The following is a 72,089-nucleotide window of genomic DNA, read 5'->3' on the forward strand; positions in this document are numbered from 1 at the left end:
CAATGTACACAAAATACACTGTTTTTGTATTTTTCTGATTTTTCCTTTTTATTTTTATTTTGAAAACAAAACAAAATAAAAACTAAACAATCAAACAAAATAGACAAACAACATGAAAGCATGAAAGAAAGATGAAGATGCATGAAAGTATGATTTCAAAAGCAAATAAGAAATCAAGCAAAGAGAGTCCTACTTTAGATAGAAAGAATTAAAGTAGAGAACAAACAGAAAAGACAATTAAGTCTTAGACTCCTTTCTCACCCACATAGCACGAGTCTTTGGCCGTGAAGATGAAAATGAATGTGTCCTAGTATGTCTACTAAAGGACATAGAAGAATTAAAATTCTCCTGAAATTGAGTTAAAAAGCTCAAAACTTTTAATAACTCTCCAAACAAAGGTGTAGGTCCTTGAGAGGAAACCTGTAACCGTTTGGACACTTGCTTTTGAGGATACAACTTAAAACAATTAGGCCGAGTGTGATTAGAAACACCACAATGGTGACAACCATGAGTAGTTTTAGAGCTACTCAGCTTCCTAGAAGGAGGTCTAACCTTAGAGGTTGACAGAGACCTCAACTTAGGACAATTTGGCCTAATATGACCAACAATATGACAATGATGACAAGGGGGACAAATTCAGAATTTTTATTTAACCTAGGAGAAGTTTTAGACATAAGTTTAGAAACTTCAGCGTTAACATCAGATTGTTTACCTTTGTCTATCCTAGCAATATTAGCCTTCAACTCTTCATTTTTCCTTTTAAATTAATGAGAGAATATAAAAATGTTTTTCTTTTGAGTTAGGCTTAACAACAAATTTGGCACTAGTTAATTTTTCAACTTCATTTTTTAAATTCAACTAATTACTCTTCCAAACTCTTAATTTTGTCCACTTGAGATGAAATTTGATTTTTAAAATTCTCATTCAAATTATTGGCTTCATCCAAATTCGCAATCAAATCATCTTTTTCAAGTTTGACCTTTTTAAATTTAGCTCTTAATGTTGTAGAACATTCAAGAGATTTCATACAAAAATTATAAAGCTTGCAATAGGCATCTTGAATATCATCATCATCATTCAATATAAGATCATGCAAATCAAAACAATCAAGAGTTTTCATGACAATAGGGGTCAATGGATCACACAACAAAGATTAAAACCTAATCAGAGTGTGCCTGCTCTGATACCACTTGATAGGCCAAAAACGAATTGATCCCTTGTGATGAATTAATTGATCAATTACCCAAGTGTATTAAGTAATCAAATTAACATGTAAACGCGTGGTAGCACAAACAAATCACCAATTAAATTAAGTGCAGCGAAAATTAAATTGACACGGTGATTTGTTTACGAATGGGGAAAACCAACACGGTAAACCCCACTGGGTGATTTTAAGGTCACTACTCCCGAAAATCCACTATTATCACAACAAGCGGTTACAAGTAAAGGAATCTCAGTACCTTATACCAATGTACAGTTGAACTCTTACCCCAATACCCAATTGGACTTGTTCTGTAGTGACAATCTCTCCTTTTAATACATGGCTCTCAGTACGTGACTAACCAATTGCGCGGATCCCAGTACGCGACTTCAATCACCAGCTAGAAAAGATTGTTAGCTGCAAAGTTCTTTAGTTTATCCAAACGATGAAGATCAAGAAGATGCTTGGTCACAAAATCCTACAGTGTACAAACACAGTAACTTCTACACGAGAGAGATGAATTAGGGCAAATTTTGTCTCTAGTCATAATTTGCTTGAACAAACTTTACTTAATACTTGTGTAACACAAGACAAAACAAATTAAATGTTGTGATGTAATTATAAAAGCCGTGCAACACGTACATTGATTCTAAACCACACAGAACGAACACATTAAATCCTAATAAAATTAAATGGGAATCAAATTACAAGTCAAGCCCTCAACTCCTTAACATATAATGGCTACCAACATTTATTATTTTGAAAGAGAAAAGATGACACTTGACAGAGCCACAATACGAACTCTTTTTCTAGACTTGACTTGCAATTAATATATTTCATCTCCAAGATAGGACCACCTTGACTTTTCAAAAGCTGTTTGGACATTTCACATGCTCATATTAACATAAATTCAAAGTCTTCTCAGTCAATTGAGCCCATTCGCACTTCATTTGGATTTTGACTAATGAAATCCTACTGTCTATCTTTCAACAAAATATTCACCCATCTAAATCCTATCAGTTAAAAATTTATAACTCATTCTCAGCAAGAAAAAAAAAAAAAAAATTATAACTCAGTAATTCCTACATTTTGATTAGAGTAACTATATATATGTTTAGTTTCTTTTCAATATATATATATATATATATATATATATATATTTGTTTAATTTATAGTTCAAATTAAATGTTACTTTTTTAATTTATCAATTTGAATATGGTAGTTTTGAAAAAATTTTAAGTATTTTTGGAGCATATTTAAATGGTGTTCCCATCTCTCGCAATCATAATGAACTTTACCATAAGTTTAATAAACAGATTCCATCATTTACTATGTTCCGAGAGTACTTAAAAATTACTCAAAAGTTATATACATATTCATGCAGTAGATGGTAAGAATACAAGTATAATAACACAAACTCAACAAAGTAATTTTGTTTTTGCTAATTAATTGTTGCTCAGTAATTGTTTGTCTTTCGGAAGTTAGTACACATTCTCAGTGAAAAAAGAAGTTACAACACATTCGCGTGGTACACAACCAACCACGAAATTAATTTAATATTTTTAATAAAATTGGAAATTTTAATGCCAAATAAGATTTACTTATCAAAATATCCTTAAACTTTGGAAAAAGTTAAGATCTCTGATATTTCATCTCGATAACTGAGAAAGCTATATAATACAAACTTCTGAATCTAGTTTTGCCTCGCACTTCAATTTCACCAGCTTCTTGCTTGTCCAAACCAATGAAGCCTCGCAAACCCAGTTTCCATGCATTGTCTATGCACCTTCATATGATTCTACTATTTGCTATAACACTACTATGCTTGCAAGCTACCACTTCTGTCCCTCCAACAAATTTAACTGATCATTTGGCTCTACTCAAATTTAAAGAATCCATTGATGATGACCCAAATGGATTCTTGATCTAAGTGTATGTGTGTTAGCTTCTTATATTAAGACATTAATTCGAATATGAAAAGTTTAGTTATGAAACCAAATTCTGATTGAGGAAATTGAGATAAACAATGTTTTATTAGTTGATATAATTCAACATTTTTTTATTTATTTTGCAAGAGAGAATATGACACTTTTGAGTTTTGACAGAGCAACAATATGAATCTAGTGCAAGATTTGACTTGCCATATATCTCATTCTGGAAAGACCTTCTCCAGGGTAGCACCACTTGGGAAAGGGATTAATATTCCTGGACCTGCTAATAGAGCCTAATTTAGAATGAAGATAGTTCAAAGTTCAAACTCATGTGCTCTGCACCAATACAAATCGTAAGCCCTTTGTTTTTAGGAAAGAGGTCCATTATTGATGATAACAAAAATAAAAATAAAAATACTGCTAATGACACGGCTTACAATTACATGATGGTCAAGTTAAAAGTCAAAAGATTTAGCCAAAAAAAAAAAAAAAAAACTACAAGTCAAAGAAATAAGAAGAAAAAGTAGCTCTCTGCAACTAATCCAATTACCCAGAGGAAAAGGTTAAAAGAGAATCCTGAACTTTTGGTTGTAATAAAATATTTCTAATCCAATTTCCAAACTACCCCCACGTGGGCCCTTCATTAAAGAAAGTTCGCTGTCTTTTACATTAAAGATTAGAAGATCGTCAGGGAATTTAGTGGACAACACTGGCGTGGACGATGGGTTCTTTATGACTCGATTTAGAAGTCAATTACATTAATGGTTCCTTTCATGTCTCTATGAATTTCTGGTAGCGTCTGCTCAGCGGCCTATGCACGTTAACAAAGTAATTTCTTTGTTTGTTCGCTTTCACTTTTTATGTTTTTTAGACAGGACTGCTTTTGGAAGCGCATTATTAATTTATTAATACTAATCATAGAAAATTTTATCAATTAAAGATCCCACGGATTTTATATTTTTGGATGTATTTGACAAATAGCATTAACGCGCTGCAAGGTACGCAAATGATTTTTTACGTCATAACTAACTGAAACAGCCTATATATAATACAAACTTGTGCATCTTCCTCTACCGCACACTAAAATTTCACCAATTTCCTGCTTGTCCAACCCAATGAAGCTTCACAACCCCAATTTTCCTGCATTATTATGCTCTACATTCCTTCATATCATTCTATTCCTTACTGTAACCCTTCTATGCTTGAAACCTGCCACCTCTTCTACCACTCCAACAAATGAGACTGACCGTTTGGCTTTGCTCAAATTCAAGGAATCCATTGACAATGATCCATATGGAATCTTGAGCTCATGGAATGTTTCTTTCCACTTCTGCAATTGGCATGGAATTACATGCGGCCGTCGCCATCAAAGAGTCACAACCTTAGAACTACAAGGTCATAACTTGCGTGGCACCATTCCACCTTGTATCGGCAACCTCACCTTTCTTAGGGCCATCAACCTTCAAAACAATAGCTTCTATGGTGAAATTCCAAAGGAAGTTGGTCAGTTGTTCCGATTGCGAGAACTCAATCTTACAAATAACACGTTAGGAGGAGAAATTTCAACCAACTTGTCCAACTGCTCTGAACTTAGGCATATAAGAGTCTTGAACAACAAACTTATTGGGAAAATTCCCAAGGAGCTTGGCTCTTTGACCAAGCTTATTTCTCTTCAGGCCTCCAAAAACAATTTCATAGGAGGAATCCCAGGTTTCTTGGGAAATCTTTCATTACTTGTATATTTTTCGGCAGCCTATAATCATTTAGAGGGAAATATTCCAGAAAGCGTAGGCCGTTTGAAAAGCTTATCATATTTCATAGTTGGAAGCAATAAACTGAACGGTATGGTCCCCTCCTCTCTCTACAATATATCATCTATTAGAATCTTGTCAATTGAACAAAACCAGCTTAGTGGTACCCTTCCAGAAAATATAGGCCATACTCTCCCTAATCTCCATCTTTTTACAATAGGTGTTAACAAATTCTTTGGGTCAATCCCTAGTTCTTTGTGCAATGCATCTAAACTTCAAATACTTAGCCTTATCAATAATAGTTTTGTGGGGTCAGTTCCAACAAATTTGGGTTATCTACAAGATCTTAAAGTCCTGCAACTAAGTATAAATAAATTAGGAAAGGATTTGGACTTTTTAACGTCTCTAAGAAACTGTTGCAAAATGAACAGGCTAGCATTTGCAGGAAACCGATTTGAAGGTGTTTTGCCCAGTTCTATAGGCAACTTGTCAACACAACTCACAGAATTATATTTGGGAGGCAATAAAATATCTGGAACTATTCCTGTAGCATTGCAGAATCTCATCAATTTAATTATCTTGGGCATGGAAGAGAATCTTTTCACAGGTATGATACCTATCTATTTTGGAAAGTTACAAAAGATGCAAGGGTTGAATTTATCAGGAAACAAATTGTTAGGGAAAATCCCAAGCTCTATTGGTAACCTCACTCAATTGGTTGTATTGCTTTTGTTTCAAAACAATTTAGAAGGAAGCATTCCTCCAAGTATTGGTACTTGTCAAAGTTTACAACAGTTGGATGTTTCACAAAATTACCTTAGTGGAGTCATACCCCAACAGGTTTTTCAAATTTTTTCTTTGTCACTTTTACTCAATTTATCCCACAACTCATTTAGTGGCAAATTACCTGTTGAAGTAGACAGTTTGAAGAATATTAATTCAATGGATGTCTCTAAAAACAATTTTTCCGGTGAAATACCTACAACAATTGGAAATTGCATGAACTTAGAGTACCTAGACTTGCAAGGGAATTCCTTTAATGGGACCATACCTTCGTGAAAGTTCAAAAACGTGTACAAAACACCTTTGAACGTTTAGACCCCCAAAATACAACTTAACCAATACAAGCAATATGTCAAACAACTAGTGTGCGGAAACTTAACACATGCTATAATACGAAATTGGTTAAAGACTATCTAAGCCATAACAAAATAAAACCACAGCAGATAATAAAAAGGCAAAGATAGAGAGGAAGGAAGATGCAAACACAAAGACAACACGCGATGTGTTATCGAAGAGGAAACCGAAGTCCTCGGCGAAAAACCTCTCCGCCGCCCTCTAAGCGGTAAACAATCCACTAGAAAATACAGTTGGGATACAAGGACAACAATAGACCCTCCAAGCCTAATCTACCCAGTGCACCTAAGCCCTCCAAGCTTCTTGCTCCAACGAGGTTGCGCCGAACCTTTTTCTTTTCTAGCTTCCCGGATTCCGCTACTAGACCGTAGCATCAACCAATGAAGATTGGTTCCTTCCTAACTGCTTCCCAGAAATCCAAACAACTGTCTCACAGTGATGATGATGGTGAGAACCAGGTTTGGTATAATGCCTCTCAAGGATTTGACAATGGAGAGGAAGAGAGTAGAGGAATTTGAAGAGACTCTAAGGTATAGATTGTGGGTGAAATAATCTTGTTTTTCTTTAGGGTTTCTCTCTCAAAATTCGCTCTGGAAGCTCTCTTTCAATCGTGGGTAAAAGGGGTATTTATACTGGAGTGGGAGAGGAATGTGAAACGTCAGGTTTTACAAAATAGGGGTGGCTCGCGGCTTGACCTCGCGGTTTGACTAAGTCGCGAGATCCAGTCGCGAGTTAACCGTATGGCCAGTTGTCCTGTTTTGTCCTGTAGTGCTCCAGCTAGCATGACTGTTCATCTTCCAGCATGCTTGGCACGTGTGCTGCTTCTGGCGGCTTGCAGCCGCGAGTCACCCGCGAGTCCCAGCCGCGAGTCTCTGTTTTCTTGCACACTCTTGAGCAATCTTCACTCTATCTCACTCACTACCCTTACAACAAACTCACCTAAATACTGGGTTACTAAATGCTGAATTACAAGCAAATTTGGCACGGAATAAAGCCAATTAGATGGTTGAATAAATTCAACCTTACACTTCGTCTATGGCTTCCTTGAAAGGCCTTCAACATTTAGATGTTTCACGAAACAACTTATCTGGATTAATTCCAAAGGGTCTAGAAAAACTTTCATTTTTAAAATATTTGAACATTTCGTTCAACAATATTGAGGGTGAGGTACCAACAGGAGGAGTTTTCAGAAATGTAAATGCAATATTAGTTATTGGAAACAATAAGCTTTGCGGGGGCATTCCACAATTGCAATTGACAACATGCCACATCATTACAAAATCAAGAAAGTCCTTTACTTCCAAAGTAACAATCACAATTATTTGTGTGGTTGTATGTATCCTTCTAGTTTCATCATTTCTTGCTCTTTATTGGAGGAAAAGGTCAAAAAAGAAACCATCTTCAATAGTCTCAAAGATGGATCTCCTTCCAGCAGTTTCATACAAAATGCTCCATCAAGCGACTAATGGATTTTCTCCCGACAATTTGATTGGATTTGGTAGTTTTGGATCAGTATATAAAGGAATTCTTGATCAAGATGAAGGATTAGTTGCTGTAAAGGTTCTTAACCTTCAAAACAAAGATGCTTCGAAGAGTTTTATGGCAGAATGCAATGCATTAAGAAATGTTCGGCATCGAAATCTTATAAAGATCTTTACATGTTGCTCCAGTATAAATTATAATGGTGATGATTTCAAAGCTCTAGTTTTTGAATTCATGACAAATGGGAGCTTGGAAATGTGGTTGCATCTGATGATAGATAGTGACAATCAATCAAAAAATTTGAGCGTTCTTCAAAGACTAATTATTGCAATTGATGTGGCTTTTGCTTTAAACTATCTTCACAATCCTTGTGAGAAAAAAATCATTCATTGTGATTTAAAGCCAAGCAATATTCTTCTTGGTAGTGATATGATTGCTCATGTAAGTGATTTTGGCTTATCAAGGCTCCTCACAACTTCGAATGATTCTTCCCAAAAGTGTACTAGCACAATTGGATTAAAGGGATCTATCGGTTATGTTGCTCCAGGTATTACCTTTCTTTTTATTTATTTTTTATTTTTTTTATTTTTTTAAATCCTTAACTATTCTAATGTATTTATTTTCTTTTTGTCACTTTATCAAATGATAGGATTATTAACTCCTTGATTTTCTTGTCATATATGCTTTTTGATTTTTGTATCATCAACATATTCGCATGGGTGTACACATAATTAGCATATTAACATAAACTCTCACTTAGTAATTTTTATTTGTTTATTTGCTAAGTAACTCTCACTTAGTATTTGTTTTTCTTTTAGAAGTTAAAACACATTCACGTTTGTGCCACGCAAGCACGTAATTAATTTAATTAATTTTTTTTTTTTATAAAACTGCAAATTTTAATTCAAAAATAACATTCAAATACGATTTAAACTTTGAGAAATGTTAATTTTGATATTCTTTGACTAAATTTTGTACCTTCTTTGAACAGATATATTTTCTTAATCAAAATAAATCAACAAGAGGGGGAAAAAGTGATTTGGACCCTCGGGATAAAGTTATTATTGTTTCCTTTAATTTCAAAAGTAATAGCATATGTCATTATTTTTTTAAAATAGATTTGTTATACTTTCTTGACTTTGCATTCTGTAAACCCCAAATCCACATTTTTCTACAAGAGGGGGAAAAAGTGATTTGGACCCTCGGGATAAAGTTATTATTGTTTCCTTTAATTTCAAAAGTAATAGCATATGTCATTATTTTTTTTAAATAGATTTGTTTTATTTTCTTGACTTTGCATTCTGTAAACCCCAAATCCACATTTTTCTAATAGATAGAATATTGCTTATTTTTCGCTCCATTCCATGAGTTGTAGAGTATGGCATGGGCGGTGAAGTATCAACTGAGGGGGATGTATATAGTTATGGAGTCCTTGTGTTGGAAATGTTCACAGGAAGGAGACCCACTGATGATATGTTTAAAGATGGTCTCAATCTCCATAACTTTGTGAAGATGTGCTTACCAAAAAGGCTCATTCAAGTTGTCGACCCAATGCTTTTGCCAAGAGAAGTTGAAGAAATGGAAGTAGCAACTGCTACGATGATGGCAACAAAAGAAGATGACAATGACAAGGACATTGAAGTAGAAGAAGCTAATAATATTGAGGACTCTAGGCATATTGATGTGGATATGCAAAAATACTTACTCTCAATCCTTAATATTGGAATCTTATGTTTATTGGAATCTCCAAAAGAGAGAATCAATATAGAGGAAGTCATTAAGTAACTCCAATTGATAAAAAGTACTTTTGTTGGTTTGGGGATTCGCAGCGGTAGACCGAGTAGAGCTCAAGTAAGAGGCATTTCATTTTAATTACTATAAGACTACTCTAAGTAGTGTGTCCTAGTCATTTACGTTGATTTCATTCAGTTCCCAAATACTTCTTTTCAAAAAGCATGGAAATTTTGTGTTTACTTTTTTATTAATCTTGTGTAGATTGTCATAGCTTATTTTAAAATTAGATTTTCATTTATCACTCATGGTCAAATTGCTAGACAGAAATTGTCATCTTATTAATACCCATGACCTTGTAACCTTGTAATAATTATTGTTTATTATATTATCAAGGTATAAAATGGTGAGCTAACAAACTTTTTTTGTGAATTGCAGAGGCCTGGAACAACAATAAGAGATTAAATGTCTTTAATAATGCTTGGATTAGGCAAGGGATTAGGAGTCTTGATTTCAATTTCAAGCTAGTTTAATATCCCCTATTGAAATGATCAATGGATGATTTTCCGAAAGTTCAAAAACGTGTATAAACACCTTTGAACGTTTAGACCCCCAAATTACAACTTAACCAATTCAAGCAATATGTCAAACAACTAGTGTGCGGAAACTTAACATAAGCTATAATATGGAATTGGTAAAAACTATCTAAGCCGAAACAAAACACAATCCACAGCAGATAATAAAAAGGCAAAGATAGAGAGGAAGGAAGATGCAAACACAAAGACAACACGCGATGTGTTATCGAAGAGGAAACCGAAGCCCTCGGCGTAAAACCTCTCCGCCGCCCTCCAAGCAGTAAACAATCCACTAGAAAATACAGTTGGGATACATGGACAGCAATAGACCCTCCAAGCCTAATCTACCCAGTGCACCTAAGCCCTCCAAGCTTCTTGCTCCAACGAGGTTGCGCCGAACCTTTTTCTTTTCTAGCTTCCCGGATTCCGCTACTAGACTGTAGCATCAACCAATGAAGATTGGTTCCTTCCTAACTGCTTCCCAGAAATCCAAACAGCTCTCTCACAGTAATGATAATGGTGAGAATCAGGTTTGGTATAATGCCTCTCAAGGATTTGACAATGGAGAGGAAGAGAGTTGAGGAATTTGAAGAGACTCTAATGTATAGATTGTGGGTGAATAAATCTTGTTTTTCTTTAGGGTTTCTCTCTCAAAATTCTCTCTGGAAGCTCTCTTACAATCGTGGGTAAAAGGGGTATTCATACTGGAGTGGGAGAGGAATGTGAAACGTCAGGTTTTACAAAACAGGGGTGGCTCGTGGCTTGACTAAGTCGCGAGATCCAGTCGCGAGATAACCGTATGGCCAGTTGTCCTGTTTTGTCCTGTAGTGCTCCAGCTTGCATGACTGTTCACCTTCCAGCATGCTTGGCATGTGTGCTGCGTCTGGCGGCTTGAAGCCGCGAGTCACCCGCGAGGCCAAGCCGCGAGTCTCTGTTTTCTTGCACACTCTTGAGCAATCTTCACTCTATCTCACTCACTACCCTTACATCAAACCCACTTAAATACAGGGTTACTAAATGCTGAATTACAAGCAAATTTGGCACGGAATAAAGCCAATTAGATGGTTGAATAAATTCAACCTTACATTTTCTTTCTCTTCTAGTGTAGGAATCATGATTTTCTTTCTCTTCAAGTGTAGGAGTCATCTTCATTTATTGTGCTAGATTCTACTACTGTAAGGTGTGACTATGTGCTTGTACTAATAATCAATTCAATTCCTAAAAGTCTTTATAGGAAGGGAATGTATCAAAGATGCCATGTTAGTTTAGAAATTTTGATGCTTTATGCAACATTATTTTAGTATACAAATAAAAATGGATGTTTCATTTAATTTCCATTTAAACTCAAAGTTTTAGATTATAGTAGCTTGTGGTTGTGGAGAATAAAACAATCGATCTAAGTTTCAATTTATTATATAAGACTTTAAACCAACAGAAGACCAATCACCCATCACTGCCCAATATTTGATGAATTAGATATGACACACAGCAAACAGTCTAGGACCTCCCTAAAGCATATAAAGCTCTGTATGTGTGGCTACACAAGAGAAGCAACCTGACTTAGTTTTGGTCCATGTAGCCTTATCCTTTACTTTGGATCTACAAGACTTATTGGCTTTGGAGTATGACTAAACCAAGTTCTATTTTTTAAGACTGAATCCACCAAAGCCTCATAGATTGTTGCATCATATATAATTCTATATATTTCCAAATTTAAGCAGAAGTATTCCAACTGGGTGTCAGTGGTCAAGCCATAGAAAGATTGTTTTCCCAAGTCGATCTAACCCAATTTAGAGCATCAACAATAATACTCTAAATGAATTTTTATTTTTATTTTAAAAAAGTATCCATTAGCTATTTGACATGTTGGCAGACAAATTTTGAATCTAATAGACATGTATGCATACAGCATTAACTCTTGTAGCACTCATTCTTAAAACAAAGAGAGAATGTGAGAATGTGGCATAAAAGAATATATTGAACCGTGATGTTAGGACATATATGAATCATGTTAGGAACATATGTCAATATTTTATATAATTGGCTAATCCTTTGACAAAACGCACTTTACTTGTAATTGGGTAGATCTAGGATGTGTTTAATACTTCAAGGAACAAGGTTTCAAGTTCAAGTGTTAAAGCCATGCAAGTCTATCTAAGAAACAAGTGAGTAAGTGCTGGATTTTAAAACTCAACAACTAGCATCTATCGAGGTTTAAAAGCTGTTTCAGCTTGTGGCTCGACAGCTAGCTCGATAGATGGCTATCTATCGAGGTTTATGAAATTCAGTTTTTCAGAGTTGATTTCACTCCAATCCGTGAGTATGTGTTTAGGCATTCTTTTCTCACAACCCTAAACATATATAAGAATTATTTTAAGGGCCAAAAAAGGTTGCACAGTTGCATAAGTGTGAAGCAAAGTTTTGTTCATACAAATTGTGACCAGAGACAGAATTTGCCCTATTTCATCTTTCTTTTGAAGAAGCTGCTATATTTGTACACCTTAGGGTTTTGTGACCAAGGAGTTTCGTGATCTTCATCGTGTGATAAACTAAAGAACTTTACAGCCAACATCTTTCTCAAGTTGGTAATCAAGTCGCGTACTAGGATTCGCGCATCTATTGGTTAGTCACGTACTGGGAGCTGTGCATTAAAAGGAGAGATTGTCACTACAGAATAAGTCCAATTGGGTATTGGGGTAAGGGTTCAACTATAGGTTGGCATAAGGTAATGTGATTCCTTTACTTGTAATCGTTTGTTTTGATAATAGTGGATTCTCAAGAGTGCTGACCTTAAAATCACCCGGTGGGGTTTTTGCCGTGTAGGTTTTCCCCATTCATAAACAAATCACTGTATCAATTTAATTTCCACTGCACTTTAGTTAATTGGTGATTTGTTTGAGCTACCATGCATTTTGCATGTTAATTTGATTAATTAATAAACTTGGTTAATTAATCAATAAACTCATCACAAAGGGTCAATACATTCTTGACCTATAACGTGATAACTAAGGTTACCATGTATACATGCAAGCAACAAAGAGAGATAAGCATTACAACTAGTAACTTAAACCCCAAAAAATAGAATTGTGTAAAAAAATACTACAAAATACAAAGAGCTCATACATGCTATAAAAACAAAGACAAATGCTATGTCCATAATATTTTCAAAACACTTAAAAAACCAATAACAACTAACCACCAATAAACTTAAGTGGTAGTTTATTACAAGTTGTTATTGATGAGGCAAAAACGTAATTTCAGTAGTAGATTCAAATTAAAACTAATAACAACTAACCACCTATGATTTGTTGTGAAAGTATTTTATTATGAAAATGTTCTGTACGTAGCATTTCTCGAAAAAGGAATGATATTGGAAAGTATAGTAACACAGATTTTTGTGGGCCAAAAACAGAATACTATTGCTTTTCTTAATTTGTGGCTTCTTTTGCCAATCACTTTAGGCCTTTTGCACATCAATTCATCAGCAACATCCTTAGGGTGACACTCAACATAGGCTTCTAGAAATTATCTTCTTCCCAATTATCCTTCGAGTAAGTAATGTTCCTTTGTACTCTAGGGAAAAATGTTCATATACCCCCTGAACTTTCAACCATTGGCCAAAATACCCCCCTAACTTTTATATTGTCCAATTTACTCTTCAAAGCCCATTTCTTTAAAGCCTCGAATGCTAAAGCTAGTAGCTCGCTTTTATTTTACTATGACCAAACATTAAGAAATTATCAAAACAAAAGACTGTCTCACGATAGGTGTTGTGGGGTGCCTAACACCTTCCCCACACGTTACCAGACTTTCGAACCAAGAATCAAGATTTTTTATCATCCAGTTAGATTCGGAAAAAACTGATTTTTTCAAAACCTAGGATTGGTAATAAAATCAAATAGAGTAGATTGACCAATCACACTTTAGCAAAAACCTAAAGATTGATGGTGACTTCACAAACTTGTGACAATTTAGAAATGACTCATTAGTCATATGAGAGCACGCACCCGAGCCCAAGAACCACCCTCTAGGGAGGGGCGTGCGCATCGCTGTTTCTGGGTGGTCGACGACTGTGAGGTATCAAAACATGCCAATAGGAATTTGACAAATCATTTAATTTAAATTAGACTAAAGATAGACCAATTAGAATTAAGAGATCATAATCACCTATGAGAAATAATATTTAAAGAGAAAGCCAACAATATTTGATTGAAAATTTTCATCTTTTTTCAATAGTTTTGACAGAAATTTGTATAATTCCACATTTAGATTTAAAAAAATCCAATTCAGCTCTTATAATCAAGTTTGTTTCCGAGAGAAATAATTGAAAAAGTAAATTATAGTAATTGACTACTTACAAAACATATGGTGACTTCTTTAGGGATTTGATGAATATTACTTTAGAATTCATTCAAAAATACCAATCTAAGAGGCATTTTATCTTCTAAAAAACCATAGTAAAACGATTTGGAGGAGGTGTATAATTCTCCTCACTTTCAATCGGTTGTCACTGGGTAGAGAAGCAAATGAAAAGCATACAACAAAACCAAAAGAGAAATTAATAGTCCAATTTAACAGAATGGAAAAAAAAAAAAAAGTCTTTACACATATTGTGTCAGCGAAATTTGAAGAAAGTCTTTACACATATTTACAGATTAATAGTAAACTCACTTGACTTTCAAAATTACCCGTAGAATACCGCAGGGTCATGTTTGATAGATAAAAGTCGCTCCTGGCCCTTAGGGTTAGGATGGGTTGAATCTGAGAGGGTTTAGTTTGCATATTGTAGTGAGAATCTGATCAGGATGATTTCAAATGAGTCAAAGGCTGGGGTCCCTATGACTCAATCGAGGAGAGAGGTTGGCGTTTTGTGATAAAAATTCCTCAAGTTGTTGAAGAGGTTGCGTCTAAAGTCAGTGTGTAGGGTTTTAAACTAATTAGGCTAAACGCTTCGAAATAGGAAAAGAGTCCTAAACGCTTTGAAATAGGGTTTTTTTTTTTTTTTTGATAAGTATCTGGTTTTGTTTTTGTTTTGAAAAAAGAGTTTTTAATTTAAAAGAGTTTTAAATTTTATTTTTTATTGTGCTGATGTGGAAAATTGTGGGAGTTTCAGAGGTTTCGGTTATATATATATATATATATATATATATATATATATATATATATATATATAGATTAAAACTTTCAAGTTAATTGCATTTTCAATAGTGTCTTTTAATTTTGCCCCTTCTGAACTTAAATTCTGGCTCTGCCACTGGACGTGATCCACCACAAGGAATGTATAATTTCTTAGGGCCTTTACATCAGTTGGGTTTTTCTGTTCATATATACCATAGATTGACATTAATGGGTTGGGTAACTCACATGCTGGTCCAAAGAATCCGACTTAGTCAATTTGTATATGCAGTCTCTAAAATGTAGATAGAGGAATTACAGTGTTGTTTTTAGCTGCTTTGACTGCAAATTTATCTGTTTTTAAGAAAGTTATCCATAAATTTTTAACTTTTTATCCAAAAATTCTCCATGTTTTCCCATTTTCTAATGATTTTCTACCATTTCTTATTTTCCACCAACTTTCGGTAGCTTTTCAAGGCCCCTCTGAACCTCGGGTTTGTGCAAATAAGGTATTATTAGAAAGCTTAAAAGATTATCTTTACAACGGTACCAAAGTTTCATCAATTAGATGTCTAAATTAAAATTATTTACCATTTAGAAAGAGCTGTCTTTATGATGATTAAATGCGCTAGTCATTAATCTACATATATATATATATATATATATATATATTAATAGCAAAAACTCATAGAAAATTCAATTAGATTTTAATTGGATTCTCAATTTCGCGCTATATGTCCCATTTAATTTTTAATTTTGTGCCAAGTAAATTATTAAATGTAAAAATCAAAGAGTCCAGATTCAATTAAATTCTAAATTGGAGTCCAATTTTCCGCCACATGTCTATCTAAGTTTTTAATTTTTGCAGCAAGTGAATAATTAGGTGCAAAAATGGAAGAGTTCAAAACCAATTAAATTCTAAATCACACACACACACACATATATATAATCACAATGTTACACACTAGTGGAAATCAATACATATTTTAGAAATAAATTGTTTTAAAAAAGTGTAAGTTAATATCATGTATAATTTGAACCTCTTCCAAAAAAAAAAAAGTATAATTGAATTGTATAATTGTGATTTTTTTTTTTAAAAATTTACTCGTGTATATGCACAATGTTACACACTAATGGAAAACAAAATACTAGTTAAAAGGTTTAAATTGTTATAACAAAACTGAAGTGCAGGTATTTATTTATTCAAATAAAAAATATAAGGATCAAATTGATACTCACTTTAAACTCAAGGGTGACATTTGTATAAACCCCCTTATTTATTTATTTGATGAAATAAACCCCCTTATTTGAATAAGGGTAAACCTCAAAAATTGGCTACAAGAATGCAAGAGAAGCTATAACTTGTGTTCTAGAGATGGTCTATTGGTCTCTAATATCTAATTCCAAATGAGTAGAGGGGCCATTCAATGCTACGAATATGTTCCCCTTCTGGTAAAAGAAAAAAAATAAAAAAATAAAAAAAGCCATCAAACGAAGATAAAAGTTCTATTATGGTCGGACAAGATATGTAAACAATTTCGTTAAGTGTTCCTATAGCAATACGGCCTTGAATTTCCTTCATTACTATTTTTCTGAGGCCTAGAATTAAAACTTAATTTCCTCGTTTGATGAATAGCATGATCATACTACAAACACCAACAAGCAAACAGCAGAGAATTGGCTTGACTAAAACACCTGATATGCAAATTTTTAATAGCAACAAATAAATAGATTTATTTCAGTATACTGAAATATTCCCAAACAAACATAGCCCAAAAAATACTACATAATATCAAAAAAACTGTGAAACTTGCCATTATTTTTAAGCAAACAATAACTCTCTCTACTTTTCTTCTTTGTTGACCTTCTCACATATGGGTTCCTACCCAATGTATCTCTTCTCAGAGCAGCAATATACCGGTCATTCGCGTCATCTTTCTGCTGCAATTCTCCAAGGTATTCTGCCAATCCTCTCGATTTACTTTCCCTATCATCTGATTGATTCACAATTTCAAGTTCAAAACAGTCATGATGTGTTATAGGAATTTAACAACGCCTAATCATTAATGTTTAGGTTAACGAATGTTAACCTAATCATTAAGTGAACACTCTTCAGGATCCGGATCCACACTTGCATCCAATTCCAAGGCTCTTTGTAGGCTATTTACAATCTCGGTCATTGAGGGACGATCTGGACCATTTAGACTTACAAAATCAAAAGCTAGGGACCCAACATGTGCCACTGCCTTTCTTTCAACGTAGCAATTTTATTTATATCAATTGCATTGTGCAATGTAAGATGACGTGTGTACCATGTAATCCAAGGCGCCCATCTCTACCAGATCAGAAAAATGCTCCATCTCGTCTACCACGAAGTGCTTCACAAAATGGCCGATTTCAGACATCTTGGCAATGCCTTTTGCTGCATCTAGTGCCACTTCAATCCGGGTAGCCCATGATGACATTAGAGGACTACTTTGAGGCTTATGAAGATGGTCATGAAGACTACCATTTTTCATGTACTCGTAGACCCATATGGGCTTGATACTATCCTCAAAAAATCCCAAGGCAAACAAGATTATTGTGACTATGGCAAGACAAAGCTTTCGAGTTAATTTCGCAAGCACAGGCACTGTTCTCGCACTTAATAGCCACTTCTCGGCCATCATCTAAACTGGTATGGTAGACTGAGAAAAAGCTACCTGTTCCAATCTTGTGATCATTTGAGAAATTGTTAGTCGCTTCAAATAGCATTTTGAAAGGAAATTCTTTCTTAACTTCAAATTTCATCAAGACTTCGAATCCTGTCTTAAGGATTGTGAGTCTAGGTCTTTTGGAACTATTTGTTAGTAACTTGGCTGCGGAGAAGAATGATAGTACGAACTGTGAGAATTTTGGAGGTGTTCTTTTATATTTTGAACTATTATTGCTCTTTGGCCTTGTTGATATAGGTGGAGTTTGGATAGTGTCTGCATTGCACATTTGCATGTTTGTGTTGTTTTTCTATGGGTCCTGTGCATTGTTCACGGGACCCACAAGTATTTTATTCAGCAAAAACAATTTTAAACCTGAGTTCCACAGCATTATTCATATATTTAAAAATTATTTTGTTACAATGTTTTCACTTTTCAGCAATAAGTAGTATTCAAACAGACTCATACAAGGATTAGTAATTGGACACTGGATATTACACTAAACCCCAGTCAAATTCCATTGTGAATTTATTTGGTAGGATCCGTTGTTACACATTTATTTATTAATTATTATATTCTATAATTACCAAAACACCTAGTGTACACCTATCAAAAAAAAAAAAAAAAAACACCTAGTGTACAACTTACTTGCCAAAGTTTTCATTCAATACTCTCGTGCACCTTGCACTGAATGGGAGAATAGCCTAATTTAGTGATCATTTTAGGATATATTTCATGTCCGTGTCGCTTTACAGAGCATTGATTGAGAGAATAGCCAATAAGTTATCGGTTTAGGACACGTGTCATTTCCATGTCGCTTTACAGAGCCCTAGAGTCAAGCAAAACTCTTTAGTTTATTACAATAATTGGTGTAAATAGAAAAAATATCCAATATTTCGAATGCATGCAACATCACACTAATGTTGTTGATCAAATGAATTCTAACTCAAATTATTTTACTCACTTTACCAATTGAGTTAATACTTAATAAGAACTCACAAATTGACAATGCATCTTGAATATGGAATCCATGTTAAAGTGAAGGGATGTATAGGTACATTGAATATATAAAATAATTTTTCTTTTAGGCCTACATGGATGACTTATTCTTATATGAGATGAAATATAATAATACACCAAATTACAAACTGAAGTGATGTTTAATGCTATGTATATTACAAATTCTACTATACAAGATAATGTGTCAATGTTTTAAAGACAACATAGGAAAAAAAGGAGGGGGGGGGGGGGGAATATACAATTTAAATATAAGGTGTAGCAAATTAATCTATAAGAGTATAATTTTAGAAGTAATGAATTAAATTTAATGTTTCAAAAAGTAACAAGTTAAATCTTAACTCATTTAAGTATAGCCACATTGTGTTTTGAGTTTAATTAAAATAGACTACGCATTTTTATTTATTATCTTTTCAAGTTTCAAGATTTAATTTTTTTACTTTTAGAACTATAGAGGTGTGTTACTTTTAGAACTTAAATCCAAATTGTTTGAGGTGTGTTACTGACTTACTGTTAGATCCATATGATTTCTTTCCTATACGATTCCTGTCCCAGAAACATGTTTGTACACATGGAGTTTATCCAGTAAAGAATACAAAGCAAAGGAGGGAGGTATATCTTTTGTTTCTAATGAAAAATTTGTTGGTGGTTTGTAATTAAACTTCATTTATGATTTCTCCGTAAGTAAACTAGTTATGTATTGGATTTGGTTTGTTTGGTTATCCAATTGGTATTCTATTTCTATCTATTGAGACTGTCAAGTCACATAAGAATAGTTGAGAGGAGAAATATGAACTCGGAAATTTACAATTGACAATTGAGCTATAAAACTCTTTACAATTCATGTATATATTTAGTCATAAAGAATAATGAAATGCTTAATACTCTTTAGTCTTTGCTACCACCATATCGTGAATCATGAATAAGTTTGATCTTTGTAAATCAATATTAGGCTGCACAAGTTCATCAAGTTGCTTTTGTTTTCATAAAAACCAAAAAAGGGTTCATCATACTGTACAATTTTAGGGTCATGTTTTCTAGGAGCAAATCAACTTCACATCACATCACATAAAACACTAATTTTAACATGAGATATTAATACTTTGTAAAGGGAAATAATTTGATGTTATTTTATAGGGTCAAGGCATATCCAATTATTTTATTTTTCCATGACAATGATATGTGAACCAATCTTTTATATATATATATATATATATATATATATATATATATATATATATATATTTTTTTTTTTTTTGATTAATAAGTTTTTGGCAAGACGAATGGGGAACAAGAGATTCAAAGTAATGTGTTCTATTTCATAATACATGATCTTCAATCAATTTTGCTATCTCTTGAGAGTGAAATTGTGAAAACTATTATGTATTTATCATAATTATTGCAAAAACAACTACAGGTATACAACCTATATATTCAAATAATATATTATAATTATTTTAAAAATTCCTGTAAATAAATGTTTTTTATGATCCAATCATAGGGAGGATAGAATAAAGTTTATTTGGCAATGTGTTTTTATGGATGCACTAAACTCCTCTTCTTCTTCTTCTTCTTCTTCTTCTTCTTCTTCTTCTTCTTCTTCTTCTTCTTTTGGGTAACTCATATTTTTTAACGTGTACCCAATTTGCGGTTTTTAAGAGGGCTTGGCTTACCTGCTGTATTTTTTAAACTGAACATGTCATTTTGTTTTTAATATACAATGTCAATTGATAGTGGGTTTTAACCCCCACATTTTATTTAGTAGTGGGTGATGTGGCAATATTTCATTAAAAATAAAGGAGATTACTCTTAAAAAAAATATTGGAGATAAGCCAAATCTTTTTTAAGAAAACTTTTGACGATGCCTATGATGGGCTAATAACTTTTGAAGATGCCTATGATGGGCTAATACTTCCCAAATGTATATCTAACAGTGATATCCATGTCTATAATAGTAGCACTGGCTAAATGACTAATGAGTTCAAAGAGCTACTATTCACTAGTATATGATGTGTCCTTCCAAAAGTACACATCATATACTAGTTTGCTTAAGAATATGTTCAAGCATCATATATGTGTTATGGATAATAATGATGATGAAGTAAATGAAAATGCTGCTTGGAGGCAATTGAGTTGTTCTTTTCAAGTAATCTTTTCTAGTTATTCCATAACTTGTTTTGATATTGTTTGTAATGGGGCTCTGAATTGGATAGCAGAAAGTATTGAAGAAAGTGATAAAGATATAACAGCAATAGACATATATGTGTGAAGCTTAGAAAAGGAATTGAGTTGCCATGCTAACCCAACATATGCTACATGGAAATGTTCAATTGCAAGTTATTAAGTTTCAATGGAGTTCTTTGTTATGCTACTCAAGCTTCCAAAGATGAATTTGATTTTTGGCTCTTGAGGGATTGGATTAAACCTATTTGGATCAAGAAAATTTTGAAGAGTTTATCAGTGATGATTTTTTACCTCTTGCACTATACCAAAGTGACAAGTCTTGTCTAGTAGAAATCATGATACTACATGGTCACAAGTTGTTTATTTACAATGTGAAGAGCCAAGAGTTGAGGAGCAATGTAGTTAGAGAATAATGATCAATAGAGGATATGCACCCTCTCTTCCTCATTTTTCAAGGTTCACTTTTATCAATAGATCATGTTTGTTGGAACTAATAATATTATAATTATTAAGCTCGCTCTTAGTTCTTTTATGATTCTTTTGGATAGATGGCTTTTAGAGAAAATTTTGAATTTCAATTTGTAGTTTAAGTAACTTGTAGAGTATGGAGGTTTTTTTTTTTTTTTTTTTTTAACTATTTTTTTTTATTAATGAACTTTTTGGATATGGATATAAGTTTTATAAATACTAGTTGCAAACTCATGTGATGCACATGGAAAAATGTAATATAATTATTTTATATAAGAATATAATGTAAAATTTGTAAATTAAATAGTGCGCGTGTTATTTAAAAGTATTTTCTATTTTATAATTTTTATGTAACGGAACATATAATGTACTTTGTATTCAATAACAATATATAGTAATATATATATATATATATATATACAAAAAACATACCTTAATAAAAATATTTAAATTATACAATTATAATATTGTTTTATATAATTGAAGAAGATGTTTTTTAAAAGGAATTTTTCAAAAATATTACATAATCGGTTGATTAATTTTTTGATCATATCCAAGCATGTTAAAAAAATGTACATCACCATTCCATGGAACACATGTAAAATGTTACATTAATCTAAATATATGTATAGTACCTAAATTATTTTAACTTGAATTTTAAGGCAATCTTTTGAATATCCGTCATTTTTATTGCTTTTTTAGGACTCATATCTCTAAGTTTTAATGTCTATTTTGTTTGTATTTTTTATCCCAATACTAAAGAGTTTAGCCCAAATAGAATAAAATTTCATACTTTTCAACCCAAAAATGAAGATATTTTATTTTATTTATTTAATTTTTGAGCCCAAAACTGAAAATGAAACCTACAAAAAAAAAAAAAAAAATCAATTTAAGTCGCAATTAGTCCAAAATGGACTGAAGTGGACTGGAGAGACCAAACTGGACCAAATGGACTGAAGTAGACTGAATAGACTTAGATGCTACGCATATGTGGTTTAACAAGAGTGTCGCAACAATAAATGATACACTTAAGCTTTTAGATATCATATAAAAATACAAATTTAGAATTTAAAATAAGTAGGTGTATAATGGCATTCTAAAGCCATAATATCACAACTCACAAGTGCTTTTGCTTGAAAATTTTTTTCTAAACTCAAATCTTTTATGTGCTGTTGAATTATAGTAGCGATTATTTTAAAAAAAAAAATCCTCAAATCCAAATGCAACCTCAATTTCAAGGCTATGCCTGCATTCCATGTATTGGGTTCTTTGAATTGTTTAGCCCATTCTATTGCTGATAGCATATAAGAAACACACCTCTATCCGATATAAGAATCCATTAAATAAGACTACTCTGTGATGCTCTTCAATTTAAACACAGGAGCAATGATATCAGATGGTTTTTACTAGTTTATCAACTCAAAATTCAGATGCATGACATGCACTTAGAAAGAATGAGATCTTGATGTCTCTTTGACAAAAATGAATCATCACCAGAACCAAAAAGGTCCACAAGCACAACACAGCTCCTCAATCCTCCACATGGTTGTATGAAAAGATTATACATAACCATACAAGTATATTTTTCACACTACTGATAAGATGATGCTAATCAAGTTTTTTTCTTCACTACTTTAATAATTACAAGCTAGAAAATGCAAAAACTCACTAGAATGAGAAACTTGAGAAGAAAGAATTCTTGATATTCAAACTAATGGATCCCAATATATAATATGCAGGCTTCGGGAACAAAACTAACAACTTTATAACACATCCTTAAGCTGTTAAGCACAACTCACCACCTTCTAGATAATTACAGTCCCGCTGCTAAATACTCATTCAGTACATACAAGTCACCAGTAAAATAATAATACTCATTGTAACTTACAAAAGATCACATTAATCAAAATTAAAAAATAAAGTGGGAATTGTTGTTTTACATGAGTAACAATCAGCATACAAGTGAAGAATTATGCTTGCATGTAGCAGATGTATCAAAGTCACCTTACTCGGGAGGAATTTTGGTAGGCTGGATTTCCATCCAGTCTAGGATGAAGTGGAGAACGATGGTGCAAAGGCTGTTGGCCTTGTCGATGAACCATAGGATGACTAGCATGATTTCTAGACTCCCTTGGTCTTTCATTGGCAGCTTCAAACCATTCCAATTTTTCTAAAACTTCTTTCATTGATGGTCGGTGCTTAGGTTCAGCTGCAAGGCACTTTAGAGCAAGCTGAGATATATGGAATGTAGCCTTGGATGGATATTTTTCCCCCAACCAGGAGTCCATGATTTGTTTCAACTTTCTTATTCCTGATAGATATGGTTTGATCCAACCCACCAGATTATGTTTCCCAATTAGACAAGTCATATCAAGTGCCCGTAAACCTATTAGTATCTCAACTAAAACAACACCAAAACTATACACGTCGCTCTTGACGTACAGATGCCCTGTATAATCAGCATAACATATTGTCATGGCACAACTTTTAAAACATTCAGGGTTAAGTAGCTGAAGTTTGCCAAAATTTAGGTCAAGCTTAAGCCTCACCCTCATTTGGCCTTAAGAGCACCAAAAGTCCAAAAGTTTTGGCAGAAATAATACCTGTGGCAACATACTCTGGAGCTGCATAACCATACGTGCCCATTACTCGTGTTGTCACATGTGATTGACTAGCTGATCGATGGACCCAACTTCGCCAAGCCAAAGTCTGATATCTTGGCAGTATAGGACTGCAATAAAACCAAAAGTTAGACAAGTTCAAAATTTATTTGTGAGACATTCTTTTTGTGACCAAGGAATTTTTAATTTTTTAATTCCATGTCGTGGTGGATCAATTGTGAGAGGTGGGTTCACAAAGGGAAAAATGGGTGTGCATAAAGGTTGGAAATGTGAACAAGATGAAAAGATGATATAATAATCAATGGGCTAGGGACAGTAGCAATATATCATTCCTTTGTGCATCTCTTGTAGTTTGATAGTTATTCACTTTTCAATAGAAATTTACCCCATCCAGCAGTATATCGGAGGATTTAATATTTCTATGAATAATTTGCTGATCAGATGTGTGCAAAAATGCCAGGCCCCGAGCTGCTTCAATTGCAATCTTAAGCTGTATATCCCATGGAAGTGGCTGAAGAGCTGACCACCCTGCTTAAATAAAAGATGTGTGTGGTGAACCAAATGAACTTTTATATTTGAATTATATTCACAGCACATTCCCTGCACATATGGACAGTAATAGAATTCATTATGTTTTAAGCTCTTACTTCCAAACAGATGGTTTTCTAGGCTGCCTTTTTGCATGAATTCGTAAATGAGGAGTAACTCTCTGTCCTCCCTCCAGTAGCCTAACAGCTTGATTAGGTTAGGATGAGAGAGCCTTCCTAAGAAATTCACCTCTGACTACACCAATAAATTAGCAGTGAGATATGCATACATATTTAAAATGGTTTGAATGTAATGTTAAAAAGCAAATTACTGAAACATCTAACCAAACTCCAAATTACTGAGTGCATGTGTGTGTGTGTGTGTTCTAAACCAGAATAGTATTGTGTACCCCAGACTTAGTAGCAATGAGGAAGCTGCAGTTCAGCCAAAGTAAACCAAATCACAACTGAATACATTGTTTCCTCTCTCTTTTTTTTCTCTGCAATTGTTTACAGTATTTAAGACACAGCAAAATAGCATATCCAAAGGTTTCTTATGGATATAATATATCAAAGGGTTCATTATAGTTATCATCATAAAATATATCAAAGGGTTAATTAGCAATGTTTACCCAACCATCCAAATTAGTGTTAAAAATCTAACAAATTAGTGAGTTGGTTAGGGAGGACGTTGCAAGTAAATGAAAACTAACACATTAGAGCATCCCACCACCTAATCAGCCCACTAATTTGCTAAGTTTGATACTAATTTTAAATAGCATAGTAAACATTAAAAACTGATCTAAATCAGCCCACTAATTTTAAATAGCGTAGTGAACATTACAAATTGATCTTGAATCAGGGTGTTGATTGCAAGAAAAATAAAAAATGATGATAAACATTGCAATGAGCTTATAGTCTTGGGTGGATAGCTGCAATTAACCCAAACAAGAAAGAGAAGTCGTGAATAAGATCTTACATGACTACAATTGAAAGTGGTTTATACTATTTGCAACTACATTTCCTGTCCAATTACCTTTCGCATGATCTTTTTCTAGAAGTGGAGAAGGGTACATTAAAAAGAAACAAGCAATGATGAATATAGCAATAAGAAGCGTAGTAAAAGTGCAACTGAGAGGCCTAAATGTATTCACAAGAAGCACAGTAAAAGCGCAACTGAAAGGACTAAAGGAATTCAAAACACATGAACTTCACAACTATATATTATTCCCTAGCAAGTTGGGTAGAATTACCTGCCACTCCCGAGATCCTTCCAAGATCTCGGGGCTCAATTTTTTGACAGCAATTACCATCCTATTACTACACCAAAATAAGTCTATTACATCAAATGTTAATATAACAAAATTAGTATAATGGTATTAGACATAATATCACATCTAAAAATTAAAAGTTGTTGCAATGGTAACTTAAAAATAGTAAATTATTACATTAATAATAATTAGTTGTAATAATTTATAATTTTCAGTTGCAATAGAGATTTTAATACTAAATTGAATTTAGAAAATTTTTTGCAATAACTTAAATTGAAGAAATCAATTTTTTTTTGATAACTTAAATTGAAGAAATCAATTTTTTTTAATAATTTAAATTGAAGAAACTATTGTAATAACTTGATACCAATTATATATTTTTCGATATATTATAATAGATCGAAATTTCAAAGAGATGGCTTATTGCAACAAATTTAACATTGCAATAACTAAAATATCAATTATTTTACAATCCATTGCAATGCAAACATGAAGCTGCAATGAATATATTATTACAATGATCTAATTCCAATTATTTTACAATCTATTTTAAGAAAAAAATATGAAAAATTTAACTATTACAATAAATATACCGTTGCAATAATTTGAACCCAAATTATTTTTGTCAGTTCTTGACAATCTATTGCAATGACAAATATGAAGCTGCAATGAATATATTATTACAATGATCTAATTCCAATTATTTTACAATCTATTGTAAGAAAAAATATGAAATATTTAACTATTACAATAAATATACTGTTGCAATAATTTGAACCCAAATTATTTTTGTCAATTCTTTACAATCTACTGTAATAAAATTCATGAAATAATAGCCTATTGCTACAAGATATTCGAAGTAATAAATTGTTTATTGCAATAGCAAATATATTATTACATCAAAATTTTCAATAAAATATTTAAGGTTTATTGCAATAAAAATTTTTTGTAGCACAAACTTATTACCTCAAATTTTATTGCAACACTTCGTATAAACTATTGCAATGATTTTGATGTTATTGCAACGATTTTTTTTGTTGTAATAAACATTTTTGTTGTAGTGTATTTCCACTCTTGGATTGCCTCTTATGCTTGAGCCTAAAACCTGCCCAAATCCTCCCTCACCAAGTACTATATTAGGACTAAAATTCTTGGTTGCAACCTTTAATTTTGTAAAACTGAAGATCCTCAAGTTTGGGGTGGGCAAGATCTGACCAAGTATTATTTCATCATTTTTGGAGCTACTACTGTCTATTTCAGACCCGACTGGTGGGAATAGTGACGAACAAGAGAATTGTGCATGAGGTGATTGGTTAGACTCTGAACAACTATCGTTGGTCTCAGTCTCAGAAATGGTGGGTGGGAATATTAATGGAATGGAAAAACTTGTAATTATTATCTCATAATTTTCAGGACTGTCTGTAGCAGACCTGGTTGGTGGGAATAATGACACTATGGAATTGGAATTATGAGAGAATCTTGGAGATGTTTCACTGGATTCTGAACTACCATCATTTTCACAATCTATGTTAATGGCTGGGAAGATTGATGGAATGGAAATAGGGGAGTCTGGATTTGTTCCATTCCTTATCAAACTAAAACTGCCAGACTCTGAGTTGGCTGATGGGAAAACAGAGTACTCTACTAGTGATTCACTTCTTTCTTCCCTTACTATACTACCACGGTGCGAGTTGTTGGCAACAAATTTTGCAACCAAAGATTACGAAATACAAAAATATTTAAAGTTGAAATAATATAGTATTCAGACACTAAAATTTTCTTGTCTGACTCAAAATTCTTTGAAACTTACCTGAATCAACATGGTGCTTCCTCATACTAATATTGGATAGAAAAATTTTGGGAGATTGAGAGCGAAAGAATTACATATGAAAAATTTGAAAGCTTCAGATAAGATACTTTCTCATGGACTTTCACGTTCCTTTCCGCTTGACTAACTAGACCAAGGGCCAAGTTCACTTTCCAGAAGTGGTAGTTTCCTTGCGCTAAACAGTATTTTAGTAGCGACAAAGTGCGTTTGGTTGCTCTATTTGTCAAAACTGTGACTTTGAGTCTTCGGCTCATCTACTTCCTGAGAGCATTCATATCTTGCTATGGCTTAATTGCTATACAATAGGGCCTTACATCATTTGGGTTGTTCTGAGTTCTTTGTGGGTCTTAGCTCATTTGGATTGACTTTGGCACTAAGCTTTCGTGGGGCTTATTCTCAACTTTGCTAATGTACTGAATCAGCCCAAGTTCATAAGCTTTGCTAGCTGGGTCCATGGGATTTATTAGAAATACTGAATGATTGTATATTGTATTTCATAGTAAAAGAATACACACGAGTGCCTTTATATAGGAGGCATATGAGTGCAGTACAAGTAAGAGTGTAGTACAAGAATGTGTATTATACAAGTAATCTAATTGGGCCTAAAGCCCACAACACTATACACATTAACAGCCCCCCTCAAACTTAAGGTGGATGAAAGACCAACTTGAGGTTGAAAACCAAAGTATGAAGGCGTCCCTTAGGATGTGATTTGGTGAAGATATCTGCAAGTTGATCTTTAGAGGAGACTGAGATCAGTTTGAGAGCACAATGGACAAGACGATAATGGATAAAATAAAAATCGATCTCGATGTGTTTAGTCCGTTCGTGGAAGACATCATTGTGAGCAATATAAATGACACTCTGGTTTTCACAATAAAGAGGAGTAGCAGAGGATGTAGACACACCTAAGTCTTTGAGAAGCCATCGTAGCCAAAGGAGTTCAAATGTGGTATCAGCAAGGGCACAATATTCTGCTTCAGTACTAGAGCGGACCACATGAGTTTGTTTCTTACTTCGCCAAGAAATCAGAGAAGAACCAAGAAGAAAGCAATAACCAATGGTGGACCTGCGATCAGTGGGATGTCCTGCCCAATCAGCATCAGAAAATGCACGGAGAATAAGAGGAGACTGAGCAGAGTAGAACATACCATAGAAGAGAGTGCCTTTTAGGTATCGAAAAATGCGCAGAACAGCAGCATAGTGAGTCAATCGTGGAGCAGACAGATACTAGCTCACCTGGTGAACAGCATAGAAAATGTCTGGACGAGTAACAGTGAGATAAATTAGGTTGCCAACCAAGCGTCTATAAAGAGAGGGATTAGACAATGGTTTCCCCCCCCCCCCTGAGGGAGTCAGGTGTGTATTAAGCTCAACTGGAGTGTCAACAGTCTTGCCATCAGTGAGTCCAGCTCAAGACAAGAGTTCAGAGGCATACTTAGCTTGAGTAATGTAAAGTCCATCTGTAAAATGAGTGATTTCAAGACCCAAGAAATAGCTGAGATGTCCAAGATCTTTCATCTTAAACCGCTGACTGAGAAAATCCTTAAGTTCTTGAATGCCACTAAGGTTATTACCAGTTATGATCATATCATCCACATACAGGAGAAGAAAAATAGTGCCTTTGTAAGTACGATGAAGAAATAAGGCAGAATCATAATGACTGGCCATGTAACCCAAGCGAGAGATGGTAGAGCTAAATTTGGCAAACCAAGCTCGTGGATCTTGTTTAAGGCCATAAAGTGCACGTCAAAGGTGACAAACCTTGCTTGATTCAATAGAGAGACTAAGAGGAGGTTGCATATAAACTTCTTCACTTAAATCTCCATTAAGGAATGCATTTTTGACATCCATTTGAAAAGAGTCCAATTTACTGGCAGCATCAACAGCTAAAAGGGCACGAACAGATGAGATACGAGCAACCGGAGCAAAGGTCTCTTCGTAATCAATTCTATACTCTTGTGTAAAACCTTTTGCAACAAGACGAGCTTTGTAGCACTCAATGGACCCATCAGAGCGAGTCTTAATCTTATAGATCCACTTACAACCAACCACAGATTTCCTAGGAGGGAGAGTCACCAAGTCCCAAATATGGTTTTTAGATAATGCATCAAGTTCCTCTTTTACTGCAATCTGCCATAAAGGGTTAGTGGAAGCCTCACGGTAGGTGTGAGGCTCGTGCAGTGTAGCAAGGGCAGTGTAACAATGATAGTCAAGTAAATATGTAGGAATGGATCTTACCCAAGTTGAGTGACGAGGTGGAATGTCTTGTGCATGATCTTCAAGCGTAGCAGGAGCAGGGGACCCAAGCTCAGGGTTAGGTAGTTTGTCTTCGGCCTGTTCATCTTCCAACTGTTCATTAAAGGGTGAACAAGGAAAGGGATCAAGGATATCTGGTAGTTGGATAGAGAAGTCTACAGGAGAATCAAGAGCAACTACAGGAGGATCAGGAGCAGCTACAGAAGGAATATGTACCTCATCTGGAAAAAGATCTAAGATAGAGGAGGGAGATAGGGAGGCACGAAAGTGAGAGAGCTCAACAAAGAGGCGATGTTCCCAAAACATAACATTTCAGGAAATACGAAGACGATGAGAAACAGGATCATAACACCGATTCCCCTTTTAAGTTTTGCCATAGCCAAGAAAACAGCAAAGCCTTGACCGAGGCTCAAGTTTGTTATGCTCATGTGGCTGAAGAAGAACGAAATAAGAAGAACCGAAGGAGCGAAGGTGGTGATAGTCTAGAGGTGACTCAAAAAGGCGCTCATATGGACTTTGATTTTGGATGACAGGACTTGGAATACGATTAATAGCATGAACAACATGAAGAGCAGCTTCGCCTCAAAATGGAGCAGGAACTTTGGCTGAGAGAAGGAGAGCACGAATAGTGTCAAGAATATGACGAAGTTTTCATTCGGCTCCACCATTTTGTTGAGAGGTACCTGAACAAGTTAGTTGATGAACAATGCCATAGGAATGCAAAACAGTTTGGAAAGCATATTGAGTGTACTCAAGAGCATTATCAGATCGAAAAAGTTTGATATGTTTGGAAAATTGAGTTTTAACCATTTTTGCAAAATTAGAATATACTTGCAATAATTTAGAACGATGTTTCATATTAAAAATTAATCTATAGCGAGAGAAATCATCAATAAAGACAACAAAATATCGAGATCCACCAATACTAGAGACAGAGGAAGGCCCCCAAACATCAGAATGAATAAGGTCAAAGATATCAGTGGATATTGATTCACTAGTATTGAAAGGCAAAGCTGGTTGTTTTCCTAACTGACATGAAACATAATCAAAATTTTCTGTAGACACTGAACCTAACAAACTTCTAGAAGCCAATTGTTATACCTGAGAAAAAGATGCATAACCAAGTCGAGCATGCCAAAGTACAAGGGAAGGAATAGAAGGAACTGCAGCAGCTGCAACAACAGAAATAGGAGAAATAAGTGGAAGACGAAGGTTGTCCACGGGAAACATACACCTAACTCTGGGACTGGTCCCAAGCTCCTGTCCCGTCCTTCGATCTTACACAATACACCAAGAATAATCAAAGATAATGTGATAACCCAACTCAGTACAACAAATGGTTCCACAATGTCTGGTCATAATATAGGTTCCGTTTCGACCTCCAACCTCTCGGTTCCTGGGGTCTTTAATGTTCCTGACCTTTCTTACAATTTATTTTCTATGGGACAATTAGCTGTATGAATATTAAGAGGGTGTGGTGCAGGTTTAAGTTCAGAAAATAAGGACAAGTGAGGTGTCATGTGATTGCAACAAGCAGAATCCATAAGCCAAGAGGAAGGAGATATACCAGATAAAGCTGAGAGAGAAGAGGAATAAGATGCATTACCAACCATACGAATGACATTAGCGAAGATGTTTTTAAGGTCATCTGTGGTCATGGTGAAAGTACGACCTGAAGACTTAGATTGTGCAGAGACAGGACTCATTGGTTGGACACTCTCAGTGTTAGCAACAGTAGTAGCAGAAATTGAAATAGCTGATTTGTTGCAATGATAGCAAGTCTCAATATTGTGGCAAAAACGTTTGCTAGATTGTTGACGACGATTATTGCAACAAGAAGAAGACTTGCCCTTATTCTTCATTTAGAAGCAAAATATACAAAAATGAAATCTACACGAAAAACTGGGTAAGGAGCACTTGGATTGCAAAACGTCAATTCTGAGAAAAAAGTCAACGGTCAACGGTACAGTCAACTCCCAGTGATGACATCAGCAAGATGAAGTAAGCTGATGACGTCAGTTAGGGCTTACGTGGATGCTAACGTGGCATTGATGACGTCAGCGATGATGTCAGCAGGTGACCCAGTGGCGCGTGGAGCATGTGAGGCGCGTGGTTCAATCTTCGCCGAAGCTTTGGACGGTGAGGGCGCATGGAGAGTCCGATGAGGTCGATTCTTTTCCGACAATGTAGATTAGAGAAAGAATATTCCAATGACGACGGTGGTGAGATGATCGGAGCAATACTGAAGGCGTGTGAGGCGCGTGGAAAAACTGTCGAATCTTTGATCGGCGCATGGCAACGCGTGTAGGGTCAGATGATGATGATTCCGGCATAGTTGTGTAGATCAGTTGAAAACATACACGGTGATATGTCTTATGTCTTAATCAGAGGTTCGATGTGGAAGATCCGACCAAGGCAGTGATCTTGGTGGCAGTGTTCAAGCTTCTGGCGGTGAAGATTCAACCTTGGGCACCTCTAACGGTGGTGGAGCAATCAGGAGAGGGCACGGAAAAGGTTTACTGACCGAAGAAGTCGAGGCAGCGGAAAATACCAACAAAGACAAGACTGCAAGACACAAGAAAGTTAGAGATGGCTCTGATAACATGTTAAAAATACTGAATGATTGTATATTGTATTTCACAGTAAAAGAATACACACAAGTGCCTTTATATAGGAGGCATATGAGTGCAGTACAAGTAAGAGTGTAGTGCAAGAATGTGTGCTATACAAGTAATCTAGTTGGGCCTAAAGCACACAACACTATACACATTAACAAATTCTACCTCTCACTTTCTTGTGGCCTTCGACTAACATGTGACAATGTTAGTGGCTTTCCATGGGCTGGTTTTCTTGAACCATTTTACTCACAAGTGGGTGTAATAAGCTTGGGTCAAATATGTATGGGTCAAAATTGGATTCTTTTAAATAGCAAAATTCATGGGCCTTGGGGATAAATTTGGTGGGCTGTACATAACAATTTCTGGTATTTTATCTCACGGTTAGTGGGTCGGAGTGATGGGCTTTGGGCTGAATTTGTAACACATCCTTAAGCTGTTAAGCACAACTCACCAGACCTTCTAGATAATTACAGTCACACTGCTAAATACTCATTCAGTACATACAAGTCACCAGTAAAATAATAATACTCATTGTAACTTACAAAAGATCACATTAATCGAAATTAAAAAATAAAGTGGGAATTGTTGTTTTTCATGAGTAACAATCAGCATACAAGTGAAGAATTATGCTTGCATGCAGCAGATGTATCAAAGTCACCTTACTCGGGAGGAATTTTGGTAGGCTAGATTTCCATCCAATCTAGGATGAAGTGGAGAATGATGGTGCAAAGGCTGCTGGCCTTGTTGATGAACCACAGGATGACTAGCATGATTTCTAAGCTCCATTGGTCTTTCATTGGCAGCTTCAAACCGTTTCAATTTTTCTAAAACTTCTTTCATTGATGGTCGAAGCTTAGGTTCAGTTGCAAGGCACTTTAGAGCTATAAAGCACAGACGCGACTGGAAAGGTGCTGCACCGGAGTTCGACGCAGGGTGCGGCGTCCGACGCGGCTACTCGCACGTCGATGCCGCGTTTGAGCTTTTTTTTTTTTTTTTTTTTTTTTTTTTTTTCTCAAATTCGCACCGACTCGGCTCAATTCACGCTGACTCGGCTTCGATTCGCGCCAATTCGGCTAGAATTAGGCCATATCGACCGAATCGGATTGTATCAGCTGGAGACCGAAATGACCAAAACAGCTGAAACAAGCCGAAATCGGCCTTGATTCATGCCGCTGAGGATTCGCCGAAGTCAAGGTATGAAGTGAAGGTCTTGAAGGTGTAGTTTTCCATGGGCATGTTTAGTGAAGGATGAGGATGGAACTTTAAAGGAGGCGTTGAAAACATTTCTTTCCTTGTAGAGTGGAAGAGTTTTCTTTTTTGTTTTGGAAAGAGGAGAGGAGAGGAGAGTGATGTTAGATGTGGAGTGGGTGTGAGTTTTGTTATGAGTTATGGGAAGGACTTTTTGAGGAGAGTGGATCCTACTCAACATTCATTGATGAGGTGCGTGTAAGAACTGTAGAAGCACTATGGCTTTATTTAGTGTAGCGTACGAATGAAACACAAGTGTGAAGTTGTGCCCTATAAAACAATTGAGATTTTAATATAAATTAATTATTGTTGTATATAATTAGTTACACATAGTCTTGCATATATTTTGTGAAGTTGTATTTTAAAAATATAATTTCAATTATAATTGTAAAATCATAAAATTGTATTTTCAAAACATAATTTTATAATTTATACTTAGTAATATATACAAAATATAAATAAAAATATTTTTAATAATTTTTTAATCGCCGCACCCGCACCCTACTTTTTCAAAAATTGCTGAGCCCTGCACCCGCACTCGCACCTGCACCCGAATCCCGAAATGCACCCGTGCTTCATAGTTTAGAGCAAGCTGAGATATATGGAATGCAGCCTTGGATGGATATTTTCCTCCCAACCGGGAGTCCATGATTTGTTTCAACTTTATTATATCTGATAGATATGGTTTGATCCAATCCACCAAATTTTGTTTCCCACTTGGACGATTGTATCAAATACCCGTAAACCTGTTAGTATCTCAACTAAAACAACACCAAAAGCATATATGTCACTCTTGACGCCCAAATGCCTTGTATAATCAGCATAACATATTGTCATGGCACAGCTTTTAAAACATTCAGGGTGAAGTAGCTGAAGTTTGCCAAAATTTAGGTCAAGCTTAAGCCTCACCCTCATTTGGCCTTAAGAGCACCAAAATTCCAAAAGTTTTGGTAGAAATAATACCTGTAACAACATACTCTGGAGCTGCATAACCATACATGCCCATTATTCGTGTTGTCACATGTGATTGACTAGCTGATAGACCCAACTTCGCCAAGCCAAAGTTTGATATCTTGGCATTATAGGACTGCAATAAAACCAAAAGTTAGACTAGTTCAAACTTTATTTGTGAGACATTCTTTTTGTGACCAAGGAATTTTTAAACTTTTTAATTCCATGATGTGGTGGATCAATTGTGAGAGGTGGGTTCACAAAGGGAAAAATGGGTGTGCATAAAGGTTGGAAATGTGAACAAGATGAAAAGATGATATAATAATCAATGGGCTAGGGACAGTAGCAATATATCATTCCTTTGTGCATCTCTTGTAGTTTGATAGTTATTCACTTTTCAATGGAAATTTACCCCATCCAGCAGTATATCGGAGGATTTAAAACCTCTATGAATAACTTGCTTATCAGATGTGTGCAAAAATGCCAGGCCCCGAGCTGCTCCAATTGCAATCTTAAGCCGTATATACCATGGAAATGGCCCAATAGCTGACCCCCCTGCATAAATAAATGATGTGTATGGGAAACCAAATGAACTTTTATTTTTGAATCACATTCACAGCACATTCCCTACACATATGGACAGTAATAGAATTCAATTATGTTTTAAGCTTTTACTTCCAAACTGATGGTTTTCTAAGCTGCCGTTCTGCATGAATTCATAAATGAGGAGGAACTCTGTGTCCTCCCAGCAATAGCCTATCAGCTTGATTAGGTTAGGATGAGAGAGCCTTCCAAAGAAAATCACCTCTGACTGCGCCTATAAATTAGCACTGAGATAAGCATACATATTTAACATGGTTTGAATGTAATGTTAAAAAGCAAATTACTGAAACGTCTAACCAAACTCCAAATAATGCATCTGTGTGTGTGTTGTTGTTTGGGGGGGGGGGGGGGGAGCCCTGATGTGGTTTAGAGAAAAAAGAACTGTGCCTTAATTTAATACAGAACAAGCATTCACAAAATATGGGATTGTTTGCAATGTCAGCTCTAAATCTCAAATCTTTGAAATCAACGTGCTAATTTGAACTTAATTAGCAATGTACATTAAAAAGTGCAACAAGCAATGATGATAGTAGTTACCATCCTATTTCCCATCAGTGAAGAAGGGTACATTAAAAAGAAACAAGCAATGATGAATATAGCAACAACAAGCACAATAAAAGTACAACCGAAAGGACTTAAGGAATTCAAAACACATTAACTTCACAACTATTTATTATTCCCTAGCAAGTTGGGTAGAATTACCCGCCACTTTTGAAATCCATGCACGCTCTCGGGGCTCAATTTTTTGACAGCAGTTACCATCCTATTTCCATTCTTGGATTGCCCCTTATCCTTGAGCCAACCCTTAAAAACCTGCCCAAATCCTCCCTCACCAAGTACTGTATCAGGACTAAAATTCTTGGTTGCAACCTTTAATTCTGTAAGACTGAAGTTCCTCAAGTTTGGGGTGGGCAAGATCTAACCAACTATTATTTCATAATTTTTGGAGCTACTACTGTCTGTTTCAGACCTGGCTGGTGGGAATAGTGACACTATGGGATAAGAGAATTGTGCTATTGCACAAGGTGATTGGTTAGATTCTGAACAACTACCATCTATCTCAGTTTCAGAAATGGTGGGTGGAAATATTAATGGAATGGAAAAATATGGTATGGTAATGGAAGGATTTGTAATTATTATCTCATAATTTTCGGGACTGTCTATTGCAGACCTGGCTGGTGAGTATAATGACACTATGGAATTGGAATTATGAGAGAATCTTGGAGATGTTTCGTTGGATTCTGAACAACTATCATTTTCACTATCTGAGTCTGGATTTGTTCCATTCCTTATCCAACTAAAACTGCAGGACTCTGAGTTGGTTGATGGGAAAACAGAGTACTCTACTAGTGATTCACTTCTTTCTTCCTTTACTGTACTACCACGGTGCGAGTTGTTGGCAACAAATTCTTCAACCAAAATTTACGAAATACAGAAATGTTTAAAGTTGAAATTATATAGTATTCGATCACTAAATTTTTCTTGTCTGTCTCAAAATTCTTTGAAACTTACCTGAATCAACTTGGTGCTTCCTCATACTGATATTGGACAGAAAAATTTTGGGAGATTGAGAGCGAAAGAATTACATATGAAAAATGGTGTGTCAGTGTTCATAGTTTATAACAACTTTGAAGTTTCAGCAAAGATACTTTCTCATGGATTCTCGCATTCGTTTCCACGTGACTGACTAGACCAAGTGCCAAAGTTCACTTTCCAGAAGCGCTGAGCAGTTGTTTAGTAGTGAAGAAAGTGCGTTTGGTAGCTCTATTTGTCAAAAATGTGACTTTGAGTTTTCGACTCATCTGCTTCCCGAGAGCATTCATATCTTGCTATGGCTTAATTGCTATACAATAGGGCCTTACATCATTTGGGTTGTTCCAAGTTCTTTGTGGGTCTTGGCAAATCTATCTCAACAATTGGTCTGGTGGTCCTAATGCTCATTTGGATTGACTTCGGCACTCAGCTTTCATGAGGCTTATCCTTGACTTTTCCCCATGTACTGAATCAGCATAGTTCATAGGCTCTGCTAGCTAGGTCCATGGGATTTAATTTTAGGGGAAACTACAGTGCTAGTCCCTTAAGTTTACTTGCTGAGTACTTCTGGTCCCTAAAGCTTCAAGCGAGTATTATTAGTCCCTAAAGTTTTGAATATGAGTGTTATTAGTCTCTTTGTTAGCTTCCATCAGTTTGTTTGTCTATGTGTCTAATGGAACAATGATGTGGCATGTTTTAAATGATGTGGTAACCTATTTGTTATTAAAAAATTATACATCATATTGTAAACATAAAACCGAGTAAACTCAAATAATATTAGTCTTCAACACATCAAACTCATTAAAATTGGATCTTTCTCCAAATTCAAATAACCTGGATTATTTTTTTCATTTTCCTTCATTTTCATCCAAACAAGTTCTAGAAATATGTTCAATTCATAATCAAATAACTAATATATATATATATATATATTAAAGGATTTTGCTACTGCAGAACTCCACCGCTGCAGTAACAGCACTAAAAGAAGATGGAGATGACGAGTTCGTCAAGGCCTATGCCACTCATCTCAAACACTCTAGTCGGATCTCTCACCATGCATGAACACTTATTTTACATGTAGATACATATATTCGTTGAACCTGAAACTTTGTATTCTTTGGTTTCATTAATTCTTTGGGTCAGAAATGAAAGTGACCATTGTATTGAGTATTTGTAGTTAACCATTTGATCAAATACATATTGAAATTATTATACCGTGAGCATTTAAGTTAAGGGTCTAAGGATTTTTCAGTGTTCAATTTGAAAGATGGGTATTTTTTTTTTTTCTTGAGAGATTTCTGCTTGGTTGTGTATAGATGCAATTATGTAGATATCTCCAGCCTTGTTTACAAACTCTCTCTCTCTCCATAAACATATTCCTTGGTCCTGTCTAGATTCCTAGAAAAAGGAGGAAAAGATTAAAAAAAAAAAAAAAAATATCTAAGAAATTTGAATTTGGAGAAAGTCATGGTTTTGATGTGTTGAAGACCCACATTATTTGGGTTTACCTGATTCTGATGTGTATAATATAATATATAATTTTTTAATAATAAATAGGTTGCCACGGCATTTAAAATATGCCACATCAATGTTCCATTAGACACAGAAGCAAACAAATTAACGGAAGTTAACAAATTGATTAATGGCACTCATATTTAAAACTTCAGGGACCAAAAATGCACACGTGAAACTTTAGGGACCAAAAACGCTTAGCAAGTAAACTTTAAGGACTAACAATGTAATTTTGCCTGAATTTTACCTCTCACTTTCTAGTGGCCTTTGACTAACACGTGACAATATTAGTGGCTTTCCATGGGCTGGTTTTCTTTAATTATTTTACTCACAAGTGCGTGTAATAAGCTTGGGCCTCGGGGATAAATTTGGTGAGCTGGACATAAAAATTTCTGGTATTTTATCTCACGGTTAGTGGGTTGGAGTGATGGGCTTTGGGCTGTATTTGTTGTCTGAAAATTTGCTACTTACAACTTCTTAAAACAGACTGGGATTTTTCATTGCTTTTTTAAGAGTGTGAGTTGAACCTACCTGTGGCATTGGTATTGATGTTGAACCCTTTTATTTTTTGCAAACAACAAAGCAAAAATTTTTGGTGTGGATTTAACATAAAAACATGATCGTTAAGGAGTACTATCAGTGAACAAAATTCACATACTGGACTATGTACAATTTGTTTTATTGAGCATTTCGAAAAGACAACAACAAAAGTGGACGTGAAAAAAGAAGGGTTAGGATACTTTAATGATGTGCAAATAAGAAGTGAATGAATTTCTAACTATTTAATTTGGGAATGTAATAACAATAACAATGACAATAACAATAACCATAAGAGAAGAAGAAGTGTTTAAGTATTACAAGTTTACAATTATTTATATACTATCAGCTGCAATTGATTAATTGATTATGAGTTTGTTCCTATTAAGTTTTGTATCGGTAACAAAAAGTTTACTATCACACTATCATGACATAATGCTTGTGTGCAGTTGGTTTGGATTAGCCTTTTTGGTTAACTTATTAGAATATTTACATCTTTTTACTATCTTGCACAAAAACAAAAACAAAAACAAAAAAAATAAAAGACAAAAATCAAAAACAAATTGAGTAGAGAAAAGGGTCTGCCTCCACCAATTCATACATTGTAAACAAAGGTACCACAAAAATACAGAATATTGCTGATGAAACTAAGCTATGAATCTATATATTATTAAAAGTTAAAGCGTAGTATTTATTGCTACTGAGATCTTGTTGCGCCACCTCATTGCCACATCATTTGCCACATAATTATTATTCTTTTTTTTTCAAAAAAAAAATATAAATAAATTATTAACTTTACATATTCATCTTTGTCGGTTTTAAGACACACACACATATATCTTTTTTATTTCCAATTTTTCTATAATTTTTTTTGACATTCACTTTTTTTTTTTTTTATTAATATTTACTCTTTCTACTTCCCTTACCTTTCCATCTTCCCACTACCCTCTACTTTAATATCACTATCCATCTTTCCCTTCATCTTCATTTATTTGTCTCTTTTTATTCACTCTCTCTTACTATAAATTTGTCATTCTCTCTTCCATTTTTTGCATAGTTATCTCTCACAAGAAAGGTTATCTCTCTCTCTCTCTCTCAATGTTTTGGTGGATTTTTATTTTTATTGCATCTCCACTTTAAGTTGATAAATTTTTGTCTTTTTTAGAACTCTAATTTAGGTTGATACGATTTGGTTTTATGTTTTAAGTTATTATTATTATTATTATTATTATTTCACTTCGATCATTAAATTTTATCCAATTAAGTTATAAATAATTAAAGATAGTAGATAAAAATATAATAGCATTCCATTACATAGCATAAATTGGATAATTTAGTGTTTATTGTTATATATTTTAATTTTTCCTATTTTTTTCTTCTTCTCATCTTATTTTATTCAATATTCAAATTCAACCACATGCTCCTTATCATTAAATTATTGATATTTTCTATCTCTTTTTGTTTAAAAAAATAAAAAATGTAATATTTTACTTAAATTCAAATAAAAGAAAATTGTGCTTATCAAATTGTACTCATTTTTTTAACATTTACACTTTCTCCAACCTTTCTCATTCCCTTTATCTTTTCATCTCCCTAAACATTCTACCTTGATATCACTCTTCCTCTTTCCTTTTATCTTTCTTTATTTTCTTTCTTTTTATTATCATTCTTTTAGTATAAATTTGTCATTCACTTTTCTATTCTTTACATAATTTTCTCTCACAAAAAAATGGGTTATTTCCCACTCTTTCTCCCTCAAATTTTTGGTGGATTTTATTTTTGTTTTTCTTGCATCTCTATTTTAGCTTGATGACGTGTTGTATTCTTTAGAATTCTATTTTGGTTGATGAAATTTAGTTTTGTGTTTTAAGTTTTTATTTATTTATTTATTTTTTTATCACTTCAATTGTTAAATTAATGTTATCATATTGCATTATAAAGAATCAAAGATAGTATATAAGAATATACTATTATTATATTACATAGAATGATTTGGATAAGTTAGTGTTTACTGTTATATATTTTATTTTTATTTTTTTCTCATATAATTTTATTCAACATTTAAATTCAACCACATCCCCCACATATATCATTAAATTATTTATATTTCCTCTCCAATTTAATTTAAAAAAATTTAAAATATAATATTTTGCCTACTTAAATAAATAAAATTGTCCAAATTAAGTGAAGTAATGCTAAGGAAACACTCATTCTCACACCCAATGCATCAAAGGAAAAATGAAATACAAAACAAATCAAGTTAGAAACACTAAATTAAAAAAATAAAAAACTAATAATGCATATTTTTTGTCATGGAATCATCATCAAATTTTGGATAACGATAGGTTGCCAATGGAGAGAGAGAGATGGTAAAGAAAAAAAAAACAATACAAAGTAATAAAGAGTAGATAAAGAAAAAAAAAATCAAGCGTCAATTAGTAATCGTTGATTGGAAAACAAAGAGGTTGTAAGGATAAGTAAAAAATAAAATAGAGAACATTAAAAACTTTACAGTATAGTAAAATAAACGGTTAAATTCACTTAAAAAAATAAATCAATAATTAAATACAATCATAGTACTAAATTTAAATTTAAAACTAATCAAACTCTAACTATGGAAACCATATTAATCATAACCAAAAAAAAAAAAAAAAAAAAGATGTACTCTGGTAGTAGTAGAAATTACATAAGAAATAAAGTTAGAAGATTTTAAAATTTCTTTTTTGACCTTTCATTTAACCTTATTTATAATATATATATATATATATATATATATATATATATATATATATATATATATAATTTTCATACACTATTACTTTTGAAAATCTAATGAACAATGCTACCTCTCATTTAATGTCTTTGTTATGCAAATCATCAGTTAGTAAATATACGATAATGGTAAGAAGCGTTGCAAATGAGACCACTTAAAAAAAATATAAAATTAATTAGCTACTATCATTATGGAGTAGTGGTCTATAATTTTACGCATCTAAATAAATGGAATATATAGAGTTTTCTTAAAGGTATGTGTAAAGATTCACATTATATATATGTGTGTGTGCGTGTGTGTGTAAAGGTAAAAAAAAAAAAAAAAAAAGGAATATTTTAGGTTTATATTAACTTAAAAACTAATGAAAAACCAATGGTTAATAACTAAAATTACAGTATTAATAAAATATTTAATGAGATCATCTTGAAAAAAATTACACACACAGCGTGCAGGTATGCAACTAGTGATACATAACAAGAAGGTTCAAGAGCCATCAAATCAAGTGCCAAAAGTGACATGATAATATTTTTTTCCTTTCCATTTTATTAATTGAAAGCATATTTTCAACGTACACCTGAACTCGTTTAAAATGAGAGACACTACTAGTTTGAAGGGTTTATAACATCTCACTACCTCAAATACACAGAAATTCAAATAGATATTTCAATTATTCGAATAGATTGAGAAACAATATATACGTATACCCTTTCCAAAAGAGATCTTTTGAAGGTTGCAACTTTTAGGGTAGATATAAAACCATTCAACAATTAATGCTCTGAAAATAACAATATTAAGAAATCCCCAATTCTTGTACCACTCATTCATGCTCACAACTTCTTTGAAACCCATAAAAAATCCCCCACTTCCCTTCAGAATCAACTTTTTATGGAACTCAATCGAAAAGTAAATAAAAATAAAAATAAAAATTCAATCACTAACTACATTTTAAAGAAAAAAAAATAACAATTCAACAAAAGAGACAAAAAGACATGATCAATGAACCTAAGCAATTAACTACAATCAACACTATGATTGAATCCATGGAAGAAATTCAATCACTAACTACATTTTAAAGAAAAAATAACAATTCAACAATAGAGACAAAAAGACATGATCAATGAACCTAAGCAATTAACTACAATCAACACTATGATAGAATTCATGGAAGAATCACTATAGTCAAAGCTATATGTGAAAGGATTAAGAGTTTCAAAAACATATTAAGTTGAGTCATCTAGAGATGACTCAACTACGGTACTTGATCAACTTCAAAGAGAGAACTAGCAAATGCAAAGACAAATAGATTGTTGTCATTTAATGCCAAAAGTCAAGAAAACTTTTAAAGGGGAAGGTCCAAGAGAGAATTATGAGGTCCATTAACAAAATTGTAGACTTGGATGATGACAAATATTTTAGAATTTTCAAATTCAAGCAACTATAATTTCCAAAAATATTTACTACAAACTTTAGATGCTATTAAAACTATATGCCTATGTCTAAAAATTCATTGGATATGTTGCTAGATATGTTATAAGGGTTGTATAAAGCACGTCAATACATTGTTAGGTGGAGATTTGGCATTGGTGTTAACATTTAAAAAATAAATAAAAAATGTTACGGTTATGGTTATTTTTACAGGTTGTGAGTTTCTATCGGTTTTGTGGATATCGATTCTTTTGGCATTTGTGTCTCACTTACTAGAAACCTTGGAAGTTTTCTTGGAGAAATATGTTGTATGTGTTTGAAATGAATGACACTGGGGTGATGTGTGTGTGTGTCTTTTAATCTTTTTACTCACTCTTTTCTAAGGTTTTAGCAGTATTTGTGTCATTTTTAGCATTTTAGCTAGTGACATTTTAGATGATGAGCAATGTTATGCAGAGGGTGAGCAATGTCATTTCACTTGCATCTTTATAAGGTAAATTACAAAAAATACCCAATGCGGTTTGGGGATATCAACATTTTTTCCACCAATTTTCAATTGTCTAATTTAACAACCTCTTAACTTCTGGAACAAATTGAAACTGTTAGGGATTTCGTTGGACATATTTTGTAGTTTAAAATGCTGCTGATAGCAGATTCCCCTAATGTTGTTGGTAGAAAAGAACTCAAGCTCCTGTATACAGGAGCAATATTGTTTGGTGTCTTCCAAAAATATGAAAAGGTATTAACCATTTTTCCTTTATATTTTTATCAGTTTTAGACTAGTATGTAGTATCATTGAATTTGCTTAGTAATTATTATATATAATATCATCAGTTTTTTTGTTGCAACTACTGTTTTTGATTTGTGAATGTTATTTATCTACAACAATTTTCTTATTTTATTTGGTTCAAGATTAAAAATAAAAAATACTAATTATGGATCTGACATGGCATTTTTTAAATGCCAAATAAAATTTATTATTATTATTTTAATAGCCACATCAGTATTTAGTGTTTAATGGTGCCCTTCATCTGCCACATAAATTATTTCCGTTTGTGAGATAACAGTAAGGACCAAAACTAGAACACTTTTTGATTTTAGGAACTAAATGTGGTAAAATTAAAAAGTAGTGACCAAAATGGAATTCAAGTCAAAACATAGAGACCAAAAAATGTATTTTTACCTTGGTTTTAATGTCAACATAAAAAAATGTAAAAATTTAATTGTTATGGTTATTGTTATAGGTCGTGAGTTTTTACCAAACCCTTGGCATTTGACACCCACTTACTCGAACCCTTGGAAGTTTTATAGGCGAAATATGTGGTATGTGTTTGAAATGTGTGACACTAGGGTGATGTGTGTGTGAGTGAATATTTCACCTATTTTACTTATTCATTTTTCAGGTTTTAGCAGTATTTGGGTAATTTTTTGGCATTTTGGGGGTATTTTGTGTTAGAATAATGTGGCCCAACATGATATTTTATGATTTCTCTATTATCAATAATTTATTATTCAAAATTTCTTGTGAAATTTTGCAATATTTTTATGATGTAAAATATTGGTATAGTGAAATATGTCTAGATTTTGTAGACTAAGATTATGAGTCATTTCGTTATAGTCCTTGACTTGACCCATCATGATGTAGCCTATTCTTATAGGTACATTATTGGACCATGATGGAAAGGAGGTGCAAGTTAAAATTTCTTAGACTATGAAAGACAATAAAGGCTAGTCTTTCAATAGTTAGTGCATAATAATCTTGGTAGTCCTTCCATAATGAGATTCATGCATGTTAAGCATTGGCCTTAATAAATCTCTCATGTCATTACCAGTAACTTGCCACCTATAAGAGGTGTTGTCATTATAGTGATTCTGGATATGAAAGATAGATGAATCAATGTGTTAGTATGGAGTTACAAAGTAATGACACGTTAATGAACTTCTTCATTAATGAATCTAATTAATGAAGTTATCTATTAATGAATGTAACATATCTACTACATGAATTGTTATTATGATAGAAAGGATTTTATGGCTGGTCATGTCCTTTCTGAATATTATAAATATTATCAAGGCAACACTTGCAAATGGTGTGAGAAGAGAAAAGAAAGTTCTTGTTAATTCTAAATTTCAGGGGAGAGTGTCCAAATTTCTTGTGAGGTCCTTGAATGATATAATTTATAGTATGTAAATTTCTCACATCTTATTGTTGATTTTATTACATATGCACAAGATATAATTATTAATTGATAGATCTATTATATTTTTTTCTCTTGAATTAACCCAATTACCCAACTGCACAAAATTCACCACAAAAATTTGGCCAAACCCAAATCTAGTCATTAACCCATGGAAAGAAAAATGGAAAAAGTATTTTGTATAAAATGATACCACGTCATTCGTATCAAAATCTAATAAATGAGAGACATGTGTACAAAAATAACTATCCACTAATACATGTCTTTCAATTGTTAGTAAGTTAGTTATTTATTGTTGACATGTGGTCTCACACTTATTGCATTTTGATATTGCTGACATAGTAACATTTGATACCAAATACCTTTTCAAGAAAGATGAGGACGGAAAGGACAGGCGAAAGAAGATGGGTAAGATTTGGCCAATAAGCAAAAGGAAAAAGAAAATGAGAGAGAGATACATGCACCACAAACCCACAACATGATCAAATATAGCCACCAAATCACCAGCAACAACCCAGAAACTACTGCCACAACCTATTGCCAAAGCCAAAGTAGTTGGAATTGATTTTTACCCAAACCTAACTCACCCCATTTTTTTTACTCATGATATGTCGAATAGTACCCAAAGTTTCGGGTCAGTTCACCTTTGGGTTTGGCCATCCCTACTTGGAGGATCAGAAGTGCTGATGATAGTAAGTATGCCTGAGGTATTGAACGACCACATCCCATTTGAGGACGTGATATTAGTTGATTGTGCTGCTTGTGCTTGTTGCTTAGAACTCTTAAAGGAATTCTGGATTTGAATCATCTGCAGGGATTTGAATCATTAGCTACTGCTGCTACATCTGCTGTCGCAACTGTTCACGGAGGTTTCTTTGAAGACTATACCCGCTTGCAGAAGATGCAGAGGAGGTGGTGTTAGTTGTCTGGGCTGCTTGTGCTTGTTGCGTATTGCAGGACACCTGGGCTTGTGGCATCATTTGTATTAATAATGGCTGCAAGTGACTACCTTGTACTACCATCTGTCTTAAGGTAATAGTGCGGAATGTTTCATTAGATTCTGAACTAGTACTATCATCTGTCTCTGTCTCAGACTTGTAGGCAGGAAAGATTAGTGAGTTGGAAAGATTTGTTTTTCCATTAAGTGTTTGATTAGATTCTGAACTAGTATCAGACATGGTGGGTGGGAAGTGTAATGGAATGGAAAGAGCTGCTTGTCCATTAGGTGGTGGAAATACTTGTGGAAATGAGGAGGTTATGGAAGGATTTGGAATTGTTATTTCATAATTTTCGGAACTGTCTAGAGAACTAGTAGGTGGGAATAATGACACTATTGAATTGGAATGATGATTGAATCTTGGAGGTGTTTCCTTAGAATCTGAATTGGCATTAATGCCAGACTTGTCAGTAGGGAAGAGTGGTAAAACGGGAAGCTCTTTAGTGAAGTCTGGAATTGTATTTGTTCCATTCCATATCCGACCACGAGACTGGCTTAGCTGATGGGAAGAATGAGTGCTCGACTAGTGATGTACTAAGTTGTTGTAAGCAACAACTTCTACAACCAACGTAACAATAAAATTGCAATAATATAGTATTCAGTCACTAAAATTTTAATTTCTTTAACTCAAAATTCTTTGAAACTTAATTGGATCAACTTGGTGCTTCTCCATAATACCAATATTGACATAAGATTCTGGGAGCTTGACATAGCTGAATTGCGGGAGGGAGAGAAAGTTGCATATCAAAATGGTGTTGTTATTCATAATTTGATAGTTTGAGGAAGCAATTCAATGGAGGATACGCTTGAGGGTACTTTACTCTTACATTGTCCAAGAAGAAATAATTAAAAGAAAGAAGAGGAGTTCGTGGAATATTCCACTGCGGTGAAGAGTTTTTTAATAATTTGATTAAAAAGGAGAAATCTTTTTTTTTTTTTTTTTGATACAACATAGAATTCTACTCTAGCCTAATCTAAGTGTATATATGTGTGAAGCTCCCTCTTGGAGACTTGAACCCCGGCCCTTGCCCCCGCACACCCCACAAGCACTTATACTTGTGGAGTGACCATCGCACCAAGGGTGTGCGGTGGTGGAGAAATCTTTTAAACCTCGATTGTGGAAGATTACACATTCTTGCACGTCTTTTAGGTTATTTGATTATCTATTACAATTTTTCTATTAATAATTGAACAGATGCCATTAAAAGTTGGTGTCAAACTGTGAATATGTAAATATTCTAAGGGGGTGGTGCGGAGGATCTCATCTGAATTGATTCTTAAAGTATGGATAATATATTTAAGTATTTGGCGTCAACCTAAGTCCATTTAAGTTTCAAGTTTATTTGTTTCTCAAAAAAAAATAAAGTTTCAAATTTATTTTATTAAGGCTTTTCAGTCAACTTTTGTTAAAAATTATATAAAAAAATTTACAAAATATGTTTCAATAATTAATTATATTTTTTTAATTTAAAAAATCTGAAGAAAGAAAATAAAAATTTGGATACTTAATCTTAAGTTTAACAAAATTTGATGAAAATGCCTTAATTGAATAAACTTAATTGTAAATTGTGTTCTAGCCAGCCCAAGTCCAGTGAGTTAAGTGTCACTATTGTCACTCTTAAGTGGAAGGCCAAAAAAGGAAAAAAAAAAAAAAAAAAAAAAAAAAAAAAGGAAGAAAAAGAAAAAAAAAAAAAAGAAACTTGTGTTTTAGCTTGGGAAGAGGGTGTAACAAAGATGGTCTGCACTCTAATGGTGTCTCATGTCTAAATTCCAAATTAAGAGATTGGCCATTCAATACTACAAATTTTATGTCAAACGTTAATTGAACTGTTAAATTTATTTGGTGCCAATTTGCTTAATTATGCAACAATAAGAAGGTAAGCAATTTCGTTAGTGTTTTACAACAATTTGACCTTAAATTTCCTTCATGAAAAATATCCTAGACCTAGAACTAAACCTTTCTAAGTGTGATGAATAACATGATCATCCTACAAATGCCAATAAGCAGACAGCAGAGAATTAGCTTGACTAATAAACCTGATGAAAATTTTGAATAGCAACAAATAGATGTGCCTAAAAAGTCGTTTGTGATAGGCCAAGAATATATTGACTCCTTATGGTAAATTAACCAATTAATTAACCAAGTTAATTAATTAAGACAAATTAATATGCAATACACATGGTAGCACAAACAAATCACCAACTAAGTTAAATGCAGTGGAAAATAAAGTTGAAACGGTGATTGTTTAAGAATGGGGAAAACCTCCAAGGCAAAAACCCCCCTAGGTGAATTTAAGGTCACCACTCCTGAAAATCCACTATTATCAAACACAAGCAGTTAAAAGTAAAGGAATCCCAATACCTTATACTAGTCTATAGTTGAACCCTTACTCCAATACACAATTGGACTTGTAATGTAGTGAAAATCTCTTCTTTCAATGCACAGCTCCAAGTATGTGATCAACCAATCGATGCATGGATCCAAGTACATGACTAACACACCAACTTAAGAAGGATGTTGATTGCAAAGTTCTTCAGTTCATCCACACGATGAAGATCAAGAAGCTCCTTGGTCACAAAACCCTACTGCATACAAACGTAGCAGCTTCTTCAAGAGAAAGATGAAATAGGGTAAATTGTCTTCGGTCACAATATGCTTGCAACAACCTTTGCATCCAATTTCATCAAGTGAGACGGCCCTTAAAATAATCCTTAGATATGTTTAGGGTTATGAGAAAAGAAAACCTAAACACATACACATGGATATGCGTGAAATCAGATATGAAAAACTGATTTTCATAATTCTCAATAGATACAGTTGTCGAGCTTATTTGTTGAGCTTCATATTTTAAATCTCGATGGATACATCTGTCGAGCTTTAAAGAACAGCACTTATTCACTTGATTCTTGGACAGATTTGCATGGCCTCAATACTTGAACTTGAACTCTTGTTCCTTAAAGTATTAAACACATTCTAGATCTATCCAATTACAAGTATAGTGCGTTTTGTCAAAAAATTAGCCAATTCTAAATGACATATGTTCTTAACATGATCCACATATGTTCTAACAGTTTGTGTCCTCTTTGCACTACAACTCTCCAAGGTATTCTGGAAAGTTCTCTCGATTTGCTTTCTCCATCATTTGATTGATATACAATTTCAAGCAATCAAACTATCATGATGTTCGTCCACTTTGGAAAGAAAACGCTTCAAAGAAACAACCTCAAGCTCGAAACCATTTTGACCAAATTAACAAGTTTAAATCTTTTCTGACAAAACCAACTACATTTTACCGCTAATAGCAACACACATGTAAAATACAATAATAGATCCTGTTACTTAGAAAGCTTAACTAAACGACTTCCAGCTTTGGCCTTTTTCATCTTGTATTACATGTCGCTTTGTGCTGTAGAATAGAGGTTACTATTTAATTTTTGTATTTAATTTGTAATTTTCGTTATTTTAGGTTTAGAGTTATTATTTCCTTGTTTTTAAGTACTTTTAATGCCTTTTAGGTCAAACTTGGTTCCTATTATAGTTAGGTATTCATTAGAGTTATTTTAGAATATATTTTCTTGTCTGTCAAATTTTACAGAGCCTTTAAATAGGCCTTTAAGTCCATAACCTTTTTTTTAACCATTATATTCAATCAATAAAATTTCAGACTTTTTGTCTCTCGATTATCCCCACTTGCACTTTACATATGCAATTATTTTTGCTAAAAAAATGTGTTACTTTTTGTTTGCAAATACAAAATTTTTTTGCAGAAAAATGTGTTTCTTTTTTGTTTTATTTCATGGGGACATAATTGTAAATTTATACCAACTTCACTTTTTTTTTTTTTTTTTTTTTTTTTTTTTTGAGAAACCAGACCAAGCCTGGGAATTTTATTCAAAACCAAAATTAATGAACATTTCTAACCACCAAAGGGACAATGTCTTCAGGTAAATCTTCTAACCAAACCTGTAACCCAACACCAGAACTAGCTTTCTTAGCCAACGCATCAGCAACAGAGTTAAATACACAGCTAGTAAAAGAAAAATCAATAAATTGAAAACAGGTTGATTGGGACCGAATGTCATCAAGAATGTTTCCATAGCTGGCAAACTGGCCCATTCCATTCTTAAGTGCCTCAATAACAGTAACAGAGTCTCCTTCGACCACCACTTGAGTCAGTCCAATCTCCAGAGCAAACTGGACCACCCTCTAACATGGCTCTGCCTCCAGCTCTGCCACAGACTGCCTGAAAGGAACAGGCATGGTTAGCGCCCCAATCAGATCACCCCTGTTGTCGCGAACAATCACTCCCACCCCTGCCAGGTTTGAAGCTCGAAAGACCGCTGCATTAAAGTTGATTTTGTAAATGTTATATGATTTATATTTATATATATATATATATATATATGGCCATAACTTAGGTAAAATTTCTTAGGTACTATTATTTAGGTTCTCCTCTTAATTTTTTGACATCTGTCACTTAGCAAATGGATGTTAAAAGGCCCATCTCTTTTTGTTTTCTTCCGTCAATTTTTTGTTTTTTGTTTATTTTTTGTTTCCTGACCTGTGATTGTAAGAAAGCACAATGCAGAAGCTTTCTTCAGTTCAGATCTGAGAAGGTTTCTTTAGTTCAGATCTTTATGGGTTAACCAGCAATCACCACTCTCTTTCTCGCTCTATAAATTTTCCCTCTAGTTGTTTCTTTCTTTTTCTTTTTTGCAAGAAAAATTACACATTTGGCTCCTTACTCTTCAAATCTGTCTTTTGGTTTTACCTTTGAAGGTGAGACTACTCCTCCTCACCTCTCTAAGCTCCACCACATTTCCATAGACTCTTCTCTCTCTTCTCTCTCTCTCTCTCTCTCTCTCTCTCTCTTATGCACTATCAACCTAAATCGGTGGCGGTTGTGCTAGTTTCCCTCTAGTTGTTTCTTTCTTTTTCTTTTTTGCAAGAAAAATTACACATTTGGCTCCTTACTCTTCAAATCTATCTTTTGGTTTTACCTTTGAAGGTGAGACTCCTTCTCCTCACCTCTCTAAGCTCCACCACATTGCCATAGACTCTTCTCTCTCTCTCTCTCTCTCTCTCTCTCTCTCTCTCTCTCATGCACCGATCAACCTAAATCGGTGGTGGTTGTGCTAGTTTGGCAACACAATCTGGTGGTTATAGAACGCCAATGATGGCAGATTTGGATTTGGGTGGTTGTAACTAGTCATTGTGGTGGTGGATTTGGGTGTTGAAGGTTGATTTTGTGGGTTTGTGTTGATATTTATATTGATTTTGGTGGTGGGTGTGGTGGTTGCTTGGTTGTGGTAATCAAAATATGGTTCAAAATTCCACTTGGCTCCTAGGGAAAAAAGAAGCAAGGGAAGAAAGAAAAGAAGAGGAGGAAATTACTATGGAGGATTGTAGTTTAAAATGAAGCCAAATTTAATGGATCTGGTTTTCTCGCACGCTAGGAACGGAAAAAAAAAATGTAAAAAAAAAAATAAATAAGAGAGATAAGATAACATCTGTTTGCTTAGTTTGCTAAGTGACAAATGTCAAAAAATTCAGAGGGGAAACTAAGTAACAGTACCTAAGGCCAAAAGTTCCACCACTTCTTCGATTCTCTCACATCCAAAAGTCTACACATGTAACCAAAAGTTAGGAAATGCGAAAGGATAAATTACAATTGTATAGTCTTGTAAAAACTTTTTGACTATTACTTATGATGTATTGAATTTATCTTCTGGTGAGCATCATGGATCATATGACTCATGAAAAAGATAAATTCAGTACATTATAAGTCATATTACTCATGGTGTAACTTTATTAAGATAAATTCAGTATGAAAAAGATAAATTCACTACATCATGGATCATGGGTGTAACTTTATTAAGAATAAGATAAATTTGAGTCATCTCTCTCTGTTGACCGTTTTAGTTTAGTCATTGGAAAAGAATATTTTGGTACTGGTGTATCGTTTCAAGATTACTATTTTATAGATTTTATATATGTGTATATATAAAACAGTATAAAATGGCAAGAATTTTATTTAAATTGATTTCCATTCCAAACATGAAATTCTAAATTGTTAGTTTTCAACAAAACGAATCCTAATAAGCAACTCCACCATCTAAATATCTAGAGCAAACTGGATCTTTTAGTTGAAATGTCAACGGACCCAAAGCAGTCAATTTGAAGTATAGGGCTTTTTTATAAATGTAATGGCCAAGTTGATAGTAGATTTATTTGGCACAAGTTCTAGTTCTTCTAGGAGTACTGGGCCTCATATTTTGTCACAACTTACGTAATTGTCAACTTTTGTTGAATTATATTGCTTACACGTAAGTCCACCACTGATACTTAGTGAAAAGTAATCCTAATCATTGCTTAGCATGTAGTCACCATCTAAGTAAGTTTTTTGGTTCCTTATATTTTGTAGCTCTAGCTTTTCTTATGTGTATTGGGGTGAGAGAGGGGGATATGCACCAAAACAATACTAATCTATAAATACTATATAACTGAAGCCTCGGACTTTTTGTTGACCTCTTAAGAGCTTACCACATAAGCTTTGGAAGCCTCACAATTTCCACTTATTTTTAAAAACAATATTATTTTATTTTTTAACTATAACCTTTGAAGAACAAAAAAAAAAAAAAAAAAAAAATTAACTACTACCAAACGATCTACACGCAGTAAACCTCCTTCTTTCCCACACTAGTCTCCTTCATACAATCACTCCTCTCTTCACACTGCCCCTATCTATTTCTCTCTTTTGTTCTATCATGGCTCAAACATAAAGTGTTCTTTAAAAAAAAAAAAAAATTACCATGGAAACCTGAAGACGTGAGTCATAAGTACAAAAACTACCATGGAATATGTTAGGACATATGTGACTCATATTAAGAACATATGTCATTTAGAATTGGCTAATCCTTTGACAAAATGCACTTTACTTGTAATTGGGTAGATTTAGGATGGGTTTAGTATTTCAAGAAACATGTTGTTCAAGCCAAGTAATAAAGCCATGAAGATGGACCAAGAAACAAGTGAAGAAAAGCTGTTCATTAAAGCTGGACAGATTCTCGATAGCTGCTCGACAGATATATCTATCGAGATCTCGACAAATATCTCGACAGTTGTATCTATTGAAAATTACGAAATCATAATTTCCAAATTTGATTTTTGGCCCATGCTGACTTGTATGTGTAGGGTTTCTTTTCTCACAATCCTAGACATATAAGGCTTACTTTAAAGGTCATCACACATGACAATACAAGAAGAACACATGCAAAAAGTGATCGAGTGCCTTATTCTCTCTAAAAAAAGCTACTGCGTCTTTGCACATTAGGGTTTTGTAACCAAGTGCTTCTTGATCTTCATTGTTGATGAAGTGAAGAACTTTGCAGCCAACAACATCTTCAAGTTGCTGGAGTTAGTCACATATTGGGAGTCGTGCATCATTGTTTAGTCACATACTTGGATCCGTGCAAAAGGGTGGCGTTCATATATTGAAGAGTTCAAAGGTTCTGAAGCGGTAGAAAGTTTCTGCTGTGAGTTCATCTACGGGGATTGTAGAGTCTAGGGACAAAGGTTTTGTACTAGATCTGAAACTTCTCTTTACTATAGTGGATTGCTTTGCAGAAAGGTTTCCCCCCAAGTTTTTTTACTGTGAAACTAATTTGTTTCATTGGTTTTCCTAGGTCATCATATGTTGTCTTATTTACTATTCCGCTGTGCATGATATTGACATGATATTGATGTTTGTTTGTTTTAACAAAGTTTATTCATAATAAATCTAATTAACAACTTGGGCTTAAATATTGTTAATTCTATCAACCGGGGTCTAAATTTCCCAACAAGTGGTATCAAAGCGGGTACACTTTGATTGGATTAATTTCTTGAGTGTGATCCTTGACCCCCGTTGTCATGGATCATGGACAATCTCTTTTGATTCCTCCTTTATTTGATGGCACTAATTATGCATACTAGAAAGTTTGTATGAAAGTTTTTTTGCAAGCTCTAGGTGAAAAAGTATGGCAAGCTATTGAAATTGGCTTAATTAAGCCAAAGGAAGCGCTGGTGGATTGGGATGAAGCAACAATCATAGCGGAAAATTTCAACAGTAGGGCCTTGAATGCTTTGTTTTGTTGGGTGACCAATGAGGAATTCAAGAAAATATCATCCACGAAAGTTGCCAAGGAAGCATGGATTATTCTTGAGACCACCTATGAAGGTACCAAGGCAGTAATGACTGTGAAGCTTTAAAGACTCACTAGTAGTTTTGAAGAAATAAGGATGGAGGATGATGAGACATTTGATGAGTTCTATGCTAAACTCAAGGATATTGTGAATTCTGCCTTCAACCTTGGAGAATTTATAGCAAAATCCAAAATTGTTAGGAAAATCTTTAGATCCTTACCTAAAAGATTCCATGCCAAGATTACTGTCATTGAAGAAATGAAGGACATTGATCAAATTCCTTTGACTAAGCTTGTAGGGAACCTTCAAACCTATGAGATGTGATTAGGTTTAATGGGAAAAGGTGGAAAGAGTAGAAACTTGGCTCTTAAGGGTATAGAGGAAGAGATTGATGACTCTGAAGATGAAGATGAAAGCAAATATGAAGATGATGATGAGGATGAGGATCTAGCCTTCATAGCTAATGAGATTATCAAGCTTCTTCATCCAGTGCCATAAGTGCAAAAGTTTTGGTCATATTAGGATAGAGTGCCTAAACTATCTTATGAAGGAAAAATCCAAGAATTCAAAAGGTAAAGGGTTGGTTGCTACCTGGAATGATACTGAGAATAACTCTTCTGATGAGTATGTGGATGAATGTGGTCACTTTATGGCTTTTGCTGCCACAACTGACAAGGTGATTGTGGAGAGTGCTAGTGATAGTGAGGATTCTTCTGGTGATGAAGTACCCAAGAATTTGACCCTTCAAGAAGCCTATGATAAGCTATGCACTGAATTCATAAAATCTGAAAAGACTTCTCATCTTTGTAGAAAAGAGCTTAATGAGATAAAAACTGAAAAAGCTGATCTATTAGTCAAACTAGATGAAGAGACTACAAGGTTAGTTGAGACTCTTGTTGTAGAGAACACCTCATTAGAGGAAAAGGTCAAGAATCTTGAGGTTGAGCTTAGTCAAGCTAGAACTTAAATAGAGAGGATGTCTAATGCAAAGCTTGATGAGGTATTGAGTGCTCAAAAGCCCAGTTATAATAAGACTGGCTTAGGATATGCTGTTTTCTCCGGCCCCTCCTCTTCCACGGCTTCTAGATCAAGGACTGTCTTTGTGCCCCAATCTGAGAAAGGTGATAAAGGTATGAAATCTAAAACTGATTTTGCTAATTCTAAATCATTTGTTAGACCTCATGTTTGTCACCATTGTGGTGTTTATGGACACATTCATCCTAATTGCTTTAAGTTGTATCCTCAAAAGCAAGTGTCCAAACGGTCACATGTTTCCTCTCAAGGACCTACACCTTTGTTTGGAGAGTTATTAAAAGTCTTGAGCTTTTTAACTCAATTTCAAGAGAATCCTAAATTCTTCTATGTCCTTTAGTAGACATACTAGGACACGTGCCTTTTCATCTTCACGGCCAAAAACTCGTGCTTTATGGGTGAGAAATGAGCCTAAGACTTAATTGTCTTTTCTGTTTGTCCTCTACTTTAATTCTTTCTATCTAAAGTAGGACTCTCTTTACTTGATTTCTTATCTGCTTTTGGAATCATGCTTTCATGCATTTGCACTTTTCTTTCATGCTTTCATATATTTGTCTATTTTTGTTTGGTTGTTTAGTCTTTATTTTGTTTGTTTTTCAAAAAAATAAAAAATAAAAAATACAAAAACAGTGTGTGTTTGTGTATATTGGTAATTGTGTACCTTGGATGGCCATTGAAATAAAGTTTTCTAAACTTTGTATCTTTTGTAGCTTAGATGAGTATCTCTATGCACAACTAAGTAAGTGAGCTTTATGGCTCGTGTTTGTGATGAATAAGATTAAGTAATCTCTTGTACTTAACACTCATACTACTCTTTTTGACGGGAATGACTAAAAAACCCTAAGAGAAAGGCATAAATAACCATCTCACCACTGTTGCCTGCCAAACATGGAATGAAATCTGTATGCTTCGGCGTAGCAAAAGTGCAATGTCAAAAGCTTAACATCATTGGGCATTTCTTTTCTCTCTCTAATATGCCCATGAATGATATGCTTAACAAAAGAAAAAATATGCAAAGAAAAATAAAAGCAAAAAGAATCAAAATGCTTTATATATGATTGCAAGCGTGTCTTCTAGAAGATGTGGGAGTTACAGGATATACCTCGAAGGTGATAGTCCCCATCAAGCAGTTATGATTGTGTGTGAGTTAAATTGATTTTCTCATATCCAAAATTGTCATAACATGTAGATACTTATGCAATCTTGCAATGTTTTCACACACAACACGCAAATTCTTTGCTACTTTTGATACATATGCAGGTACAATGTGATTTGGCCATCACAAGGAATACATGTGTTAATGTATGCCCACTAAACTGTCTTGACTTATTTTTGAAATATAAAATTGGTTAGACTTGTTTAGTGTGTGTGTGTGTGTGTGTGTGTGTTTTAGATCTATATGCTTGACATTTTTCTTGTTAAGAGATGTTTTTGAGAGCTTAAAATGTTGTTTGAATCTTTGTTTGGGTAGTATGCTTGATTGCATTCACGTATGTGTTTTTCTCTTCTTTGAAAAACTGTTTTTGCCCATCTCAACAGCTCTTGACAGATTGCTATCTATCGAGCCCTTTTTCTTCTTGTCTCGACAGAAGTTAACACAATCTCGATCCAACGAGGTTTCTGGATTTCTTCTTGATAGAACCTCGACAGCTTCTCGATACAGTGAGAAACTTTTTGTCTGGCTGATAAATCCTTGATAGATTCTCGATCCATTGAGGTTGGCTTCTACTCGATAGCTACTCGACAGCTTCTCGATCTGTTGAGATCCTCTTGCATGCATTGTTTTTCACATGTTTGGATCTTTCTATTATCTTGTCATCTATAGCATCTTGTTTCATTACATTTATGCATTTATATGGACTACTTGTGCCCCCTTGATCATTTTTTATCATCTTTGTTTCTCGGATGAAGCTTTATAGCTTCTTGTACCTTTTGTCAATCATGACAAAAAGGGGGAGAAAATGTAGTTTCTTTTAAAGATTTTACATGTTAGGGGGAGAAATACATGCTTTTGTTAGGGGGAGTGTTTTTTGTTTATGAGGGATGTAGTAAGGACTTTTCGTATTTTTTTTTTTTTTTTTTTTTTTTTTTTTTTTATCTTTATTTCTTATTTTAGACACATTGTTCTTACTTTGTGATAGCAAACCCAGTACTCATTTTGATATATATATATATATATATATATATTGAGGTTGTTATTACATTCTTTCACCTATCTCTTCATGTGTTGTTTCTTTTCTCTCTTTATGCACATGCTTCATATTTATTGTATGCAATCTTTTATTTTTGTTTCACACTAAGATGCCTTGATGAGTTTTGTTTAAAGTATTTCAAAAATACAGGTTGTCGAAATCTTCCATGCCATGAACTCTCTTCTTGCAAAGATTTTCAAAAGTTTGTGTTAGGGTAGATTTTATTGTATTTAACAAGTATGAGTTGAGTGATTTATGACTTCTCTCATATTTCATTTGTTTGTTGTGATTTTGTCAAAGATTGCCAAAGGGGGAGATTTTTAGGACATATGTGAATTATCTTAAAAACATATGTCATTTAGAATTGGCTAATCCTTTGACAAAACGCACTTTACTTGTAATTGGGTAGATCTAGGATGGGTTTAGTACTTCAAGAAACATGTTGTTCAAGCCAAGTATTAAAGCCATGAACATTGGACGAAGAAAAAAGTGAAGAAAAGCTGTTCAAATGGACAGATTCTCAACAGCTACTTGACAGATATATCTATCAAGGTTTAATGAATCTCGACAAATATATCTATCAAGGTCTCGATAGATATCTCAATAGTTGTAATTATCGAGAATTACGGAATCAGAATTTCCAGATCTGATTTTCGGCCCATGCTGACTTGTATGTGTAGGGTTACTTTTCTCACAACCCTAGACATATATAAGGCTTATTTCAAAGGCCGTCACACATGAGAATACAAGGGGAACACATGCAAAAAGTGACTGAGTGCTTTATTCTTTCTGAAAGAACCTACTGCGTCTTTGTGCCTTAGGGTTTTGTAACTAAGTGCTTCTTCATCTTCATTGTTGATGAAATGAAAAACTTTGCAACCAACAACATCTTTAAGTTGCTGGAGTTAGTCACGTACTGGGAGTCGTGCATCATTAGCTAGTCACGTACTGGGATCCGTCCAAAAGGATGACGTTCATATATTGAAGAGTTTAGAGATTTTGAAGCGATAGAAGGTTTCTGCTGTGAGTTCATCTACAGGGATTGTAGAGTCTAAGGACAAAGGTTTTGTACTAGATCTGAAATTTCTCTTTACTATAGTGGATTGCTTTTCGGGAAGGTTTCTCCCCAGGTTTTTTACAGTGAAACTAGTTTGTTTCATTGGTTTTCCTGGGTCATCATATATTGTCTTATTTATTATTCCGTTGTGCATGATATTGACATGATATTGATGTTTGTTTGTTTTAACAAGGTTTATTCATAATAAATCTAATTAATAACTTGGGTTTAAAACTTGTTAATTCTATAAATCGGGGTCTAAATTTCCCAAAAAAATATAAGGATTTTTTTATCCACAAAAAAAAAAAAAAAAAAAAAAAAAATTATGCTCCACAAACCCTAAACGTAAGCTAGTAGCTTTTCTATTTAGGAGTCCTTATTTTTCAATTTGCATGAAACAACGTTGTAATTTCGGTATAAAGCTAGCCATGTAATATTTTCCATGATTATCAAAGACTTTAGCCAAAACTCATCTTTGGAGGCTAGGGTTATCTCAAAAATATATACTAGTGTTGTGCTTAATTTCCACCATATCTATCGTTTACTGTCATATTATGCAAGAGTGGGGTTAATTAATTATTTGTGGTTCATGTTTGAATAAAAGAGAAGGGGGTGGAGTTATTTTTGTTGTTTCTTTTCCTCTCCTGTAATTCTCATCTTTAATATAACTTATTTATTTATTTATTTATTTTCTAGATTATAAAGTGAATATATATATGTATGAGAAATTTGGTTTGTTTTCCTATGATCTAACCAAATTCATGGAAATGAAACTCTAGATTGTAACAATAGTTTGTGATAGGTATGGAATAGTGATTATTAGCATTTGGAATTTTGGATGTATTAAAGTTTCTTATAGCATTATTCTTGAGAAATCAAAAGGCATATATTACACCTTTATCCAAAGCTATTTTATGCTCTTGACATCATACTTTTAAGAATTGTAAGTTTTGATTTATAACTATTAGATTTTTCCAATGAGGATCTTCACTTGGAAATATTGAATTGCATATTTTAAGTTTGAAGTTACAAAATTAGGTAAAAGTTGAAAAATAAATATTTTTTTTAAAAAAGATAAAAATCAAATTATAGATTAATGCACAGTAGGTATCCAAAATTTTATTTTCAAGGCTTAAATTAATTATATTGGGTTTTTTGGGGACGGTGTTTTGAAATTCTTTTATGTATTATTATAAAAGATTGACTTTTTAATGAGAAAGTATACTGCTTTGGTTTGTGATAAACGAGTTTCCATAACTTAAGGGTAGTTTTTGGTTTTCTTTTTATGTTAAAATATGTTCATGAACTTTGAGGTTTGTTAGATTTGTTATTGAAGTTTGTGAAAATTTTTGAATTAAACTTTTTTTTTTCTTTCTCCCGTTTTCATTAGAAGAAAAAGTCCACTAAGAGGGATAAATTACACCTCTATAGATTTGAATTTGATTTAAATTATGATATATATAATTTATTAGTAACCTCCTCTTTTATAGTTAAATATGATCAAGAGTCGAGTTATGATTAATGTGATTGAAGAATTTATGTTTATTTTGTTCTCAATTCAAAAATATAAGTGGTGCTCTCTCTCTAAAAAAAAAATGGTTAATTCAATTTAATTTCTAGATAGTTTCCTACTGATATAGATTGTACTTAAAATTGCAAAATATTTAGTAATGTATAGATCCTATGAAGTTAAATGTGCAACTATTATGTGCCTCCCTCCAAGGTAATATATGGACATAATTGAAGTTTAACATGATGAATAATGTTTTTTTTAATGCATTGTGGCAACATGGTTGAGATTTCTATGCAAACTACAAAATAGAGTAAATGCTAAAAGAAATATTTTTATTCATGTTTGACATCAAAGCATCTTAATATTTAAAAATATACAAATGAAAATGTGGATCATGTATGTTTCATTTTGAAATTTGATGTCTAGGAGGAGATAAGTATGTTTGTCATGTCTTCCCTCATGTTGTGAATATCTATTAATTGTTTTTGTGGAAATGAATTGTATGAAAACAAAATTAGTAGTATTTATTTGTTTCATCTAGGGGTGTCCAAACAAAACCATGACCCAACCCACCCGTTGAACCCGTCTGATCCAGCCTGATAATCGATCGACTCGACGCTAGTGATGGTTGGCAGTGGGTCTCTGCCTCTAGAACTCAAAAACGGCAGGTTGGTTGGTAGGTTTTCTCCCCAAAACCCGAAGAACTTAACCGAACTGAGATATAGAGCATTTCCCATCGAAGTTTTTTAGATCTGGCAAGATCTTAGCCATTTCCGGTGAGATCTTAGCTAGATCCATGAAATCTCTACTGGATTTGGCGAGATCTCACTGGATCTAGTGAGATCTCACCGAATCTGGAGAGATTTCGCCAAATCTGGCAAAAATATCATTGAAATTTTGCCGATTTTTCCAGATTTTGGCTGATTTTTAGATCTCTAACTTTGACCGAATTGACTGCAATCCATTGAAGGTCAGATCTGCCCAATCTGATCAACCACTCTAGTCGGCAGCGGGTTGAATTTCTGACCATCCGATCTGGTCGGGTTGGTTCTGGGTTGGGCACAACCCGACTTGTGGACAAACCTAGTTTCATCTTATAAAAACTGACATAATATGGTTATTTCTAATTATATATATATATATATATATATATATATATATATAAAGAGAGAGAGAGAGAGAGAGAGAGAGAGAGAGAGAGGTTCAAGTTACCATAGATTTTTAAGAAATCTAACGGTTAAAAAAATACCATTAAATTCTATTGTTTTCCACCATATTACCTAATTAATACTAGAATTCTCTCTCTTTCTCTCTCTCCTTACTTATTGCTTTCCACCATATAATATTTTCTTCAACACAATCTAACAAAAAAAATTGAAAAATAATCCTATTTTCATTAATTTCACAAAACTACCTATAACAAGAGTCAAATGACTTTCAATTTTCTCCTTAAAATAAATAAATAAAGGAACTTCAAAAAAAACTTCAAAATCTGAGAACAACTATAGACACACACACGTTTTATCTTTGTGAGAACAACTATTTAAGAGTGTCTATTTATTGTTTTTTAAGGGTACTTTTCGTTTTTAGACACATTTTATAATGAAGATCAATTCACTCCATAAGGAAAAGTGATGATTGATCACAGGCAAGAGCCAAGAAGTTTCTTAGAATTAGAATCCAAAGGAATACATAAAATTTGGCGAGAAGGATTAAAAATTTCTGCCTCAATTAAATGAATCATATATCAATTTTATGAGTAATGGTCTTTCCAAGCATGCCCGCTTTTCGTAGAATATTTCACTTATAATAATAAATAAATAATTGCGAAGTCAGAAATTATATGTTCATCTCTACCTACGATAATAATATTGAAGACTCCAAGTCGGTCAAATATTCTTATTATTCCGTCTTCGAAAAGATGAACTAAACAAATATATATAGTGATTACTATCGGAGATAATGCTGCACTTTTGTACATTGTATACAATACTCACTTTATAAGCTTCACTATTTCTTGCGGAGTACATGTTATTTAATAAGAATGAAGTCAAAATTAACTCAAAAGTAGAAATTAAGAATTAGATCCAGGTGGTGGTTGTGGTTCTAAAGAATCTAAGCCCTGTCAATTTAAATGTAATCATTCAAACAGCAACAGTTCACCCAAAACCATCAAAAATTTTATTTTAATGAATAAATTCAACCATTACAAATATTATATTCAATAGAAAAATACATATCCAAGGCTTTATGCCTAGCACGAAATATATAAAAATTGATATATAATTCATTTAATTGAGGCAGAAATTTTTAATCCTGCTCGCCGAATTTTGTGTATTCCTTTGGATTCTAATTCTAAGAAACTTCTTGGCTCTTGCCTGTGATCAATCATCACTTTTCATATGGAGTGAATTGACCTTTATTATTAAATGTGTCTGGAAACGAAAAATACCCTTAAGAAACAGTAAATAGACACTCTTAAATAGTTGTTCTCACGAAGATAAAACATGTCTATAGTTGTTCTTAGATTTTGATTTTTTTTTTTAAGTTCCTTTATTTATTTATTTTAAGGATCAAATTGAAAGTCATTTGACTCTTGTTATGGGTAGTTTTGTGAAATCAATGAAAATGATATTATTTTTCAATTTTTTTTTGTTAGGTTGTGTTGAAGAAAATATTATATTGTGGAAAGCAATAAATAAGGAGAGAGAGAAAGAGAAAGAGAATGCTAGTATTAATTAGGTAATTAGGTAGAAAACAATAGCATTTAATGGTGTTTTTTTAACTGTTAGATCTCTTAGAAATCGATGGTATAAAAAAGGTATAATAAGTTTATAAAAGTTACACCAGGTGTAATTTCACAAGAGTTACACATTTTGTAAACCATTGATTACTATTAGATTTAAGGGTCAAAAAACACTCATAGTTGTATCATTATTACTCTATAGAAATTAGTGATTTAAGCATTAACTCTTATTATTAAAGGAAAAAAAAAACCACAGCATTATTTTTATTTTTATTTTTTTGCCCATATCATCATCTTCTTCCTTCTGTCTTTCTTTTTGCACTATACTTTCAGGCCTCCACCATTCATAAAATTCTCATAGTTGGGTTGGAAAGCAGCCACAGAGCTTCTCTTTTGTTTATTCATCTGGTGTTACTAGGTAATTTCGTAGTTGATGATGAGGAGACCACATGTGCTCTAAAACTATTGCAGTGAAAAGATATTTCTTAAATTTGGATTTCCATTACCACCATTAATAATAGTCTTGTATCTATAAAGGAGTTTTTAAGTGGATGGTGCATTTTCTGTTGAAGAAATTTCTTTGTGGTGGAACCATGAGAAGAACTTTCACATTAACTTTAAGAGAGAATCTTGACTAAAATATTTTGTTTATATATAGAAACATTATATTCAGAATTCTTTCAACAGCGAGAATAACTTTCACATTAACTTTAAGAGAGAATCTTGACTAAAATATTTTGTTTATATATAGAGACGTTATATTCAGATTTCTTTCAACAGCGAGAAGACCTTTCACATTAACTTTAAGAGAGAATCTTGACTAAAATATTTTGTTTATATATAGAGACGTTATATTCAAAATTCTTTCAACAGCGAGCCTAGCAAGAAGAAAAGGACTTGAGAGTTATTTTCAGAATTTTTTCCAACAAGTCTAAGAAGAAGAAAAAACTTGAGATGTTATTTTCAGAATTATTCCAACCACCATTCATGATGGAGGCTTGAAAGTATAGTGCAAAAAGAAAGACAAGAGGAAGAAGATGATGATATGGACGGAAAAAAAAAAGGTTTTTTTTTTTTTTAATAAGAAGTGTTAATGCCTAAATCACTAATTTCTGGAGAGTAATAATGACACTACTATCAGTATTTTTTAACTTTTAGATCTAATAGTAATCAATGGTCCACAAAACGTGTATCTTGAACCTATCTCATATATATATATATATATATAAAGTGTTTTGTCTTATAAAAAGTTAATTCATTTATAACTATCTGGTGCATTGTAGGTTAGCGACTAGTTGAATCTATAATCATATCCAACTAAAGACTCAAAAGTTGTAAAACAAACAACCAGCAATACTACTAAACAACCAAACTTGAAATTATGGAGAAAAATGATAATTACATTAATATATAAATTATTTGTTTGTTTTATTATTAATATCGATTAATGTATTTTAGATTAATCTTACATTCAATCTTCTTTTCCTGAACTGAAAGTCTTACTTTGCAATGCATCCAAGGCTCTTTGTAGGCTACGTACAATCTCATTCATTGAGGGCGATTTCGACCTTCTAGACTTACACAATGCAGTGCTAGGTTCCCAACATATGCCACTTCTGCTAATTCAAATGGGGTCGGTGGTGGTATTTTTGGGTCCAAAATCTTGTGAATTTCATCTTGGGCAATGTATGGCACTACAAAATCAACTATACTTTGTCGCTCACCGTTTTCGTCTCTATAAAGTGCTTTGTATCCAGACAAAATTTCTAGCAATACTACTCCAAAACTGTACACATCACTTTTGGGTGTTAACAATTGAAGCTTATAGTACTCGGGGTCCACACTGCCTGCCCCAAGAATTGAAAGGTATGACATAAAAGATGGGCCAAAATCAGATACCTTGGCAGTCCACGTGGCATCTAGTAATATGTTAGAAGATTTGATGTCATAGTGTACGATTGGCGGTACTGCATATGCATGCAGATACTCAATGCCTTTAGCTGCGTCTAGTGCCACTTTAATCCGGGCAGCCCATGATATTAGAGGAGTACTTTGAAGCTTATGAAGATGGTCATGAAGGGTACCATTTTCCATGTATTCGTAGACCACTACACGCACGTTACCATCCTCACAAAATCCCAATAAGCGAACGAGATTCTTGTGGTTAAGGTGGGACAAATCTTCGTATTCATTCTTTATAGACATTGATAGTTGAGCACGCTTAATAGCCACTACTTGGCCATCGTCTAAAGTGGCACGGTAGACTGAGCTAAAACTACCTGTTCCAATCTTGTGATCTTCTGAGAAGTTGTGAGTGGCTTCAAGTAGCATTTGCAAATGAAATTCCGTCAAGTCTCTGAAGCTTGTAGTTATGATTGTGCGTCTAGGCTCAGATCTGTTTGTTTGTGACTTGGCTGTGGAAAAGAACGACAATACAGATTTTTTTTTGGAATGAGAGAATTTTTGAGATGTTTGGTTAGATTTTGAACTACTACTACTCTTTGGCTTAAGAAACTCAATCAAGTCTTTAAAGGTTGCTATTTGGACTCTGCGGTTAGGCCTTGCTGATATGGAAGGATCAGTTGGAATTGTTATTTCATAATTTTTGGAGCTACTACTGTCTGTTTGAGACCCGGCTGGTGGGAATAGTGACACTACGGAATTAGAAAATTGTGCACGAGGTGATTGGTCAGACTCTGAACAACTACCGTCGGTCTCAGTCTCAGACATGATGGGTGGGAAGATTGTTGGAATGGAAAAACTTGTTGCTGATATGGAAGGATTTGTAATTATTATCTCATAATTTTCGGTACTGCTTGTTGGAGACCTGGCTGGTGGGAAGAATGACACTATGGAATTGGAATTATGAGGGAATTTTGGATATGTTTCGTTGGATCCTGGAATACTATCACTTTCACTATCTGAGTGGTTGGCTGGGAAAATTGATGGAATGTAAATAGGGGAGCTTGGATTTGTTCCATTCCATATACAACTGAAACTGCCTGATGACTCTGACACGGTTGATGGGAAAAATGAGTACTCTACTAGTGATTCACTTCTTTCTTCCATTACTGTACTATCACGGTCTGAGTTATTGGCAACAAATTCTGCAACCAAAAATTACGAAATACAGAAATGTTTAAAATTGAAGTTATATAGTATTCAGTCACTAATTGTCTGACTCAAAAACTTACCTGAATCAACTTGGTGCTTCCTTATACTGATATTGGACAGATAAATTTTGGGCAGTTGAGAGCGAAAGAATTACATATGAAAATGATGTGTTGTGTTGGTGTTCATAATTTATAAGAACTAGTCATGGACCCGCGCATTGCGCGTGATAATATTATTGTTTTAGTTATTATTGGTTAATAGTTGGTTTTTCATTTTCTTTCAAGTTAATATATTGACTTTTAAAAAATATAAAATCTAATATATTAATTCAACAACAATAATAATAATAATGTTGAATAAAATAATATGAAAAGAAAAAAAGTAAAAATAAAAGATATAACAATAAACACCAAATTAATCATCTCTAAATAAATACCAAATTATTTAAATCATATTATGTAATATTATAATATTACATTCTTATATACCATCTTTAATTATTTACAATGCAATATGATAAAATTTAACAACCAAAGTGAAGAAAATAAAAAAGAAAAAAAAAACCTAAAACACAATTAAATCGCATCAACCTAAAGTAGAGTTCTAAAAAACACAAAAATTTCACAACCTAAAGCAGAGATGCAATATATATATATATATATATATATATATATATGTGGGGCCCGGCCCAAAAATGATGGGCTATTCCAAGCTCAGGCCCGTCCGAGGAGCGTCCTGTCCAACGAAAAGCCTCATATGAAGCGCTGTTCAACCCCGATAGCGTCAAGGAAACCTGTCCGAGGAGTAACTCCTCCTCGGACATCACGAAGCCCAGACGAGAAACTCTGCTCAGCCATTTCAGCTCACCTTCCCCAACATAAAAAACAAATTAAATTCAAAATATCTCACGGAAGGCTACCACCACATTAATTGCGCCCCAACCACCCTCTTGGCCGCATTAATGAGGAAAAGACCCCTGAACAGTACCGCCTTGGCCTCTGCAACTCACAAAAGGTCTGATGAGGGCGTCTGATGGGACAGGTGCTCAAGTGGGTGCTTGGATGACTAACAGGTGTAAGGCTGGGATGAAAAGGAGAGAAATATATAATGTAATGAAGTCCCTCAAAGGAGGGACGGGAGAATTGTAAGAGGAACAAAAGAAATAAAACCAGACTAGAAGAATCCTTCTTTACGTTCTTATTTCTCTCTGCAAACAGTACACTACATGCATCAGATTTGTTAGTTTCACTGAGGCCAAGCTCTTTAACCCATTCTCTACAAGTATTTATTGTGGGTTGTGCTTTGGGCCAAGGCCTGATCAACAGAAGTTGGACCAGGAAAATCGTGCAACCACAATTGGCGCCGTCTGTGGGAAGAGCTAGGGCATCAGCTAGTGCAACAGTCGAGCATGGAAGAACTAGATCCGTACCAGGAGGATCCTCACCAAGCCAACTCCCAACGAACACAACCCGCCGAGTCCCAGAGACAGAATAATCCAACCAACCCAGGCGGCAGGGGGAATCGTGAGGGGAGTGCGCATACCACCCGGACTAGCCAGAGTCACACTCAGACAGGAAGTCATGTGTCTCAGAGGCGAAATAGTCACCAGGCCATGCAGCGGGAGATAGATGACTTAAAAAGGAAGTTACGACGTGTACAACGAAGACGATCTCCCTCTGACTCAGGTGAGTCTTCTAATGCGGAGGATATAAGCTACAGACGAAGGTCAAGGACCCTCCCAAGCGAGACCTTTTCTTATGTAAAGGAACCTCGCCCGGTACGGAAGTATGAGAGCCCACCCAGCAAAGGTTCGGGGAGCGACGCCATGAAGAAGGCGTTGGACCAGGTTTCAAGATCACCCTTCACGAATAGAATCGAAGGGGCTAAGATGCCAAGACGCTTCAACCAACCGGCGTTCGCCATTTATCACGGCAAAGCAGACCCGGTGGAGCACGTGAGTCAGTTTAATCAAAAGATGGCAATTTACTCGCAAAACGAGGCCCTGATGTGCAAAATCTTCCCTTCAAGCTTGGGATCGATGGCGATGAGATGGTTCAACAACCTGAAGACAAACTCCGTGGGCTCCTACAAGCAGCTCACCCAAGCTTTTTGCTCCCGTTTCATTACAAACACTAGAGTCCCTAGACCTCTCAGTTCGCTGCTGTCCTTGTCCATGCATGAAGGAGAAACCCTGAAAGCGTATTCGGATAGGTATTGGGAGGTGTATAACGATTTAGATGACAACCATGATAACATTGCCATCAGCACGTTCACAAGTGGCCTCCCCACCGCGCATGGCTTAAGGAAATCCCTCACCGGGAAACCAGCCACTGACGTCCAACAGCTGATGGATAGGATCGACAACTACAAAAGAGTGGAGGAGGATCAGCTGCAAGGGAAGGGCAAGGAAAAGGTCGTCCCCTTTAAGACAAATGACTTCAGAATGGAACGTCACAATCCTGGTCAGCCGAGGAGAGATTTTCCGCGACAGGCTGGGCAGAGCACCCCGCAAACAGTGAATACCGTATTCAGAGAGCCAGTACAACAAGTATTGGAGAAAATAAGGGATGAACCCTATTTCAGATGGCCGGGAAAGATGGCTGGAGACCCTGCCAATCGTAATCAGAACCTGTACTGCCAATATCATCAAGACCACGGGCATACTACTGAGGACTGCAGGAGTCTGTGGAATCACCTAGATCAATTGGTCCGAGAAGGAAGGCTACGTCACCTGCTGCACCCATCAAGCGGCCATCCCGGCCAAGCAGCACAAGAGCCTCGAAGGGACGTGTCTTTAAGACCCCCCACCGGGACGATACATGTCATCCTCGCTGCACCAGGAAGAACTGGGCCGCCCATCCCAAGGGTATTAGCCGTGGATCATTTCCCCTACATGGGCAGGCAAAGAGAACCCAAGAGGTTAAAAAAGGGAAGCTCTTTGATACTGGGATTCTCGGATGAGGATAAAGAAGGAACAATTCAACCTCACGATGATGCCTTGGTGGTCACCTTGCGGATTGGGGGTTTTGATGTTAAAAGGGTGTTAGTAGATTCGGGAAGTGCGGTGGAGATAATGTACCCCGACTTATACAAGGGGCTAAACTTGACACCAGAAGATTTAACAGCTTATAATTCCCCCCTCCTCAGCTTTGAGGGGAAGCTTGTCACGCCAAAGGGGCTAATCCGACTGCCCGTACAGACCGGGGCGGAAGTGGTGGAGGTGAATTTTATCGTGGTCGACGCTTATTCACCCTACACTGCGATAGTTGCAAGGCCATGGATCCACAGCCTAGAGGCCGTCACCTCCACACTTCACCAGAAAGTGAAATACCCATCCCAAGGACGAATAGAAGAGATCCGTGGAGATCAGGCCGTGGCCAGGAAGTGTGTGGTGGCCGCCGTTTTACATCGGCCCTTGGTCGAGACCTCGGACTCAAAAAGCTTATAGCAACCAGCCTCCTCGGTGAAGCATAACGAGGGGCTGGCCGAGGAGATGAGGTGTGAAGGCCTAGATAAGATTGCTGTCAGCGATGACCCGGAGAAGTTCTTTCAGGTCGGCTCCGAATTGCCCTCTCAAGAAAAGGAGGAACTGGTCAGATTTCTCAGGGAAAACGTCGATGTATTCGCTTGGGACGCCTACGATGCCCCGGGAGTCGAGCCCAGCCTTATTTGTCACCACTTGAACGTCAACCCCTCTTCTACTCCGAGGAAGCAGCCACCCCGACGCCCTTCAAAGGAGCACGCTAGTGCCGTGAGAGACGAGGTGGCAAAATTAAAAAGGGCAGGGGCTATCAAAGAGGTCTTTTATCCCGAATGGTTGGCAAACACAGTGGTGGTAAGGAAGAAGACGGGGAAGTGGAGGGTCTGCGTAGACTTCACGGACCTGAACAAGGCGTGCCCCAAGGACCCATTCCCCCTACCCAAAATTGACCGATTGGTGGACGCAACCGTGGGGCACCCTCGAATGAGTTTCCTGGACGCCTTCCAAGGCTATCATCAGATACCCCTTGCGCTAGAGGACCAAGAGAAAACGGCTTTCATGACGCCCATCGGAAATTATCATTATAAGGTGATGCCTTTTGGGCTAAAGAATGCGGGTTCGACATACCAAAGGATGATGACTCGGATGTTCGAGCCACAACTGGGCAAAATCATTGAGGTGTATATAGACGATATGGTCGTGAAGAGCAAAAGGGTGTCCGAACACGTGAAAGACTTTGGAACCATCTTCGCTATCTTGAGGGAGCATCGCTTGCGGCTAAATGCCTCCAAATGCTCGTTCGGAGTCGGGTCTGGGAAATTCCTAGGGTACATGGTCACCCACAGGGGAATAGAAGTAAGTCCTGACCAAATCAAAGCCATTAACAGCCTACAGACTCCTCGGAACCCGAAGGAAGTGCAGAAGCTCACTGGCATGATTGCGGCGTTAAGCCGGTTCATATCACGATCGGCGGATCGATGTCGGCCTTTTTACCTGCTGCTGAACAAGTGGAAGGAGTTCAAATGGTCGGAGGATTGCGTTCAGGCTTTCCAGCAGCTTAAAGACTACCTGTCCCGACCACCCATCATGTCCAGTCCTGAGGCAGACGAGGTGCTGTTTGCCTACATCGCCGTAGCTCCCCACGCCGTAAGCCTGGTACTAATACGGGATGACAATGGGGTACAGCGGCCGGTGTACTATGTGAGCAGGTCACTACATGAAGCCGAGGTGCGATACCTACCCTTAGAGAAGGCAATTTTGGCGATAGTGCATGCAACCCGGAAGCTTCCTCATTACTTTCAGGCGCACACGGTCATCGTCCTGACTCAGCTTCCACTTCGAGCCGTGCTTCGAAGTGCGGACTACACAGGAAGGATCGCCATGTGGAGTGCTCTTCTGGGGGCTTTTGATATTAAATATATGCCCAGACCCTCCATCAAAGGACAGGTCCTCGCGGACTTGGTAGCAGAATTTGCTGAGCCCTCTATAGAAACGGTGACTGAGAAGAAAGATCTGTGCGGAAAACTGGTCGGCGCGATTTCGGCCGGGGAAGCCATGCATTGGAAGGTCTACGTAGATGGTGCGGCCAACCAGAGAGGATCAGGAGTTGGGATAGTTTTAATATCGCCAGACGGCGCTGTCATTGAAAAGTCATTACGACTCGGATTCTCGGCTACGAACAATGAAGCCGAATACGAAGCCTTACTTCAGGGAATGGCAATGGTTCAAAGGTTAGGTGGAAGAATAATAGAGGCCTTCTCGGACTCCAGATTAGTGGTCGGACAAGTGATGGGAGAACTGGAAGCTCGAGATACTAGGATGCAAGAGTATCTGGGACAAGTCAAACGGCTACAGGAGAGCTTTGAATCCTTCAGTTTGACACATATCTCCAGGAGCGTAAACACTCATGCAGACTCGCTGGCCACTCTTGCCACGTCCTCGGCACGTAATTTGCCACGAGTAATCCTAGTCGAAGATCTAGTTAAGGCCAGTCCCATCAGTGGAAACCTGACCCAAGTCCATCAGATAAGACAGAGCCCCAGTTGGATGGACCCCCTAAGGAATTTCCTCCAAAATGAGGTCCTACCGGAGGAAAGACTAGAAGCCGAGAAGATACGTAGAAAGGCTCCTCGTTTTTGGCTATCAGAGGACCACCAGCTCTATCGGCGCTCATATTCTGGACCGTACCTGCTCTGCGTACATCCAGAGGAGTCCGAGTCTCTTCTTGAAGAGTTGCATGAGGGAGTATGTGGAAGTCACACCGGAGGAAGATCGCTGGCGCACAGGGCACTCACTCAAGGATACTGGTGGCTGAACATGCAGAGACAAGCCCAGGAATACGCTAAGAAATGCGATCAGTGCCAAAGATTCGCCCCAAATATCCACCAACCCGGAGGGGTTCTCAACCCACTCTCCAGTCCATGGCCATTCGCGCAATGGGGTCTTGATATTGTCGGACCTTTCCCCAAGGCTGCGGGGAACAAGCGATACATAATAGTCGGAACCGATTACTTCACTAAATGGGTGGAGGCTGAGCCTTTGGCCAACATCAGGGACGTGGACGCCCAGAAATTCATCTGGAAG

The 72,089-nt window shown here is 35.0% G+C and overlaps 2 protein-coding genes and 2 pseudogenes across 2 annotated transcripts; 1 reads left to right on the forward strand and 3 right to left on the reverse strand.

The window, feature by feature from the left end:
• The first annotated feature begins 4,139 nt into the window (after positions 1 to 4,139).
• On the forward strand, positions 4,140 to 9,374 carry LOC126724593 (probable LRR receptor-like serine/threonine-protein kinase At3g47570). The gene is made up of 3 exons (XM_050429072.1): positions 4,140 to 5,938; positions 7,043 to 8,049; positions 8,878 to 9,374. Exons 1-3 carry the CDS (start codon positions 4,248 to 4,250, stop codon positions 9,285 to 9,287), a joined length of 3,108 nt encoding a protein of 1,035 aa, XP_050285029.1. The 5' UTR covers positions 4,140 to 4,247; the 3' UTR covers positions 9,288 to 9,374.
• A 13,593-nt stretch (positions 9,375 to 22,967) lies between these two features.
• On the reverse strand, positions 22,968 to 27,539 carry LOC126724594 (probable serine/threonine-protein kinase PIX13; annotated as a pseudogene).
• A 5,312-nt stretch (positions 27,540 to 32,851) lies between these two features.
• LOC126724595 (probable serine/threonine-protein kinase PIX13) lies at positions 32,852 to 36,748 on the reverse strand (annotated as a pseudogene).
• Positions 36,749 to 64,459: 27,711 nt separating this feature from the next.
• On the reverse strand, positions 64,460 to 65,980 carry LOC126724596 (serine/threonine-protein kinase-like protein CCR4). Its single transcript, XM_050429074.1, has one exon. It carries the CDS (start codon positions 65,978 to 65,980, stop codon positions 64,460 to 64,462), a length of 1,521 nt encoding a protein of 506 aa, XP_050285031.1.
• Between the last annotated feature and the right edge of the window lie 6,109 nt (positions 65,981 to 72,089).

Source organism: Quercus robur, chromosome 4 (genome assembly GCF_932294415.1).
Source record: "Quercus robur chromosome 4, dhQueRobu3.1, whole genome shotgun sequence".
In the NCBI taxonomy this organism is placed as follows: domain Eukaryota; kingdom Viridiplantae; phylum Streptophyta; class Magnoliopsida; order Fagales; family Fagaceae; genus Quercus; species Quercus robur.

Excerpts from the sequence above, each read along its gene's own strand:
- LOC126724593 (XM_050429072.1), top strand. The coding sequence starts at position 4,248 with ATGAAGCTTCACAACCCCAATTTTCCTGCATTATTATGCTCTACATTC. Across the intron at positions 5,939-7,042 it reads TTTAATGGGACCATACCTTC|TTACACTTCGTCTATGGCTT; the intron begins GTGAAAGTTCAA and ends ATAAATTCAACC. Across the intron at positions 8,050-8,877 it reads TATCGGTTATGTTGCTCCAG|AGTATGGCATGGGCGGTGAA; the intron begins GTATTACCTTTC and ends CATGAGTTGTAG.
- LOC126724596 (XM_050429074.1), bottom strand. The coding sequence starts at position 65,980 with ATGGAAGAAAGAAGTGAATCACTAGTAGAGTACTCATTTTTCCCATCA.